Below are 72089 nucleotides of genomic sequence, written 5' to 3' on the forward strand. Positions count from 1 at the left end.
GAAAGGCTTTTCAGGACTGGCCATTGGGTCTCCAACTGCACTCCCATTCCAGAAAGTGGGCATGAAAATGTCATTAAATTGTGAGTGCATTGATTTTCGTCAACAGGGCAGAGTGGCAGAATCTTAACTATTTACTCGTGAAATGATCTCTGGTGGTGGACAGCCTGCCAGCTGCCATAATGTCCAAGTCCTCTGCTGAGAGGCTGAAATGTGAAGGCCACCTCCTCAGGAACCAAGTACTGAAGTTGAGTGATCATGGGATGGAGTGCAACTCTCTCCTACCTTCCAGGGGCTGCAGGTGTCTCCTTTGAGAATGTGAGCATTTCTTCTCACAGTAGACAATGTTGGAGAACCAAACATGGCAAGGACAAGCTACAATAACTAGGATGAGTCAACATCAGGGCTGGCCGTGCTATTCTGCAGGTCCCCCAGTATTAGAGGCAAATATCAACCCCCTGTTATGTCCAAAATCAGACTATATCCCTGCCCTGTTTCTGGAATTCATGTGTGTGGTGAAAGCATCTGTTGCTGCTTGACCTCAGACATCAAAGACTTTGGGGAAGTTGTTGCTACCACCAGAGCGAAAATGCTGTCATTCTCTGGTGGGGCGGCAAGGATTTGATGGATAGCACTTCAATTGCTTTGGCCATGACTCTATGGCACCGCCTGGTCGTGTGCAGGTCTCCTGTACCGATTTCTGGGCTAGGACTCTGGTCCTTAAACAAGGCCTGGTGTGTGTAAGAAACCTGAAGATAGATTCAAAGGATCATTGCTCATCCCCAAAAGCCCAGTTGGAGTGCCAGAGCAGACCAGTTTGATCAGAACTGGTGGTGTTGACAGTGACTTCCAGTGGGGTATAGGGCTAATTGCATTCATTTAGGAACCAAACCAGAGCCATCAAGGCTGTGCCGGAGTTAGCAGGAACTGCACTGCAGTGAGGAGGAATCGCACTGCTGTTATCAAGAGCTGCATCTGCAAGAGAAGCTGAGGAAGACAAGCCCCTCTGCTGGCCTTTACCCTTGCAATAAAGCAACCAATAAGGAGTCTGAGCTGAGACTGGATCCTCGAATGGATTCAGTCAGCACTTGGGTCAAAGGGAAGGTGTAAGGGATTTCACGACTCCTGGTCCAACTGCTTCTAGTCCAATAGATCAGACATGTAAGAGCTGTCCATCATGACATTCATCTTACCAAAAAGAGAAGACAGGAAAGAATTCAAAAGAGCCAAGTCTTCAGTAAAAGGACCAGCACTACCAATAGAGATTTTTGAGAAACTTGCTAGTGCACCAGGGAGATTAGTGTCAAGTATGGTTCCTGCTCTTTCAAGATCTGGCTTGGCTGGGTCACATAACACTGGACATGGTGCACCTCATGTGCTAAGAAATCATCAACCCAGAGTGCTATACTTGGTTGACCTGAGAGGTGGTCTTGAAGGGACTCGGGCTGCCTGAGATGAAACATATCTGGTCAGGTTGGAACTGCAACACACCTTCACCTACAGAGTGGACTGGGGTTAGCTTCCTATCAGAAGTCCCTGGGCTTATAGGAGTAAATTGAGACTTAGGTTCCGACATAAAATTTGGTGGATGGAGTGATGGCAATCAGGGTGAGGAAGGTCTTTACATCTGCCACTGTGTCTTTACTCCGCCTGCCAAATTGGGAGTTCACCGCTGACTTGGCGTTGAATTCAATGGCTTTGTATGAATCGCATCAAACTGAAGTGGTTCATAGAAAGCCATTGAATTTTTTTGTGTGATTTGTCATTTGTGACAGTCGCTTACGCTACACTTTCAAAAGTTTTACCCCCAAAATGGGCGTTTGTTTATGAAAAATGTAAAACTAATGCCCCCCATATTATAGGAGTTTTCCCCCATGGTTTGGGGATCATTTTATTCATTTTTACTCGCAGCAAAAAAAGGCATCTGACCTTCCATTATATATCAGGGGAGGCTGGATGGCTTACCTCTGACAGCCCATACTCCATTGGACCTTTGGAATAGTAGCTCAGTAACGGAATAGGCTTTGTTGGTGACATGCTGTTAGTCCACCCAGGCTCTAAAATAAGCTGTCAGACCGAGAGTTTGGCAGAGGGTACCCTCTGTGCTAAACTCTAAATCAGGCCCTTGGTCTGCTGATCCATTCCAGGCAGGGAAACTTTCAGTAGCGGAGGGTAATTTTAGGAGGGAAGGGGGTGAGTGGGCGTTCGAGCGGGACACACATGCACACTCACACTTATTCATGCACACACGTGCGCACACACATACATTCACAGCACTCATTATCAAATATTCGAACATACACGCACACACCAAACATTAATTTAAAAAAACACACACACTTACCTTCAGCTCTGCCTTGGGGGTCCCAGGTGGGTTGGGACTGCTGCCTTCCGTCACTGGCTAACCTAAGGTCAGCCACTGAGGGAAGGCAACAGTGCCAACTCGTTCAAAGTGGAATGGGGTCAGTAAGACTCCACCCCACTCTGTGACGAGCTGCCACTGATTGACATTCAGCCCTGGGCGCTTCAGGGCTTGAAACTGAATGGCCCAGGTCCAAAGCAATCGGTGACGTTCCCCATCATCATGAGGGAGAGTGCCTCGAGGCACCTTTGCAAGGCTGAAGTGGTCATGCCCACAGGGCAGTGACTACTTCAGCCCAGCAAAGTTCAGCTCAGGCAACCAGGAGTCTAGGCATTGAGCACAGTTGTGGCTCACGCTAATGGAAAGGGGCAGGGTGGCGCGCACGTGTACAGGAGGGTAATTTATTGTTTTTTTTAAACCACTTACCTCTGATCCCGTGCCGCGCCGCTCCTCCGTCTCGCTGGCAAGACAGGCACAGGCTCCCAGCCTGCCTTGCGCCAATCCTGACGCTGCTTAGAGCAGCGTTAGGGTTGGCTGGGAGCGCCCTGGCTGGGCCCTCTTAGGCAGACTGGGAGCCTGTGCAGGCTCTCTCCAGCCCAGCAACTATGTTGCTGGGCTGGAGAGAGCTCTGTGCACATGTGTGTTTGGCTGGCCTGAGACGGCTGGCCAAACACACGTACACTCATCACCCCTGTGGCCCGCCCCTTTCCCCCCAAAAAACGATCATAAACATAGTTTATGATTGTTTTTTGGGAAAAAGGTTTGCAGCTGCCACTGCTGGCGGGGTGGTGACGCTCCTCTGCCCCTATGAAGGAGTCACCCCTGATTTAGCGCATGTCGAGCTCCTGGCTACCTGACCTGAAAATGAAGAGTGCCTGTCAGGCTGACCTTTGCTGAGCCTAACAGACACTCTTCTGAGAGTCAAAAGATGGGGGGAGCGTGGCCCCTCAGCCCCAAAGGACTGGCTGCGGCTGGAAACTTTCACAACCTCTTGGTGCAACACGCCTTTAGACCGATGTCCAGAAGTACAGAATCACTAATAATACGGTACAATTGTGGCTTCGGAGTTCTGCAAAAATAAGAGGAACGAAGAAAGCAGCTTAGCTTGAACCATGCTATTAAATCTCCAGATAAGGAAAAGGTTTCATCCTCTGCAAAATGGTTGACTATTACCTGTGAAAAACAGTTTTGCACTGACAGCTTTCTCATTTCTCAGAATAACTTGCACCACTCGTGTAGGGCCAGTGAGGATGAACGCAAGAGTAACATGCCTCTATACCTCACCAGTAGGAAGCATGACGGGCAGTGCCCACTGGCCGAGACCCATACCAACCTCTTGCGGGATCCATGCACTCTTACTCTGCATCCAGGCATGGCAGCTCCAGAGGCTGGTAGTCTTCAGTATTCGGCACACTGAGGTTTAATTGCACTGGCCGCAGCTTCTGAGCAGAATTTCCTTCTTTTCAATACTAAGCACTGGGAGTACCGTTTGAGGCAAAGAGGGACTGAAATGTTTTCAAAACATGATTATCAGTAGAGCAGAGCTGTTAAGCGAGACTTCTGGGGAGGCGGAAAATATTCACTAATGTATTGATTGAATGTGCGATGCGTGACACTTGGCAGGGTGATTAATTTGAAAAACCTTACCTGAAGGGAGGTTTATGTTAACTGCCTTCCATTAGTGTTGTACTAAATCATGACTAATGCACGTAAGAATCCTTGAAAAAATGTGGGTGTGCGATGAAATTACAGTGCAAAACCTTGAAAGCCAAAAAGTGTTCAGATAAGAGTTTGCCTCGAGCACGAAATCCCAGAAATGAAAGCAATGCCCAATGGAGTGGACAAAGTTAATATTTCTGCAAAAAAAGTGAAGATTTGCGAAGAGAGGCCAAAATTAAAGGAACCTATACTTTTTGTTTTGTCTGTCGCCCAGTCTCGTGTATGTGGGGACAACTACAGTCCATGGCGGGACAGCTCACTGTTTCAGAAGCCCTCATTTCAGAACCTTGGCGCTAGTTTTTACAACATTGTCAGGTGATATTCAGTGCCAGCATCCTGAACCTCTCGCTACTGTCAGTTGGAGTTGGAGACTTGTTGCTTGTGTTGATTCTGCTGTGTTCCATTTATGTGTTGAGAAGCATACATCCCCTAATAGCTCATTGTTATTTGGAGCAGTATCACTACAGCATAACTAACTATGCTCTAATCAGGCAAACAAGCGACAACCTCCTTGAAAAGGTTCGCGTGCCCGCGCGCCAGGCACTGTGCATATTTGATGCGGGGAAATATTGCTGGTCTCCATAAATAAGTACTAGTTGCCTCAGTGGCAACCAGCGGCTCAAATTAACCACTGGTTGCTCCCCATTTTTGGAGAACACCCTGTAAGAGATAGTCAGGCCCTGTGTTAGTCCTTGTAGATAACTGAAACAATTATACTGTTGTGGAAATACTCCAGCCCTACAGCTACATCCGACCCAAGCCAGAGAAAACTACAGTGACATTTGGCATTCGCAAAGAATAAAGACAGACTAAGAAACCTCCTTTCAAGGACGAGAATTCTAGATGTTCCTCTACAAATTGGGTATGTTTTACTGCATCTTTTACTGGAAGGCCACTCCCCGCTAGTCACAAGGTAACTGGGAAGGTGAGAGTTTATAAGGACTCCTGATAAAACTCAAAGAATAGGTGGACATCAGGACGGGGACACAGAGTGGGACATACATAATTTGTTGGCAGTCTACCATAATGCCCCACTTTGCACGACATTCTGTGCCCAGGCAATTCAGTAGGCTAGTAAGTGGCAGTGGTCCTGTGGCATCCCAATGGAATACAACTCACTGAAGGCAAGAAAGTTCAAATCGACAAGCCAGTCATAGACGAAACGGCACAGTGTCCGATGATCTGTGTAACAGACTAGGGCCCAGATTTATACTCTGTTTGCGCTGAATTAGCGTAATTTTTTTTACGTTAATTCAGCGCAAACTTAACTCCATGTTTATAGTTTGACGCTAGACTAGTCTAACGTCAAAATATTGGAGTTAAAGTCATTTTTTGGATGCATGAACCTACCTTGCGTCAATGAGATGCAGGGTGGGCGTTCCCATCCAAAAAATAACTCTAAGGCCCTAGCACCTTATTTATCCTCCCGTGCAAAAATGGTGCACGGGAGCGAGGCAGCCCTAAATAATGGCACTAAGCCTGCTTAGCGCCATTATTTGATGCCTGGGTCAAGGCAGGCATTAGGGGACCTGTGGACCCATTTTCATGGTCAAACACCAAGGAAAGAGCCCACAGGTGCCCACCCCAAGCCCCAGGAACACCCCCACCCACACCAGAGGGACAGCAGAGGATGGGGGACTCCATTTCAGGTAAGTAGAGGTAAGTATTTGAAAAAAAAATTTAAGTGCCTTTGGGGGCCCTGGGTGCAGTGGCCATGCCCAGGGGACCCTTGTCCCCTGTGCTGGCCATTGGGGTGGTGGGCATGACTCCTGTCTTTTATAAGACAGGAGTTGTGTGGTATGGATGGTGTTGTGTCAAGAAATGACGCTAGGCTGGTAAGAGTCTTTTTTTTTTACTCTAATCAGCCTAACAGCATTTTTTAGTGCAAAACCCCCTTCTCCCATACCGCCACCACCACCCGGCGAACGTCATTTTCCATGATGTTAGCCCACCCTTTGCGCTGGATTGATCCATTCCATATATTTGGTGGCCAGTTGGCATCCAGGAATGGCGCAAGCAGGCACTATACTTTTTGACGCAAAAGCTCATTTGCGCAGTTTTGCGTCAAAAAGTATAAATATGGGCCTAGGTCCTAGTCAAAGGCTGTTGCCCCAGCTGGAAATTAGGAGCATCCTTTGAAAATGGTTAGTGGACGACAGAATGATGGTGACCACAACACAGGCTTATGAGAGACAGTTACCCGGAATGTGTCACTATGCAAGATATTGAGGACTTCGAACAGGAGAGATAAAAATGATTCACCCGGAAAGATGTAAGAAGAACCTTCGAAGGGTATGTCGAGTAAGAATGAAAACCTGAGATTCTGAAACATTACAGAGCCTCCAGACCATAGCAACCTTGTGATATTGCAGACTCTACAGGAAACCATTTTGTCAAGTAGTTAAGGAAACAATACATTGCAGCGAACAAGCCAATGGTAATATCTCTACTCCCACAGCCACTGCTGAGATCAAAAGACTATCTTTGTTAAAAACAAAAATGCAATATTGTATATGCAGTCCTGTCAAGTTTCTAAGGTCCGTGTGTGATGTGCTGATCCAATCCAATGTTTTACTTTGAATTCTAGGACTTGTAGATTCGTTTGTTACATTATAATTAATTACTACAGGTCCCAGAACGCAAGAGAAAAACCTGGGCTGGAGCAGAACATCACACGGACCTGGTAAACTTGGCAGCTATGTATATAGTTATTGACCCTGTTAGCTTCCAATTATGATGCAACTCAGGAAAGGATTTGTTGTGCTAATTAGCCCCTAAGAATTTACCAGAAGGGTTAATATAGTGAAAAACGGTGCGTTAGGGACACAAAAAGTGGCACACCAGGCCTGGTTCACCTTAATCAATTAATCAATCATTAGATTTGTAAAGCGCGGCTTATCACCCCGGGGGGTATCCAGGCACTGTGAGTTGTCCCTGCGAATCAGTAGCTACTCCTGAAGTCGAGGAGGGTGTGCATGGTGCGCAGGTGGGAGCGGCGGTCGTTCCAGATCTTGGCAGCGAGGTAGAAGAAGAAGCACCCTCAACTGCGGCAAACTCTCGGAAATTGAGCAAGGGGGAGAGTTGTTGAATGGAGTTCCTGGTGGGCTTGTGGAAGGAGAGTCTGTGGTTGGTGAAATTGGGTCTGATGTTGTGGAGGGCTTTGCATGCGATGATGAGAACTTTCAGTTTGCACCTCTTGCACACAGGCAGCCAGTGAAGACCTTTGAGGTGTGGGGTGATGCAGGTCTGTCTGGGGAGGTCCAGGACAGGTCTTGCTGTGTTCTGGATGTTCTGGAGGTGGTAGGGGAGCTTGATGGGGAGTTCAATGTAGAGGGCATTTCCATTGTCTAGTCTGCTGGTGATGATGGCTTGGGGGACTGGCTTTTTGGTTTTGATGATGATTCATCTGAAAATCTTCCATAGCATGTGGAGGTTGTGGAAGCTGGAGGAGGAGACTGCATTTATCTGTTGTTTGGAGGTGAGTTTGCCGTAGATGACAATGTTATGATTGCGGACATGGTCAGTTGGGTTGGTGGCTGTCCGAGCGTGGAGGGCCACCAGGAGTTGTCCCAAGGGGAGTGGGTGGCTTCCGAAGATGATCACCTCTGTCTTTTCCATATTCACTTTCAAGCAATTGGATTTCATCCATTCGATAACATGTGTCATGGCTTTGCTGAAGCTGTCTCTGGGGGTGGTGTGGTCTTTGGAGAAGGGGAGTATGAGTTTGGTGTTGTCGGCATTTGAGATGATTTTGAGTCTGTGGGGACAAACCATCTCGGCCAATGACATCATGTAAATGTTGAAAAGTGTGGGGCTGAGTGAGGATTCCAGGGGGACGCTACATATGTTGCACTTAGGTTCTGAGGTGAAAGTTGGGAGGCAGACTATCTGGGTGCGGACTGTGAGGAAGGTGTGGATAAATTTGAGGGTATTGCTTCAGATCCTGATGTTGTGGTGGCTGCAGATGAGGGTGTTGTGGGAGATGGTGTTGAACGCAACAGAGAGGGTGGGAAGGATCAATGCCGCCTTCCCTCCATGGTCAAGGAGGAACTTGATGTCATCCGTTGCCGTCATAAGGGCGGTCTTGGTGCTGTAGTTGGAGTGGAAGCCACATTGGAAGGAGCTTAGTAGAGTGTATCTGTCCAGGTGTTTGGAGAGCTGTTTGTTGATAGCTTTTTCCAGGACCTTGGCTGGGAAGGGGAGCAGTGAAATGGGGTGGTAGTTTTTGAGTTTGCTGAGGTCAGCAGTGATTTCTTAAGGAGCAGCTTGATCTTTGCTTGCTTCCATGCTTCAGGGATGGTGGCAACCCTGATGGAGGTATTGAGGATGGGAGAGAGATGCTGCTGATTCCCTTTTGGCCCAGGAAGAAGATGCAACGGGGGCATGGGTCGTTGAGCAAGCCGGAGTGGGTCGAAGTCATGAGGGCTGCTGTTTCCTGGATGAATAGTGGCTTCCAGTCAATTATCAGCTGGCTGTGGGAGTCACCAAACGGAGTCATTAGGTGTTCGATGCTGCTGAATGTTTCTGTAGATGGCTGTGATTTTGTTGTGAAAGTAGTTGGCTAGTGAGTTGCAGATGGTCTGAGTTGGTAGGATTGTGTTTTCGTGGCTGCTGGGCAGGAGAACTCTTTGACGGTCTTGAAGAGTTCTTTGGGGTGGTTGGTGCTTTCCTCGCTGCGGCTGAGTAGTGCAACCTTTTTTGCCTCTCTGAGGCAGAGTTTATACTTGTTCAGAGCATCTTTGGAAGTGGTGCAGTCTGCGAGGTCCCTGCTACTGTGCCGCTGTCTTTCTAGACAATTGCATTCTTTCTTGAGTTAGCATAGTTCTGGGGTGAGCCACCTTGCGGGCTTGCTGGATCGTCTGGAGGTGTACTTCCTTGCAAGGGCGACTTTCTTGGCGCTGTTGAGGATCAATTCGGATAGATTGCAGACGCCTTGTTCGAGGTTTCTGGAGAGGATGGGTTTCCTCGAGTGGAAGGTGGTAGTCCATTGGGTTTCTTTGACTCTTCCCCATTTGCGGAGAGAGGGATGTGGGGGTGTGGTGGACGGCTTTGGTCTGCTTGTAATGGTGAAGCCTACCAGGTGGTGGTCAGTCCATGTGAGCTCCGTAGTGCGGGAGAACACGATTTTATCGCTGGCTGTAAAGATGGGGTCCAGGGTGTGTCCTGCTGTGTGTGTGGGGCTGATGACTAGTTGCTTGAGTCGGATGTTGCTTAGGTTGTCCAGGAGGTTGGTGGAGTTGTGGTCGTTGGGGTTGTCTAGGTGGAAATTCAGATCTCCTAAGAATATGTAGTCTGTCAAGTCAATGGCTTGGGGGGGGGGGCGATTAAGTCAGCAATAGCCTTGCAGAAGGCGGGAAATGTCCAGGGAGTCTGCACGTGAGGGTTCCCCTGATGGTTGTTCTGGCATCGGTTTGGTTGAGGAAGTTTAGATGTTCCATGAGGTGAGACGCCTCTTCCTCGAAGTTAGTACATGAGAGGTTGTCTTTTACATGATAGAGATGTCTCCTCCGTGCATGTTGTGGAGGTCTTTGTGGATCAGTTTGTAGCCTTTCAGGGTGGTGCAGGTGATGTTGGGGGTCAATGCGGGAGTGAGCCAGGTCTCGGTGATGAACATCAGGTCCGGTCTGAGAGTGGATACGGTAACCCATATCTCCGTGGCATGTTTTCATAGGGATCTTGCGTTGAGCAGTATGCATTGAAGTTGTTTCTCTGGCTTGGAGGGCAGCCGCGTGGGAGCAGTGTGGGTTTCGGTGTTGCAGATGAAGTGGCATTCAAGGCAGGAGAAAGGTCTGACCTTGATCCAGGGGGAGATGATGCAGCAGTTGTTGTTTCGGTTCCTGGGGCCAGGGCTCGGAACTCAGCTGCACACAGGGGGCACAAGCAGGGGAAAAAGGGAGAAAAACAGGCAGCAACCTGCACCAACCTAATCGGATTTGGCCGAGGTGATAGGCAGCGAGGGGGAGCTGGTTCAGGCCCTGCTGAGTGGGGTCACGATATGACTGCCATTAAGTAGGTCCTGGGGGGAGGGGCGCAGAGTGAGGCAGGTGGGGAAGAGTGGGAGAAAAAAAGCAGGAAAAGTCAGCGGGCGAGGGCCAGCACTCTGCACACAGGGGGCACAAGCATGGGAAAAAGGGAGAAAACCAGAGAGCAACCTGCACCAACCCAAGCGGAGTTGGCAGAGATTACAGGCAGCAAGGGGAGCTTGTTCAAGGATGTCAGTGAGAGAAAAATACTGCTCTGAGCAGAACAAAACCCCACTCTGTGTATATTTTAAATATGAGTAATCATAGTTACCAAGATTCACATGTCCATTAGTGACAAGCTAGTCTAGCTTCGTTTTTTTTTTTTTTTTTTACAATTCTGGGCGTTGTACACCTATATTTATACTAGCTTAAATAAGACAACAAGTCCCAGGATTCTAAGAAAAAATGTTACTGGCCCACCTAGTCACACATTAACCTGAAATACTTGGCAACTATGACCAACAGGTATTTATTACTACATAAACGCTCTGTAGGACATGGTCAAAAGGAATAAACCGGTACTGAGCATGCGCTAAAGTAGGAGAATTTGCACCCCCGAACATCTGCAGATCCAGTGCTTTAAATGGCAATATAAAAGTGCAAGTACTTACTCTTCAGATCACCTATTTTCACATGAAAAGTGCGGGTACTCTCCCATGAAATGTATTGCAGCAGTGCGGAGGAGTGCAGATACGCTCCCTTTCAAATTAAAGAAGTGCAGGTACTCAGTACTGGATAGCACCTGCTCATATGAAGCAGTGGTCAGGTCACAGAAATAGCTTACAGAAGCACGCTCACGTGTAGGGCACTAGCACAGCGCAGACCAAGTTCATGAGACAAACTGTCCTTCGGAGTATGCTCAGCGGGGGCTCCTCGGTACTGCGCAACAGAGCAAGCTGCCAATCTCGGGTGCCCGCCTACGAACCAATTTCTTCTAGTTTACTTTGCAGTATTTTAAATTCCGTGTAGATGCGGTTAAAGTAATACGTCCAGTTTATGGGAAAGTGTTCCACATAATTTAGTGCAACTATATCTGTATTCCTTTGAACGCTCATCCTTATAATTGTGTTTACAGAAGTTATAAGCATTGTCACGTTGTTTCCAGCGTGCACAAAAAGTACTGAAATATTAAACTGATGCCAGTTTTCTACTGACATTTGGAAATAGTGCATCAGTACATTTTTCATAACAGTCCGTCTTTCCAAACTGGAGTAACGTTCTTTTTAGACAGGGAAGATTATCACAGGAAAGTCTGTTCCTATATTTACTACGTTATTGCTGAGAGAATTGTTGTTATACCTGGTGTGCAGCAGAAATCCGTAGCAGCACAATGCCCATGCGCCAAACTGCAACCCCTGCGACAAAATCACTGTTATGTGTATTTTTGACTTGTGCTTCCTGTTAGTCTAGCGGATTCAAAGCGCTGTAAATAACAGAAGTTCATAATAACTACAGTTTATAGCTCTTACTTTGGCCCTGATTCGATACAGCGAGATTAACACACGTTTGTCGACGTTAATTGCGCTCCCCCTGATTACGAGTTGTTAGGGTTTTTCATGCCCAGCTTTACCGGGCGTGGGAGAACAGGACCTGATTTTTCCAGCCAGTAATCGGGACATACATACGTGACACTCTTGTTGGTGTAAAAGGTCATTTATTAGAACAGGATTTAACACAACAATACTTCAAAACATTAACTGTATATCTTTTAAAGCAAACTTTAACTTTTTAGAACTCCCTCTCCTTCATTTTCTCCACAAATGTCTCCCTTCAATTTTCCTGCCGTATATGCTCCCCTATTCCGCCCATGCCTTCCTTGCCTGTAGCCTACCCCTCCCTGCTCGGATGCTCCACCTCCTTGTTTTCCCCCTGGAAGGGTGGGCAAACCCGCACCTGGCTCTCCACCCTCCCCCATCTCCTGCTACCTCTTCACAACTCACCTGTCCTAAATGACTGTTGACCCCAAACCTACCTGACCTATCTGACCCTACCTGAATAAAACCTTTCCTCCCCCTGTCTTCCTAAGCTGGGTGGGTGGGTGGTCACTAAATAAATCCTTCCCTCTCCTAAGTCGGCACGCAAAGAGGCCCGACCCCACCCTCCACCCCCCTTATAAACCTACTCTAACCCCCACCCCCATTTACCCCTATCCAATCAGGCGCCTAGTGCGCCACTTCCCCTGTCCCGAATCCCCCCGCGGAGAGACTAGACTGCGTCTCCCTCTCCGCGGGTCCCTTCATTCTGAAAAAAAAAATCGCATGAGGCTCTGGCAGCAACAGTCGAGCCTCATTCTGTGTGTTTTTTTATGACAGGGGAAAGAAAGATTGCTCTTCCCTCCTCGCGTCCGACCCACAGGCTCAAGCATAATTTAGTACCTGCCCAGAGCAAGTAGTAAATGTATGTGGCAAAAACCCATGGAATGAAGAGTTTCGTGTGTTTTATGACTGAAAAAATGGATCCCACATGGTATTTGGATGACCAGACGGTACAATCACATGTGATTTTACTGCGGCTCCAGGACCTTACAACTTATAACCAGGGCCCTCATCCACCTTGAAAGGATGGCTGTCAGCTGCAGGCAGTGGTCGAAGTCCATTTTTTTAAAAAAGTATCGGAACTGTGATGCTGAGGACAACGTGGTGGGGTGATTGAGCGCGGGGCGGGGTTAAAGGCGTGCCTAAAGAAAAATTATCCTGTGACTTTTTTGGGTGTTTCAACTCCAGGCCACTACTTATAAATTAAGTCAAAGCTTAATTGAAAAAAAAAAAAAATTAAGTTAATCCATAGGAAATGCACTATCATATTTTATGGAACCTCTATTAGTTAATGCAGTGCAGACATCTGCCTCTGTCACCAGAGAGCCTCAGAATTTAATGCTGATTGATACAATGGAGGATAGTGACTTGTGCATGTTTAGTGCTACGAGGTTCCAATCTGTGACAGAAAGCACTGTGAATATGTAAGTCATTATTTTAAACTTGCATTGCACACAGTATGAGATAGGCTACTACAAAATGTGCATAAAGTTTTAAGATAAAAACGTGCTTTCAAAATATATATTTTAGTAATGCCCAGACTGTGCATAGCACATTTTTTTTAAAACTGTCCCTTAAAAGCACACACTTCACAGCACAGCTAGTATCTCCTTTGCAATAACATTTCAAAACAATAAATCTCTGTTACAGGAAGCTTCAAGTGATTCTATCAATTAATACCAATAAGGGCTTCGAGTACCCTTTATATTTGCATATCACCCAGTTGTGCTCATTTAAATTTCTTTTAGACAAGCAGGAACCCCAACAAGGTTTGTTTAGCTCTCTGCCCCTTCCTCGGTTTCACAGCACTGGAGACTCCCTGCCTTACACTTCAGCTTACATTTCAACTTTGAATTGTCCAGGATGGTTGTCTTTTCACAAAAAGTAGGGGAACTGGTTTTCTTAAATCAAAAAAGTGTGGTCACATCTTGACCCTACAATCCTGCCCACATCGACCACTGGCTGCAGGCATTTAAACCTTTAGCAGGCGCTGCACTTACCGGGTGAAAGTGAAAGTGGGTGGTGCTCAGCACTTTTCTGGTTGGTATTCTGTAGTGCAGGGATCAGGATGGAGAGATGATGTACAAGGGCAAAGAGGCACACACTGGGAGGTCAGCTTACACTGCTACACTTTTTCCTAACAGTCCTATAGTTTCTTTCCTCTTTGTAATTGACATTCTGCAAGTCCTCTGAGGATGCTCCATGTTTTTGATGTTCCAGCTATGAAACCAGAGTGCACTGAAAGCACTGCCCCAGCAGATTGTTTTCTGTCAGAGTACCACGCCATCAGAACATTGGCATTTGAAACCTTAGCCTTCTAAAAGCCATACTGTCCACCCATAAACAGGACATCCCTTCCTTCTGTGTGTATGTTTAAGTGGGACATGTAGTGTGTGTGAAGGGCATGTAGTGTTTAGGTACAGTGTAGATAATGCCCCCCCGAAAAAAAATGGACCTGCCTGCTGAAACTAGTTGCACCTCCCACCCTCTCCTCTGCTGCTTTGACCTGCCCTGGCATAAGTCGGAGCTGTACTGTCCAAAGCATGCAGAGGAGCTGACCAGGAGAACATTAGAAAGGCACAGTAGTTTGAAGTTTATCTGAGGTGGTCTTCAGTAAGTGAACCACCGGGAGGCCGTGAGGACCTTGCAGCACTCCAATCCAGATTCAAACCAAAAACATTGGCTTAGCAAGGATGTGGAAGACATGCAGGAGACATTCATGAACCACTTTGTTAAACCAGCATCCCCTTCACATTGCCTCGACCATCACAGGCTTTGTGGCAACCCTGTCTGGACAGCTGGAGAGCACAGGAGGGATGCTCAAGTTCACTCTAGGCATGATGGTAATGTCAAACTAATGTCAAAAAGCTGCGACTGATCAGTATGATTCTGGGAATGTTTTACCTGTCTCTCTATCCCTTAAGGTCCTAGTGATCTCACAACTGGACCTTAACCATAAATGTTGGGGGTTCTTCTGCCCATGAGAAAATAAAATCAATATCAGTCTTTCAGGCTATATGGGCCCTTTCGGTTTGGGAGACAGCCCAGTGCCATCACTGTCAGTTAGAAGTTTGAAGAACAGTTGGTGCTGAAATCCTTTCCTTTTTAAGCCATATCGAGGTGTTTGTCACCAATCACCGGAGCCCACAGCTCTAACTGACAATGGGATTTTGTGCTTGGCTATCCCAATTCCCTTTATGGTGTTAGGTTTTAGTTTGGGCTTTGTGGTGGTTTTGGCCGATTCAAACTAACCAAGTTGTGGCCACATGTATTAAGGTATGCTGACAAACCAGAATAAAGGGCAGGTCTGCCATAGCTTACTTTACCCAAGGAATGCCTGGCATCTTTGGTTCGGTTGATCAGACACTAAATTAAGCAATAATATGAATACTGAGACACAAAAGTGTTGAAGCGTAGTCAACAATTCATGAGCCTACCTCCATAGGATAGCATTCCACTTAGATGCCCAAGTTATATGCATTATATTGTGTTGTATTTTTATCATTTATAAAGCACTTCATATCCCATTGAGGGGCGCCAAAGCACATTATCGGACAAGGAGGAGGAAGACTACACTGTAGGGGAGTGAGTGGATGATAGCGCATTTTATTTGTCATGAGTCTAATTGGGAAGGTTTTTGTTGTCGTGTGTGTATCACCATAGATTTGCTCTTATTTGTTCTTAAGGGCCACAGCACCTAGCATTGTGATGAAGGAGGAGGTGTGATAGATATGCAAATTATATTTGTAGTCAGCAGGAAGTTACAATTTACTCTACAGGTCCCTTGTTAGGTTTCCTGGTGTTTACTATGCTTTGAATCCCTTTCCTGTGCTGGTACGGAAGAATGTTCCATGATCTTGGAAGGAGAGCAGGTGACAGTGTTAGGGTGTTGCAGGTGGTCTGAGCAATAATTTCTTGTTGTGATAGAGTGGCAGTACTCTGGGCTAAATGAAAACCTGTACGGTCTCAGGTCTTACAGCATTCAGATCGTTTTTAGTTTTTCATTAGAGAATTTGAGTTAATAAACTTCATCAAAAGATGGTATTCGCATGCTGCTTAAAGGTGGGTTAATTGTGAACATGTTGCAGATATTCATGTTGGATATTTGGGAGTGGACGTTGGCGTCTTCTCAACTTTTGTACCTTCCATGAGAAATCTAATCTTCATGTAATTCAGAGACATTTATTTTGTGTTCATCCACTTCCCTATGTTCTTGTGCGATTAGTATATCGTTCCTAAATTTTATTTTGGGGTCTCCTCAGAGGTTCAGATGCAGCTGAATGTTATCTCAGCAGGCCCCTGGAAGCCCACCTGGAGTCCCTTATAATTTTAATGGACTTAGAGACCCATTAGGAATTAACTTGTCATCTACTTAGATGGAAGAACCAACAACAAAGGAGCTTGTCCTCTTTCTAGATATCTGTCTAGATATACAAGCTCACTGTGGAGAATCTAGTCACACTTATGGATTATTACACCACATCAGGGGACTTTATTTTTGTGAACTTATGGAGACCCCCTAGATCTCCCTGTTGTGAAATTCTCTGTTGGAGTACCATATTAGAAACATAAATATTGAAGCCTATCCTGGAAAACCTTATTGTCATTTCTGATATGGAAGTCTTCTCTGTCACATGAACGAATACTGAGTAGAAATGGAAATCAATCTTGGATTACCTTTTTGTCCATGTAGATATGGATCACTACGCTAGTACATCTTGTCTTCTTCACTGAGATAACATTATCCTTCAGGAGCATTGTCATTTATTGTATGGAATCCTATCTGGAACAACATTGTCTGTGTGTATATGGAGGACCACTTGAAGTAACATGCTGTCATCTTTGACATGGAAACCTGTCCTGTAACACCTTTATGTTCAGGTAGCTATAAATGGGCATCCAGAGGACCCAAAAAACCTTGTCTGTGTAGATCTGGAAGTCACCCGTGCCTGGCCTTGTCCATTTAGCTATAGTAGCTGATGATGGTTACCAGTGTCTTTGTAGATGTGGAAGCCCACCCTGGAGAACCTTGTTATGGTAGGTATGGAAGCCCACTGTGTAGGCCAACTTAATTGAACTTGGAAGTGCACCCTGAACGACTGTGTCACTAAAGATATGGAAGCCCCCAGAGAACTTTGTCTTTAAAGGCATGGAAGCGCACCCTGAATTTCCATGTCTATGTAGATGTGGGAGCTCACCCCAGAGGGCCATGTCATTGTAGACATAAAATCCGTAAAGTATTTTAGGTTGGTGGGACAATGGTTCCTGTTTTGAATCAAGTATTCTGCAGTTTACCCACCATTGTGGTCATGGTCTCTGAATTCATTTGCTATCTAGTCCACTTGTATTTTCTTTGCAGCGTATTGTTGGGTGGGAAGAAGTTGCATACTTTGTTCATTTTTAGACTAATTGAAATGAGTATGGTTTACTATAAAACATACTTATGTATTGAGCATACGGTGGTACGACAGTGTGAATTCTAAAGAAAAGATGTGAGGTCTTAATGTTTTTCTTGGGACCTACCCGACATGAGCTCAGGTCCACTATTTCTGTCAGGCTCCAGTCCCACCCTTATCCTTGACTCCAAAACAGGTCTCTGCCTGGGGAAGCATAGCTTACTACAGTGACCAGGCATCCTGGAAGTGTGGGGACAGTTCCATTTTCAGTCATCTGTCCCAACAGATTTCACTAAATGCAGCACATGTCCCGGTTTTTAGAGAGGGTCAACTGAACACAGAGCGTGACAAGCTTGTATGTGTTCCATGGCAGGATTAGTTACTGCCCTTTTCAGAAATCATCTTGATCAGCACATATGTAAAAGTTGCATTTAATGTTTTCCCCTTAGCGCTTGTTGTTTGTGCTGCTCAGTGAATGTGAAATTGCGTTCTACTTCTATGTTTATAACTGTCCCCACTTTTGGTTGTCAACATCTGGTCACCCTGCTATCACACACATGGAAAGCTCCCTGAAGTCTCTTCTGGAGTCCGAACGTCTCAGAACACTTCTATCATTTGAGTAGTCAGAGGCCGCAGGACGGTTGGAGCAGCTTTTGTGACAGTTAAGAGAATTACCAAGGTTGTTGGCCATCAAGGGACTTTCCAAGGGTCGGTACTGAAAGAGGAACAGGGAGCGGCTACCAGTTGTTCTGCAGATTGCCATGTGTTTCAGAAAATCCGTGCCTCAGGCCGGATGTTATGTTTCACAGGATAACAAAGTTAAGGAAAGGGCAGAACAGCAGAGAACAACAAAGGCAACATCAAAAAGATAAAAACGAATTCGGCATAATGAGAAGATTGGAAAGAAACATGTAAATAACATGAACCTTGAGAGTAGAGGAGGGATTATCCTCGCTCATATCTCCCCTCTCCCCTTTTTACACGCTTCCTTCGCGCACTAAACACCATGTGCTGTGAACGCAGAACATAGAGGGGAGTTATGAGCAAGACCTTTAAGTGCATCAGAGATATAAAGGCTGCAGAGGGGACGGACGGGAAAAAGATATTTAAATTACATGGGGTTCAAAAGAGTATAAGGGTGAAGGGAAAGGAAAGTCATTTAAACACCATGTGCTTGGAACAAAGTAGCTAAGGAAGAGGGCAGATATGATCGAAGTATTGCCACATCAAGTTGTGGGAATACAATACTGAAGGGCGAGGTGACAGATGGCAGACATTTAACTTCTTCCAGAGATGTAATTTAGCAGAGAGGGTGGGCACATTCCAGCGGAGTAGTGGCTTTAGAACAGGGGTGACCGACTCAGGTCCATGAGGGCAGATGCATGTCACGGTTTCAGAGTGAAAGAGTTCAATTTAGATCAATGGTGTGTACATTTATATTATGTGAGTATGTTGACTACTTGGCATGAACCCGGCACTGGGGCACCTACGTTGGATACCCATTCTCTGGAAAATCTACTTATTGGTTAGGGTTTGTCACTGTGAGACTGAAGGTAACATAATAACTTGCTCTTTGCTAAAAATGTGGCAAATGCAGTAACTGGAGTTCAAGAGAGTGGTAAACTCAATTATGGGATGGAATTAAAAACTTGGCCTGGTACAGACAAGGCAGTAGTGAGGTTGACACTGTCTATGGCAACAAAGACCACATACTCTTGTCCATAGCGTTGGTTTTGTAACCGAAAGCAGTGTGGGAGCTCCAGCCTTTGCCCATCTATAAACTATGATTTGCAAAAGAAAAGCCCACATCGAAAATGGTGTCCCGTGACATTAGTCAGTGTAAAAATGGCGGAAACAAATGATGATGGTGATACCATGGGAACAACAAGTATTTATGTCTTTTAAGGTTTAGTATCTGTTTAGAGCCGAGTGAAAATTGCTCTGGCGCACAGTATGTGCTCGCAGGTCCCACCAGCACTTATTGGGAGGTAACTACATGCACAAAATAGGAAAAATGCTAAATTAATATGTGCGAAGTGGTTACGTGCATCTTTCCTATTTTTTGCACAAATAAATCACCTGCAACGACTGAAAAGACAGCCAAGGCACTGTGAAGTTTTACAACTGATCTTATGCTTTGTTAAATGCCACCTTCAGTGTAGTTTCGGTTGCTGCACCAGGCAGGGATAGCCTGGCAGCCAGAGGTCTTTCATTAATGAAAGGGCTTAACCATCGTGATACTTAGGTGAAAAGTGCCTCTGTATGTATGTTTAGAAGGCGTCGTAGTGCTCTGAAACGGCAAAGGCAACTTGTATAAAAAAAACCTTAACAAATAATGTTTACTGCCAGCGTTTATCAAATTTTCTCTGCATCTTATGACCTGAGAGTGGAAGAATTAACGAAATTTGATAGAATCCTAAGTGCCCAGGGAATCGATTGTGCATTTCTAGAAACTGAATGCAGAGTGCCTAGTGCGCACAATAACGTCTGGGTGGATAGGAACGTTTGGCATTTGGGGTCGGGCGGAAGTGAAACCGGAAGTTCACCGGGCTGTTCTGGGAATCGGGAAATAACTCAGTGACAGCTGTATTCTTAGTGTAAAAGGTCATTTATTAGGACAGGGTTGCATAAGCAAAATAACCTTAACTTTTATAACGTAAACCGTAACTTTATTAACGCCCTCCCTTTAACATCTGCCTCGCTCATCCTTCCCCTTCAAACCCTTATTTCGTTTCCATTCCCCTACGCACTCCCCTTTTCCTTTCATGCCCCATTTGGTTCGTGCGTACCCCCACTCAGAGCCTTCACCTGCTTGTTTATTCCCTGGAAGGGTGGCCAAGCCCGCATCTGGCTCACCACCCTCCCCCATCTACTGCTCGCTCTCTGCTGCAACCTGCCCTAACTGACAAGTAAACCTCCCCCCTTTTTTGCCCTACCTCTAACTTCCATCCTTCAAAACTCTTCTTCCAATTGCCGGGTGGGTGGGAGGCCAAACTATCCGCACGATGGGTCCGCGCGGAAAGAGGCCGGTCCCTCCACCCCCACCCCTTTTTATTCCCACCCCTAAGACCCACCCCCACTTACCTTACTCCCAATCCCCTGTCCCGCCGTCACTTCCTTTCCCCGAACCGTCCCGCGGGGAAGACTAGAGCGTTGCTCTATGCTTCCCGCGGGCCCCCTCATTGCGTCGCTGCCAGTGACCATACTTAAAGGGACCCATCTCTCTTTTGAACTAGCCCGTGCTTCTAAGAGAGGGGATCTTCTTCTGAAATAAAACACATTTATATCATCCCTGTCCCCCACGACTGCCACCACCTTTAGTGGAGGCTTCCATTACAAAGTGAGAGGAGACAGATCGCCCCATCAGTTCCACAGATTGCTCTCTACTACTTTACTGTCATGTCTGCTAAAATGTCATTATTTACCCAGTCCTGAGACCAACTATCTAGGGGGATGAAAAAGGAGAATGGAAGGAGGGGTGCCTGCTCATTGGCGTTTCAATTGATCCGGATCTAAAACCAAATGTACTGTGTTGGTATGCCAATGTATACTGCTTAGTAACCAAATTGTGATGGTTCTGTTTCTATTATTGTATTTCTCGAAAATGCCCACACCTCATTTCATAGATTACAACCTCTCCTGCTTTAAAATCATATCCCTTCAAGCTAACAACCCCTAGGGCCTAATTTAGACTTTAGCTGATGGGTTACTCTGTTACAAACATGATGGAAATCCTCTCAGCCTCATCGCAAGTGCATTATATCCTTTGGCACTTGTAAAAAAAGTGGATAGATATCTGCCTTGCTTATGACTGATAACTTGTCTACTAAACTATGAATGACGCCCTAGATCTCCTCTAGCCTTTCTGGTAATCCCACCAGTCATTGTGTAGGAACTCACAGAGCGTCCACCAATGATCACTTCTAAACTCTATTAATTTAATCTACCATGATGAAACAGGGAAAAAAACTGGAGCAGTAACATGGTACAGATTCCTTGAGAGCACAAAATAACTCCTAGTAACCAACAATGACCAATAACTTCTAGCTTAACCTCCACCCTTGGGTTGCAAAGCAGCGTGCTGCCCTGCGTAAGCAGTTCAACAGCTCAACAGGGTAGTTAGCGCTATATAAATTCAATTGCAATACAATAAAATTCAATTTCTAAGCATGTAGAACTACCAAGAGTGGCAGGAGGACTGGAACAGGTTAGCGGGATGGAGCACCAGGGCTTCCAACTGACCTGAAACTATTGCTAACCACAGCGTTACCAGCTTTGGTGGGGCGCCAGCCAGCTCTCTCAGTTACAGCTCAACTGTGTATTTTGGGAACATGAGGGAGTGCAGTGCATGAACCCTTACCCAGCACTGGCCTTTCCCTTCTGAGGAGCAATAGAAGTATAACTCCGAAAGCGCCATATCTAAAAATGGTAGGGCACCAAAGAGCCGGATCTTTAAAAAGCATATGCCTTAAGAAAGTATCATTAGAATTGTCACATTCAGGATAACACATTTTTAGAAATTAAAACAGGGAAGAAAAACTCAAAACATGCACTTCTAAAAATAAAGATTTCCCGAGTACGTGGATAAACTAAACGAGTTAACAAGTGAGTGCCAATTCGTATAGATCATCCTAGAATTATCCCTGAAAAGATTACGTTCAATGTTTAACAATTGCTTTAACTATATACCCTGTGTATTCTATTTTTATTGCATTTTTAACTCTTAATGTTATTTTGTTTTACTTTTTCACGACGGTTTTAAAGTTTATATGCGAGCATCGTGTGTTAGGACAAGAGTTGTGCTTTACAAGTATTAAAATATTATCAGTGCCCAGGGGCACGCCCTCCTTCACATCCAAGTTCACAACCCCCGATTCACTTAGCTACACTCTGTATTTTCAAATATTTTTTTTTTGCTATCGGCATATGTATAGAGTGGACCGAAGTGCTTTGCAGTAGGGCAAGTTGACACTATGCAAAATATGTAAATAAGCATATGCAAGTCAGTCTACTTGTTACTACCTCCTGCCTTGTTTAAAACAAATTTTGAAACCCCAGTTCTTAAAAAAGCAGTTTAAAGCGAGGGCTCCCCAATTTTTAATATTTTTTACACTTCTCTCTGTAAGTCTCTATAATTGTTCTCAGCTTATTGGCATGTACACATATTGATATTTTTGTGTGAGAAAAAAACGAAGTTTGCACTAGAATATGTCCACAATTATTTACCTGACACATGCATGTCCACTCCGAAGTTAGATGGGTTTTAGCACGCTAAGGAGGCATAAGAAATGAAAGAATTCACTCAACTGGAAGTAACAGCAACAGCACATGTGCACGCTTACCGCTATTTGTATATTTTTTTAGGAAATCTCACCAATTTAGGAATCACTGTGCTGTCAATATGCGCATCTCTGATCATGCACAGACACTCAACTCAAAACTTAACTTCTGCTTTTTACGTTTTACAAAAAAAATACACTTTGGTACAACGCCCCCTCACTCCCAACCACAACTGTATATCTTGTTTTAAAAGTCGAAGGAAACTGGGTTTGAAATAACTTTTTTTTATTATTTAACGTACAATTTCATGTTAGCTTTTCGCCTGTATAAAAAATGTCTCATTGTTAAGGTGCTTAGCAGAATCTTTGGAGGTCAGACAACTGCTCACCACGGAGGCAACACAAATCTTTGCCCGCACAAACATAAATAAACTATTTACACTGAGTCCAGGCCTGCATTCCAGGCAACAATGTCCAGCTGCCCCTACCACGAGGGGCGGCATCCGCGCAGCCACCTGACTGAGAGGGTCTAAGTAATGCAGACACGGTCCTGAGAGCGAACCTGCTCTTAGATTGTCTGCTGCTCCTCTGTACAGTGTTAGGCTCTGCGTGTCAACACACGTGGGTGGGAGGAGCGTGCTTGCGGCATGCGGCTCACTTCAGGAGTAGTTAGAGGCATAGCTCTGTGCGTTCGTGCACTTGCTGCAGAGAACTGTGGCCACTCGGAAGATGGCAGGTTTAAATAAAAGGTGACAGCTTACAGGGTTCATGCGCCTTCTGCAGAGACCCAAGAACAATCTGATGGCCACAGAGTCCGATGTGGCCGACTTAGTCTTTCTGTCTTCCATGTGCTAAGCCTGTTGGGCTGTAGTAGATCTGTTACAACTTTGTAAAGCACCTCATCTGTCCTGGGGCAGCACATAGCTCTGTTTAGGTACAGCTCACACGTCCTTTGGCCTTTCATCCTGTCAGAGGATACCTCTGATTAAGCACTGTCTTTGGCGCCATTTTACTTCAGAAATGGCTCATCCGCAGTTGGCACAGTCCATTTCCGAATAGTTCCAGCCCTGGGTACCTAGGCCACGAGTGAGATTCTGGAATGATTCATTCGACTTGTCCTCCTCTACTTCGTTGTGGCACAGCCAGCTTTGCCGCTGGAAACCCTCCATCTCGGTGGACTCAATGGTGCCTGGTGCTAGACAATAGCTGGTGGCTGTTTCGAGGGCCATAAGGTATTGATGGGCATGTTCTGCATTTGACATTTCAGCCTGGTGACTGGAGCCAAGTTTGGTGGGCTGCTCATGGATGCCACTGCTGTGTGCCCGACATTTCAGGCGGAGTTTGTGGGGTAGGGAGGACATCTTGACTTCCTGTGGCAGGTCAGTGGAGACGCAGGGTGTTGGGGACTGGCAGTCTGGTTTACAAGAAGAGTCCTCTTGCTCAGGGTTGCTGTCATCTCTAATATGCATAGAGAAGGGAGACCTAGCAGCAGCCATGTTGGAGGAGGTGTACTCCTCGCTGACCACAGCCAGTTTCGTAAGGGAAATGTCCATGTCTCCTTTCTCTGAGGACGTGTTCAGTGGTTGTGCTGGATCAAGAAACCCCATTTCTTTACAAGTGTCTGGTGTACACCGACCCACTGCATTGTGTTCGTAGTTGACATCTTGGCTTGTTTGCAAGTCTGGAATGCTTTCCATCACAATTGCAGTGTGCTGTTGTGCAACAGTTCCTGAGTGTCTATCCACGCTGGAAATATTGTACCCAGTACACATAGTGGGATCCTTGAACTCCATCTGGACTGTTTGGCTGGGATGGGTTGAACCATTGGTGATGTGGTGCACCACTGTCTCATCATCTTTCCCCGGTGCTGCGGATTGCACCCTGTTTGGGTGCATAGAGGGTAGGCCAGTGGCCTTCAGCTCTGGTGCTCGTTGTGGGTCGATGGTGTAGCCACCAGTCCGAAACAGAATCACTCCACCTCGTGGACTTGTGCTGGTGAGCTTCTGTTCATGACCTTCTACCACCCTGGGCTCAGTTACTAGTGGTTTTAGATTTTCGCAGTCAAAGTCCATTGAGTGCATGTGATGATGGAAGTCATAGTCTCTGCCAGATCTGGCTAGTGCCTGGGCTTCAGAGAAGGTGGACGGGATAGGGCTGTCCCGGGAAGAACCATCAGATAGGTCAGAAAGAGAGCCCCTAGGTGAGTACTTGGGCAATGAGTTGCCAGCGCTGTCCCGGCTAGACTGTTCCGCCTCAGAGGAGTCAGAGTGGTGGGCAGCTGAGGAGCCATTGGAGTAGCTGCCATAGATACGACTGAGGGAGCTTCGGTCACTCAGCTGTTGACTCTTTTCCACAAACGAGGCAGAGGTGATGAGGCCAAACCGCAACTTTAGCTGCAGCAGCTCAGTCCGCAGCTGCACATTCTCTTCATTGAGTGCCAGCACCCGGTTCTCCAACACCAAGTCATTGAAGCGCCTTTTCTCTCGTGAGCGCTTGGCTGCCTCGTTGTTCTTTCGGCGCTTCTCCCAGTAGCTTGCATCCTTCTTCTCATCAGAAATAAACTCCCGCTTGCGGCGGCCACTGAGGTTGGGCTTGCTCTTGGTTAGCTGGCATGGTTCTATGGCCTCGGGAAAACTGCTGGCCAGGTGGATGGAAGGCAAACTCAGACTCTCCATCATTGGCAGTGAGGGATGTTGAGTCTTGACTGAAAAGCAACGTTGACTCGTTCTTGGTGGTGTCTTTGTCTCAGAGACTGCTCAAGCTGGTTGGATGGTTATTTCACAGGATTCAGCAAGTCCCACTCTGGAATCTTTCCCGCTGCGAAGAAAGGAGACACCAGGTTACACTCACTCCTGCTTCTGTCGGGGGAGGACAAGTTCTTGTTTCATTGGCAGCACTGGAAACTGCCACCAATTCAATACCATGCGGTGTTGAAGATGGCCATCACCAACGGACCCGCACGCCACGCTGCTCAGTGGTGATCTTGAGTTGCTGCCTATCTGGAGTCGCTGCTGCGAATGATGATCCGCTGGTGAGGCTGCTGACTTTTGGTTGTTCGCCTATTCCGTTTCCAGAGTCATACGGGGACTCTCAACATCGCCCTGCCCCACGACACACCTACAGGAAAAATACAAGCAGACTGTGAGACACCGGATAAACATCGATTACATAAGCTAGCAGTGCTAAATCCTGCAAGCCCGAGCCATGCAGCAAAAGTCTGCGAAGGGAGAGGCTAGGACCTGGAAAGAGTTCAAAATCGCGCTGTCTCGGTTATCAGTCGTGTTCTTGAAGTGGATGCTATTTTTTCCCCCAAAGAACTCGTATTTTAGGCCGTCATGAATGTTCCCTTTTGGCGCCAGTTCATGCATTCAACTTCAGAGAAAGGTGGCCTGACCCACATAAGGAAACTAGTTCAATGCATTAAAAAGGGCAAATGAGGGCACTCAGATAGGAAACAAATACTCTTCTGACTAGGCAGTCTTACAGGCAGAAATGTATGAGGCTGTAGTGGTACCACGTACTGGGTCGGCCTTGTCCTCTGCTTTACCTGCCTGGGTCGAATGTCTTGGTCCGGCTAGCCCTGCCTTGGCCCTATTGGACTAGCGAGCCGAGATCACGCCGGTCCAGGCAAAACAACCATTCAGCCTTTCCCTTGCTGGGCAGTTTATTGAAGACAAAAATGGCCAATCACTTTTCCTCTTTAACCTTTATTTTTAACAAACGTTAATTAATGCCGTAATATGATCTACTGTACTTAACTGAAACACATACATTGAAAAAATATGTATATATTTTAATTTTAAAGGGCCTTTATCATATTTTTACATGATGCTGGCTGTCTCAATCACGTGCCATTTGTATCAGTGGTTTGGCTTGTATTATGGCCCATAAATGCAAGACAATCCCCTGTTTCGGCTCTGTGCCAGCCTGCTCTGAATTAGGTGAGATGTCCACCCTTCCCATGGACCCTACTTCCAGTTTCATATGGGTTGACACAATCCTGTCTTCTGCCCCAGGAGCCCCTTCCACTCTGACATTGGCTGACACTATCCTGAGTGTTACTTTAGACCCTACTTCCTGTGTAACAAATGTCAACACTATCCTGGCAATTACTAAGGCCCTAGTTCGACTCTTACTGCAACTGACACTATCCTCTCCATTACTAAAGATCCTATTTCCTGTGTCTCATTGGTCAAAACTATGGGGCGGATTTATGAAAGTGGCGCTGGACATAGTGCAGCACCACTTTTCCAGCGCCCCTTAGCGTCCCCCTAACGTCGCCATGGTAGCGCCGTATTTAAAATACCGTGCACCATGGCAGTAGTTAGGGGACTAGCATCATAATTGTTTATGCTAGTCCGGTGCTTTGCAGGGTTAGCTTAAAAAAGTATGACACTAATCCTGCAAAGCACCGAAAGGCCCATTGTAATTAATTGGAGCCTTTTTTTAATGCCTGCACTTAGCAGGCATTAAGAAATGCTGATCAAAACGTCGCAAAGGAATTTCATAGATTCCTTTGTGCCATTTTTACAGCCCCCCCAGTGCGGGAACGCCAACCTTGCATACATTGTGCCTGGCGCAGGCATAATGTGGTGCAAGGGGTTAGAAAGTGGTGCAATGCCAGCATTGTGCCACTTTGTCAATATGGCACTGCGTTTTTCCCCTTCCAATGCAACATTAGCGTCAAAAAATTATGCTAATGTGGTGTTGGAACGGTGCAAAGCCAGCATAAATCTGGCCCTATATGTTCCATTACTCAGGATCCTATTTCCATTCTCACTTTGGACAACAGTAAGGGGCATATTTATGAGAGGTTTGCGCCGCCGTTGCATCACTTTTAGTGACGCAGCAACGGCACAAACATCTCAACCATACCTTTGAGGCCACGCAACTTTGCGTAGCTTTGAATGGCCTCATAGATATGGAGTAAGGCAAGGCCACCCTTGTGCAGAGTAAGGCAATGCAGCAATTGCACTGCCTTGCCTTACTCCATATCCATGGGTGTTGCGTGGGAAAAACCCACGCAACACCCATGGATTTTGATGCATCCCCACATTTACAAGAGCCTGTAAATCTGGGGATGTGCCAATACCTTTCGCCTCCTCAGGGGAGGCGCAACAAGGAGAAATATCTTAATTTCTCCTTGTTTTTTTCTCTTTGTATGTGTGCTGCATTCTACAGTACACATAGAAAGAGTTTTTGTGCAGGAAGCTGCCCATGCCCGCACAAAAATAATTCTGACAATGCGGAGACCCTTGAACCAAGGTACAAGGCTGCCTGCGTTGGCGCTAGGCAGCCAAAACGGCAGCAGAGAAGTTGAATGAACAGGAATACGCTGTATCACATAGATGCAGTGCATTCCTTCCCTTTCCTTTTGACATAGGGCAACACTGCAAGAAGACTTGCTGCATTTTCCAGAGCCAGAATTTAGTACATTTGGCCCTAAGTATAGTGTCTGTTACTGTGGTCCCTATTATCAGTCTAACATTGGTCAACGTTGTAATGTCTTTTACCTCAGTCCAATCTCGCCTTGGCCAACTCTGTCTCACCCATTACTTTGGGCCCTGCTCCCAATGTCATATTAGCCTACACCAGCCCATTCCCTACTTCAGACCTTAATTGCAATCCTAATCAACCGACACATACTGGGCATTACTTCAGACCCTCCTTCTAGTCTAACATTGACTCACAGCATCTTGGTCATTCCTGCTGACCCCACCTTCATTCTCACTTTGGCTGACAGTATACTTCATTTTCACACTGACACTATTGTGTCCGTTACGCCGGACTCTACTTCCAGTATCACTTTGGACGACACCATCCTGTCTGTTACTCCACACTTCTACTCTGAGTTCAGCCAATAGTATTTAATCCATTCTTCCAGACCCTACTTCTTCTCTAACTTCATCTGACTGTCTCGCCCTTTACTTTGAACCCTATTTCTAGTGTGACATTGGCCAACACTACACCACGGGCTTTATTGCCAGTCTTCATTGGCTGACATTATCTTGACCAGTGCTCTGGGCCCTACTTCAAGTGCCTCTTCATCAAGAGTAAGATGCTTCCTTTCTCACTGAAGAGTGCATACATGGCTGTGTCACTTGTGTGCTGCTTGAAAGTCATTGCCTCATCTTCAAGATAGTGCCCTGAGAAGGGTGGTTTGTGATGGAGTGAGACGCAAATGGAAGTACCTGCAGGGGAGAGCAGGGTTAAGGTAGTTCAGGGTGTGGAAGTGGTAGGAGAGGAAGAGAATGGTGCTATGGTTACTGCAGTATAGTGATAGTGATGCGGGTGGAGAAGCGGTGTAATGATGGTAGGTGAAGGAACATGCACGTTGATGTTGTAGAGCTTGGAAGGAATGGGGGTGGCCAGAAGGCAGTGCAGGCTTAGAGGGAATGCAGGATTGGTATTGGGAGGGCCCAGAGTGCATGGAGGGTACATGGAGTTAGAGGTTAGTGGGTGTCAAGAATATATGGGTTTTGGACGGGTTAATACTTATGACGAGTGAGGGGCTTGGTTGTAAAGGCTGTGAGGGGGACATTTCGGAGGTATTTTGAATTGTGGGTTGGGATGTGCGTGATAGGCAGAGGCCGGGGACTAATGGGCCGTAGAAGTCTAGGACGTGGAGTAGAATCAGAGGCATCACTACACAGAAGGGGTGGGGGGAGTCAGCACCCTAGCCTCTCCCCGTGACCCTTTCACCCTGGGGCCTGGCCCTCGCCCTTTGCATGTCTTCCATACCAGGTCTAGCGCGGTCTGTGCCCTCTGCCTCTTTTCCAAGCATCTCTCCTGGTGCCCTGTGGCCTGCCAGGCTCTGAAAGACCCTCCCTGCCGTCTTGGGGAGGGTCCTGCGCCCCTTTAGACGTCACAATTTCCCTGCTCCTCTGCAGGACCCTGTGCCCTGCCTTACCCACGATCCCTGAGAGGGGATTGTGTCACACCTGTCCCTGCTGCTCTCCTTCCACTGCCCTGTTACACCCCACAGCCCCTGACCTACTTATGCCCATGCCCCTTTATACTGACTGCAGAGCAGGGTCCTCGGCCCTTGCAATCCCATGCCCCCTCCTGCCTGCTCTCCAGTGTGACGCCTGAAGCTCAAGGAGCCTGAAATTAGGTCAGTCAACACTGAATATGTATGAGGACACTGCACTCTAGCAAACCGGTCTGGCAGCTCTGGTGCGCTCGGATGTGCCTACCGCGGAATGGGATCTGTGCCAATGAACTACTGGCCTAGATATGATGTAACCCATGCTCAACAACAAGGGCAGCGACAGCAGGGAGTGGCAGAGTAAAAATACACCAGGGAATTTAACAACAAATCAGGGATCATCGCCTTCCCTAAGGGGGCGGTTTGCATTGGTAGCAGTAGTGGGATGGGCTATGCCCTGACCTGACAGGACTCTGAAGAGGGCAGAGCACGCCAACAGAATGTATCCTTACCAGGGTGGGTTGCTCCAGCGGGATCCTGCCATGACCTGGCCCTAGTTTCAGGATGAGGTGTAGCGTTCCAGCAGGAATTGTGTTTACCTAAGAATTGGTTAAAAAAGGGCAGAACTCTTCAGCAGGAAGGCACCTGACCTGACCTGGCCTCAGCTTGAGAATGAGGCGGAACTCACTAGCGGGAAAGATCCTGACCTAACCTGGCCTGCGGGTTATAACAGGGAGGAGCGCTCCAGTGGGAAGAATCCTGAGCTGACCTGGCCTTGCTTTCATAATAGGGCGGAGCGTTCCAGCAGCAAGGATCCTGACCTGACCTGGCCTTGGTTTCAGAGTGGGGCAGGGTGCTCCAGCAGGAAGAATCCTGAGCTGACCTGGCCTTGGTTTCATAATAGGGTGGAGCGTTCAAGCAGCAAGGATCCTGACCTGACCTGGCCTTGGTTTCGGAATGGGGCGGAACACTCAAGCAGGAAGAATCCTGCGCTGACTTGGCCTTGGTTTCAGCATGGGGCAGAGTGTTCCAATAGGAAGGACCCTAACCATACCTGGCCTTAGTTTCATAATGGAATTGAGGGCTTCAGCAGATAGGATCCCGGCTTGGCTCAAGTAATTTTAGAATGGTGCTTAACATATCTGCAGGAAGGAACGCATCCTGCCATGACCTGGTCCCAGTTTCAGGACGCGGCAGCGTGTTCCAACTGTAATTACCCTGACCTGAACTCGGTTGATGGAGGGGCGGAGCACTCAAGTGGAAAGGATCCTGACTTGGGCTGGGCTTAGTTCCAAAATGGGGTGGTGCGCTCCAGTAGGGAGGATCGTAACCTAAACTGAACCTAGTATTATTAGTATGGGGTGGAGCACTCCAGCAGCAAGAATCCTGACATGACCTAGCCATGGTTTCAGAATGCTTTGCAGCAGGCGGTGTATCCTAATATGCCCTGATCCTACCTTCAATATGAGGCGGAGCACTGTGTTCCAATGGGACTGATCCTGACCTGGCCCTGGTATTATTAGAATGGGGTGGAGCACTGCACTCCAGGGGGAAAAATCCTGCCCTGATCTATCCATTGTTCAAAATGGGGTGGAGAGCTGCACTTCAGTGGGTTATGCCCTGCCACAAACCAGCCCAGGTTTAGGGCTGGGCTGAGTGCTTTAGTGGGAGGGGTCCTGCTGTGATACAGCCCTCAGCTCATGGATAAACAAAGTGAAATATTGTAAGGGTGGGATAGATTTAGCCAAATATATAAGGGGCTGTGTACCCTGAGTTTGCCTTGGCATGACTTCACTTCCAAGGATGGGTGAGGTGCTCTGATTAAACTTGTCTTGTTCCGGCACAGAGTTTGGTTTAAGAATAGGTTACATAGACTAGGAGCAGAGGTGGGATAGATATTTCCCTTATCTGATTCAGAACCAAGGAAATTGAAGTTTTGGTAGCCTTTGAATGGGCTGTGCTGTGAAGTAGCCTGAATCTATTGCCAGAGCCAAGCGGACTAGTGATTGCTTTAAGAGAGGACCTCTCGTGACGAGACCTTATACATTAGGCTAGGTGATGGGATCATATAACGAACTGGGAAATAGTTTTGGGGCACGGTGAAGCAATATAGTGGGAAACATCCTCTTGGACAAGATCTATGATACAAGCATAGGTACATCACACTGGTACTAATGAGGGAATTAACGAGCTCCAGGAACTTGTGGTTGAAATGGAATGGGTCCTGCTCTGAGACAGGGCTAAATACATGGCTGGGGCGAGGTGGACTATTGATAGCATTGAGAGGCACCCGGCCTGAGCAAGGTTATAGGCATTGGTGAAGTTCCAGTGGGGAGAATCCTGCCATAACCTGGTTCTAGTTTCTTGGCTGGGTGGATCGATCTAGTGAGAGTACGTAACATGACGGTAAGTTCAAGGCTGGCAAATAACACTGTAGGTAGCAGTGGCATGGGTTATGTGATGGTAGCTTTAAGGAAGGAAGCGTGTTAGGAGTAGCATTAGAATGGACTGACCCGACCACAGAAATCTTACCCGGCCCCCCTCATTTTATGACATGCCAAAGGAAACTCATTAAAGGCAGATTGGCTCAAGTAAGGACCACAAAAAGCGAGCCAGTGGGATCTGTGTCAGGGAAATTCACCTCACCTGGTAATTCAGCACTGGCTGAAGTACTCTACTGGCAGTGGATGGTGAGTTTCTCTCTGTATGAAGCACCCTGCTGGCAGCAGTGGGATGGATTAGGCTTTGACTTGGTCGTGCTGCAAGAATCGTAGCCAGGCCCTAGTTCCAAAATGGGATGGTGCTTTTCAATTGGGAGGATCCTAACCTAAATTGAACCTAGTGTTATTAGTGTGGGGTGGAGCACTCCAACGGGAAAGATGCTGACCTTGGATTCAGAAAGAGAAAGAGCGATGTGCTTCAACAAATATATCCTAACATAGCTGGGCCCTAATTTCGGAGTGGCGCGGAGTGCTGCATTCCTGCAGGAGGGATCCTGACCTCACCTCTCCCTTGTTTTTTTATGATGGGGTGGAGCGCTGTGCTCCAGCAGGACAATTCCTACCTTGACCTACCCTGTGTTTGGAATGAGACAGAGAGCTGCAGGCCAGTCAGATATGTCCTGCCATGGTGAATTAGTGGGATTGGGTGGTAACCATTAGTTAGTTATAGTTTTAACTTGCGCCCTTACCATGAACTGCTAGTTACCTTACGCATTACGACATCATTGACATTATCCCTGAAACATTTGCAATAGCATTATTGATAAGAAAACTGTGCATGGGGGTGTGAGTTATAGTTATCTTATGGCACAATTTATCATTTCTTGAGAGAACTATAACTATAACTGCTGAATGTCTATGGTTTTATGTTTGTAAACTCTGAATCTAACTATATCGTCCCTGTAACTTTTGTTTTTTTAGTGAATTTCTAAGTTTTTAAAAATTCTATTTCCTAACTATAACATCCCTATATTATTTGTTTTTTTAGGCTTTGATTGAACAGACCTGGGATACAACATGTTTTGGCACAGACCTGGGATCCAAACTAATGTCATTATAAGATCAGGATTAGTTTAAGCACAATTCTGGTAGAACTGGGATGGACTCTTCATCTTAACAAGCTCAGGACGGGTCTCCAGGGTGGAGAAACCATGCCCTGACAACTTCTGGGGCAGTGGAAGCACTGTTGGGAGCAGGTGGAAGCGTCCTGTCTGACAGTCTCCTAGATTCAGTACTATATGAAGTGCACTGATGATCTTTATTTGGTGATAACCTAGATTCTTCTCCCTTTGTAAATAAAGTAATTTTCTGTGTTTTGTGACCCACCTTTGGGAGACACCCATCATTCTCTTGGTCACTCATTAAACTAGACCTGCTCTATTGAGTAAGGAACTTATGGGCCATTGTCACTCAAATCAAATATATGTTGACTACAGCTCTGCTCCATAGTTCTTAAGATATTACTACAGCAAGATGACTCTGTGTGTGAAATGAAGAAAAGACCTACAGGAAGCAATAATTGTGCAGCTTGACACTGCTCTAGATTCACATGCTGTGCCTTGCCTCCGGGAGTTGTTAGGAAAAAATCTTGGAAAAAAAGTTTTTATTTTGGGCATCAATTATGTGCTGACATGTTATGACTCATGATAATGTCGACCATGAGTACGCAATACACTATTGTGTTTTTCTCCATGGCATTTTGAAGGTCTTATACATTTAACCCGTGGTCATTGTGCTGGGCCTTGTTCTGGTGGTGGACTAATGAGGTTAACCAACTGGCATTCTTTTACCCAATAAATGAGGACCTTGCAGTTCTATGAAGGTCATCCTCCCACACACACACAGCTACAAGCCATTTAATACCCTGAATCCTTTAGGAAACTGCTTTCCATCCTTGTCAAGTTTATCTGGTAAAGCTCTTGCTGACTTCCAACTTCTTTTGGATATTTTCAGGGGGTAGATGGAAGTTCGAGGGGGAGGGTCTCTGAAGTGTGTCCTTCAGAGACCCTTCACCCCATTAAATGGTCAAGTATTGGCTCTAAAATGGACAAGACTGTCTTGTCTGTGAACATCAGTTCAAGGCATTCACCCCAGCAGAACACATTCCATTGTGTGCCCTGCTGTGTAGTCAAGTGTATTACTCAAACTCCTCGGTCCCAGGACTTCTAATGTGTTGGTTTGTGCTGATGAAATTACTAATTATATATTGAGTTTACCTGGCCATAGATCTGCCTGTCGCTCAATGATAATCGGCACGGACTCCATGAAGGAGACAACAATGGCTAATCACCTGGATGTGCTTCAGAAGTACCAATGTGGTGCATCAATGTCCAAGTCCTTCTGAACATTTGCCTGTGACCAGCAGATGTTTTCTTCTTATGACCAGCCATTCTCACTGTGCTTGTCCATCGCCACCATGCTGCACCATGTTTTGGCATCTACAATTGCGCTAAGCCCATCCCTACCCTTCAAGGATCACTAATAATGTCCGCCCTCCCTAACAATGTCTACCCATCAATTTTCAGCCATCCTTATATAAATCCAGTATTCTCTATCTGTTCCTCCATCTCACTAACCACATCCAGCGACCTCTAACCAAGTTCACAGATCATGCCATATTCAGCCGATAAAAAGTAATCAGATTCAAAGGATACTCTATTCATTCAGAGGTTAGGTTACATATTGTATTGTAATTGCACTTACATAGAGCTCACTACCCCTGACAAGGTATTGAAGAGCTTTATAGCGGGCAGTATGCTGCTCTGGAACCCAGCTATAGTTATTAGTCCACCGTAATTGGTTATAGCTTGTTACTGGAATTTGTCTTGTGCACCTAAGCAAACTATTTAAGTTACTTTGTGGTAGATTAAATTGATAGAAATAAGAAATGATCATTAGTGGGGACAGAGATACCTGAGTTCAGGCAGATCGTTGGCTAGAAGAAATATGATATTGTGCGTTTACAGGGGTGTAGCTTTCAAAGCAGATATTGTAATCTTTGAAATGGGTTGTTGGCTATTTGATGAAATACATTAATAAAAATGAAAGCAAACATGTATGTGATTTAAAATAGGTGTCCCAGACACTTTCACAATGCAACACCCCCTTATGCATGACAGCACAACCAGCTTGCAGAAAGTCAGCTTAAACCCATTTAGGCTAAGTCGAAGTGCAGTTCAGTAGTTTGAAACACACTTCTGGTATTTTTCCAACATTTAAGTGATTGACATCCATGGCTAATGTACCGCCTTTCAATCATTGATGAAATATTTACTAGTTTATGGATTAAGTGTAAACTTAACTTGAAGGTACAGGAGAAGGAATATGGAAAACAAGCACAACCATCAGGAGAGGAAATTAGCAGCTAGGGCTAAAGAAGGTTTTCAGGTCAAAGCCTACCAGACAGGACAGCTGTCTTCTTTGCTGCCGACATATTGGGGGCATTCAGAAAGCATCCCTAGGAATGCATTCCTCCAATTACTTACCATTGGCTTTGTGGTTTGTAACTCACATTTGCTTGCTTTCTGTTTGCTGGGTTTATTTGTTTTTTAGGCTGTACAGCTTGAGTTCATCCCTTCCCTTGCACAAACTCTATTTACTGTATTCTTCCGCTAGAGGTGTATTTCTGCAAACAGGCGTTTCATTATTGTTCTTATTGTGTCATATTTGGAGTGCATTCAGTGTCAGAGGTCAAATGTCAGGCTCTGTCTTACAGGGAGCTTGGTGTTCACTTTTCTTTGTCTGACTTCAAAGTGAGACGATTTTCTAGCACAAAACAAACTTTAAATGTCTGTAAACTAATTGTGCAGATACTTCAGAATATTGATAGCACAAATGAAGCATGTTTTTGGCAATTCTGAAGTATGGTGGAAACAAATATTTGAATAAGATCAAAACAAATCAATACAGAAGGGGATGACATCTCTGCACATTTTTTATTGTGATCTGTATACTTTTATCTGTAAAACTGTCTACCTGTGCAAATATAATGTTCATTTCATTTGAAGATGTGTTGACTGCAATGGCAGTGCACTACCATACCATGCATACTCCACTTTTACCCACTACATTCTACTTTCCACCACTTCATGCCACTGCACTCTACTCTGCACCACTCCATGCCACGCCACACTGCATCACTACACTCTACCCTGCACAACTCCACTCTATGCCACTTCACTTGACTTCTCCATTCTACACTACTCTACTCCATGCAAATGCACGCAACCCCACTCTGTTCTACTATGCATCAATGCATAGTAGACACTGCACTCTACGCCCATCCACTGCACTCTACGCCCATCCACTCTAAGCCACTCAAATCTATTCGGTATGTCTGCACTCTATAGCACTGTACACTGTGCCACTGCACCCTCTGCCACTTCACTTTACTCTGAAACAATCTATTCTATGCCACTCCATTCCACTCTACAACACTCCACTCTACGCCACTGCAATCTACCCTGCTCCGCTGCACTCTACACCATTACACTCAAAACTAATACACTCTATGTCAATCTACTGTACACCACTGCACAGTATGCCACTATACTCTACTCTGCACCACTCTACACCACTCTACTCTACACCATTGTACTCTATGTCACTTTACTCTGAACTACGCTACACCACTGCAATCTACACTAATGCACTGCATGCCACTCTACTCTGCATCATTGCACTCTCAGCCACTGAACGATGCACCACTCTACTCTGTGCCACTGCACTCTACTCTGCACTACTCTGTTCTACTCCACACCAATACACGCTATGCCAATCCTCTCTATGCCACTCCAATCTACTGTGCACCACTGCACTCTATGACACTCTATGATACTTCACTGTACGCCTACTCTACTCTGCACCGCTCTACTCTACCCCACTCTACTACATACCACTGCACTCTTTGTCTCTGCACCACTGTTCTCCACAACACTGTACTCTGCACCACTGCACTCTGCAAGATTGCACTCTCTGCCACTGAACTCACTGTTACTCTACTCTATGCCACTGCACAGTATGCCACTGCACTCTACACCACTGCATTCTCCTCCACACCACTCACCTCTATGCCACTCTACTGCACTCTACACCAATGCACACTACGCCACTACACTCTAATCTATTCTGCACCACTGCACGCTACACCACTCTACACCTCTGCTCTCTACCCTGCACCACTCCACTGTACCCTGCCTCACTTAACTCTATGCCACTTCACTCAATTCTGGAACAATGTACTCATGCCACATAGGTGTTGGCAATCCTAATAACAGGGGTGATCTACTAAGAGGATGCGTCCCATGGACATCATTCAGGGGTCACAGCTAAGGCCCATGTGCTTGCAACTTCTGGCCTCAGTGGAAACATTTATTTTTGCAAGTGGAGAGGAGGCCAATAAAAAGATGTCTCTGTGACAGTTACTGCCACTGAACAGTGAACAGAGCAAGAAAGACAGGAGAGAGTAGAGCAAGTGGAAAACCCTGAGAGGAAATGAGGGGAAAATAAGGAAATGAGGTGGAGGAAGAGGACACGGCAAAGAGACGTGTGGAAGATTGAGAGGCAAAAGCGGGTGGGGTGAGAAAGCGGAAGAGAGAGAGAAAGGGATTGAAGAGACATCAGAGAAGTGTCAAATATGAGAGAGATACACATAGATGTGCAGAACAATAAGTGATAGAAACAGAGATGACAAAGAGAAAGCTGAGAGTCAGCCAGAGGGGACAACAGTATGATAGAGGAAGACAGTATGAGAGATGTGATCTAGATACAGAGGAAAAAAGAGATATCTGAGAGAGACAGAAAGATAGGGAGAGACAGGTGTGAGAAACGTAATAAAGAGACAACTCACGATAGACCACTGAAAGGCTCATGTAGGAATGTGAGACTCGTATGGAAGACAACTCAGAGATGGAGAGGTAATGAAGAGACTGCAGAGGAGAAGGGGAGACAGGTGCAAGAGGTGAGAGGTCAATGAGCAAGAGTCAGTTCAGAGAGAAGGAGTGGCAGAGGGTGGGGAGACAGTTCAGAGAGTTAATAGAGACATGAGACACTCAGCTCAGAGAGAAGGGAAGACGGGTGTGGGAGAGTCGTGATAAAGAGACACTTTAGAAAGAGAACAAAGAAGTGGGGAGATGGGCAGGTGAAAAAGCGGCAGCTGAAAAAAGGGAGAATATTGTGGGAGTGGTGAAAAAGAAACAGCTTAACAGAAGACAGTGGTAACACGGTTTAGTGAGAGACACAGAGGCAGGTTAGAAAAGACATCTGAGGTGGAAGTGGGGACTAGGAAAAGTGAGAGATATTAAGGTGATTTTGAGACAGAAAGTCAAGAAAGATAGACAAGGGAGTAAGAATGGTGTAAGAATGGTGAAACAGATGAAAAAGAGGCAGAACAGGTGAGGAAGTCAGACGTGAGATATTATAGAAAGATCAGTGAGGAAGACACAGTTGACATAGAGGAGGAGACTGAAGGGGTAAGAAAGAGACAATAACTGGTGAGAAAGACAGATGAGTGAGAAGTAATAAAAAAGAGATAGTTGAGAAACAGCCGAGGGGAGGGCGACAGCAAGTCAAAGATCTTGTGACATGACTTCCTGTTATGACACTGGGGGTGGGTGAAATGACATGTGATGTCATTTCCGCTACCCCTTGCATTTTGGTGAATTGATGTTCATGATGCACGAGTGTCTTGTGTTCTTACCCATAGTTTAATTTTGTTACCAGAATACTTAGAGTTTTTGTTATCACTATAGACTAGTGCCTATGACTTACTCCTTTGTTTGTACCATCATAAGTGGTTGTGTTTTTTCACTCATGTTCTCCATCTGTAAACTGTCAGTATTGCTAGCTTCTGGTTGTGGATTATCACTACGGATGTGCCCATCAGGGTAGTGGACTCCTGGGACTGACTACCAAGCAGTGTTTGAGGGATGGAGATAGGCTTGGAATGCAGTACGTTTATTTTAGCATACTCAAAGATGAGAGGACAAACTCCCCTCCTTTTCAGAATCAGGTCATATAACACTTCTACCCCCCAAAAAATCTATCTTTAGTCTTTCTAACTTTCAAGACCAGTCTCCAAACTTCACTTGCTTGGGAAAATCATAAAATCATAGAAGAAGCTATTTCTAAGCAACTTCATTGTCATATATCTAATAACAACTTGTTAACTTGCTAAAATATTAACAATCTGAATTCAGATTCAGCAATTCAGAAGCAACAATGCCCAAAATGGCATTCTCATCATATTAAACTAAAAAAAATCTTCCTCTTAGGCCCTGTTTATGAGTGAGGATCCCCGCACAATCTCCTATTTGCGCAGGGATTGGAATTCCAGACCAAGTAGGGTTCTTCACATGGATCGTTTCCATGTGCATAAAACATCAAGAGATGCTAGGGCCCGATGGAGCTTTTCACTGTCTGCATAGCAGACAGTGAAAAGCGCGACGGGTGCAACTGCACCCGTCGCACAGCCGCAACACCGCCGGCTCCATTTGGAGCTGGCTCCTGTGTTGCGGCCGAGATCCCCGCTGGGCCGGCGGGCGGAAACCAGGTTTCTGCCCGCCGGCCCAGCAGGAATCTCCAAATGGCCGCAGAGGGAGTGCAGCCGCATTGGTGGCCGCCCGGCGGTCCGATCTTGGTCGTAATGACCCCCAGAGTGTTCCACATATTATGCTCTGCTCGGAGCGAAGACTCAGAATAGGAAGCATTTACCAGATATGCTAAATAATTCAACCTGAGCTGTTGGCATTTACTGTGTAAGGTAATTACCTCAAATCCATCGAGAATGCCTATAAATATTCTTCTATTCAATATAATTTCCTCCGGACTGGGACTAGAAGACTAATGATTGACATTATTCTTGCTTCCATGGTGCATCATATCAATCCTATCCCCAGAGCACTAGTCCTAAAAATAAAGAAGTGGGTGGACTAACCAAGTTAGGTGATATGCAAGTGACCTTAGAGTGTGTGACATCACAGCGCGTGACATTGCACTTGGCATCACAGGAAGTGCCATCACAGCCCATGACCTCACAAGAACTGACATCACAAGAAGTGACATCGGATCTTAAAACCTCACACATATGTTTAGCAGGTCTATCATGAGTACATTTGAGAGCATTACAATATGTAACAAATTATATTTTGCTTTGGGATGTGCCCAAAAAGTTGCACAACCCTGATGCAAAATCTGGGCGTCAACTTTTATATTTATTTTTTAAAACTCTGCCACAAAGTATTTGGCAACACGGGGAAATGTGACAGTAAATCTATTCTGATCAATTGGTTGCAAAGTCTGCATTTTAAAATACCTTATGGGGTTAAGGTACCTGCTGGGGAGTTCTTTGTGTGCCAACTAATTCTCAGGGAATAATAATAATGGTAAGATAGCTCAGGAGGTTAGTCCATTTGCTGGAGAGATCTGTGTTTTTTCTAGCCCAAGTTTTCAATCAAAGTAGCATTTAGGGTTAACATGTCTCCTGCCTAGCACATTATGTAACACGCAGATAACAGATTTTTATTTTATGTAAATGAGCAAATGGGTTACTGCTTTTAACACAAAGATCCTTTTGTAAATGGTAGTTCATAATTGTAATCCCTCTAATATAGTACAGTGAGCTATGAAGGACATGTGACTTCTACACCTTGTAACCTTCACTGTCTTATGTACCATATACTATACTATGATTTACACACATATGATTTATTGTCAATGTACAATATGATTTATTGTCAGCACTCTGATGCCCTGCTTTGGGATAAGTGATGCTATAGCCGTATAAAACAATAAACAAATAGTGAGATCTAAATTATTTATGTAATTAATGGGACACACAAACACATCTGACATCCTTACAGCACACGCATATCCCCTATATTCAGTGAATGAACAAAGTCAAAAGTGTGCCTCTCTCAAGTACCTGTGAAGTGATAAGATGTGTGCCTTTGTTTCTCTTCCACTGCATCTAGGTGTGAGGCCCATGATAGCCCGAAGCCAGGATGCTCTAACAAAATTAAGCCTGATGGCTCCTTAATTTTAGTCTTTGTTATGGACCCAGCTGGAATCTGATAATAAGTCCCCTAGCTGCCTGCACCCCGCATGTTGCTGATCGGAACGAAATCAGACAACGTGCAGGCACTGCTGAATGTGTCCTGGTGTCTGAAAATTACAGACGGACAGGTTTAGCATTGACTGTGGGACCAAACTCTTGGCAGGGTAGACGCTGTATACCCGTCTGTACCTTCGACTTGTGCCCTGCCTATCTCCCTCTCTCTTTAACCTATACTTGTTCCCATTTTTTAGGAAAAGGGGATCACATCCACCAATATGCTGATGATACTCATTATTACAGTTGAATTTTCAGATATAACCCCTCTAAAACACTTCCGGAGAAATGTATAAAATAGTTAAGCTCAATAACCTTGAACCTAAATCTGAAAAAAAATGAATTCCTATTCCAAAGAATCCCCCACCTCCAAACAGAAAATGGTTCGAAAATCTCTCAAATGTTATTATCCACCCAGTCCAATTTTCAGAATAACTTTTTTATTGCCCAGACTAAAAAAATATGGTGTTCTGCATTCCCACTTACAATATTTGCCTCCTTCAAACTCTACTTCCTCAGAAAACGAAAGGCATCTATCCCTCATTCAAACTTGAGAATAGTTGTGCAGGCCTTAGTTTCGTCACTCGTACATGGTGACTATGCAGTTCTTGGGTGTTGTTCCCTCTCACTCCCCCATCATGTCTCGTATTGAGAGCTTACTTCTGAGCATCTGACGCCACCAGTCTCTTACTGTCCCCTCCAACTTGTGAGTCCCCTCCTCCAGGGTGATATGGAAACCTCTTACCTGTCAGTATCTGGCACCACTGGCCTCTACCGCAGCTGCAACTTCTTACTCCTAAGTTTAACCCAGCAGCCCACACTGAAAGCTCTGACCTCAGAGGCGCCTGCTCTCCGAGCCTCATTCTGGGACGTCTTTCTTTCCAGCCCTCTTCTTGAAATCTTTCACGGTGATCTCTGGTGCTGTGTAGTGATATAGATTGCAGCTTTCGCTGTTCCTTGTCCTTTGGTGCTGGTGGAAGGCTGGGTGTGCAGAAAATAGTATGCAGGTCAGGGATTTTACAGTGGTGGCTGTGTGGAAGGGTCCCTGTGACCTTCTAACAAAACCAGCTTGTGTGTGTTCAGTGGATCTTGTGCAGTGCTTAATTTGTGCTTGTTGTTTCCGGTGCTGAGCACCGGCACTTATTTTTGAGGGCCGGGGCTTATTCTTATGCCCCAAGCATTTGCTGCGAGCAAAAGACACATTTAGGACAGGCGGATGAAGGGAAAAAATGAAAAAGCGTCACAAAGGGAGAAAGTAAAAAGCTGCAAGAGTGAGCTGAAGGGGCAGTGAGTGGCTTTATATGGATTGAAGAGGCCCGAGATGACTTCAGGATTACGCCTCCTCAGTATTCCACGTTCACACATTTATTTACAGCAGCCGCATGTTTAAGAGGAGGGCTTTGGGCACCGGCACCTTTGTATTTACAAATTAAGCACTGGTCTTGTGTTCAGCATCAGGGTAACACAAGCCCCTCTAAAGCAGACCCTCTTCCTCCCGCCACCATTACGAACACAGAGCAAGGCTTGCCTTACCTGTGTTGAAACGCTGGACCAGAGGCAGACTTCTGGGCCCGGATGTTGACCACGATGCGCAGTGGGGCTGATGAATAGCATATAGCAGTAAGACCCAGGACCAGGCTGTAATAGGAGATGCTCTGCACGAACTGTGAACGGCTTCTGTGTGCTGGAATGGCCAAACTGCAGGACCAGCATTCCACGACAGCATGCGGGATCAGAAGGACAGCTACACTAGGATACACAGTACAGACCAGGATGCTGGAAGAGATGCAGGTGCTCTTGCAGGGCCAGGATACAGGAAGGGGTATATTGCCAGGAATATGTCAGGATGAACGAAGGGATACTTGAACAGGCTGACGCACCAGGATGCAGGAATAGAAGCTTATTGGAATGCAGGCTCAGGATGCAGGAAGAGATGTTGGACCAGGCTGCAGGATGTGGCGCAGGACAAGACTGCAAAAGTGATGCTGGGCCGGGCAGCGAGAGATATGCCGGAAAGATTGTGGCATCGGGATGCAGGATGAGCTGGTGGACCACGTTGCAGAAGGGATGCTGAATCAGAACGCAGGAGATGATGTTGCACCAGACTGCTGAAGGGATACTGGACAAGGCTGCAAAACGGATTCTGGACCAGGCTGCAGCAACTGACCCTGTATCATGGTGCTGAATCAGGTAGCAAATGACATGCTGGGTCAGGATGCAGGAAATAGTTGTGGCCTGTGCTTCATAAGGATTATGGACCAGGATACGTGGACCAGGGTGCAAGGAGGGGTGATGGACCAGGCTTGCAAGAAGCGGTAACTAACCAGGCTGGGTGAGGGGTTGTTGGACCAGGAGGCTTGGTCAGGATGCAGGAAGGGCTGGTGGAGCAGGCTGCAGCAAGTGACTTCGGATCAAAAAAGCAAAAGGGACTGTGGATCAGGCTACAAGACGCATGCTAGGCAGGAGGGTGCACAAGGCTGCAAGAAGTAGTGGTGGACTGTGATGCCAGACCAGATAGCGGGGTGGGTTCTGGACCAGGCTGCAGGATGGGATGCTGGGCTGGGTTATAGGAAGGGATGTTGTAGCAGACTGCAAGATTCTGGACCCTCGCCCAGGCAACAGAGTCCGGCTGCCGCTCTCCCGCGGACTCCTTGGATTCTGTCTCCCTCGCTGTCCAGCCGCTGCCGCTGGATGTGTGTTACTGGGTCAGCCCTGTTGCATAACTGCCTCTTCAGCGCCTTGTCACATTTCCAGCGCTGGTTCACTCTGCAAAGCGGAGAGAGGAAGGCGGAGCTGGAGCGCAGCCAAGAAACGGCACCAGTGAGATGAACACATTTCATCGCTGTCAGCGACTGCACGCACATGCTGCCCAGGCTGTGCGTACAACCACACACATCATGCTCAAGCGCGTGCAGAGACCCCACTGAACGTAACCCGCTCATACTGCGCGTAGGACCGGCCAGTCTGTGAACATGACGTGTAACCTGAGCAGGCCGTGCACAGAGCCAGTTCTCACTGTACCCGTAACATGCTCGACAGAGAACATACCCCGCCCCGGCTGAGTGTAAGCGTAGGACGTCCAATCTGTAACCATAACTTGCTCAAAGTGTGCACTGAACCATTTTACACTGTAAGCATAAGGTGCTCAGACGGTTCCCAGAACATTCCCCGTCTGCACGCATACCATGCTCAGAATATACTCAAACCATGCTGCCAAAAGCACGTGTGACCAATTCAGGATGCACACATACCACATAACCTCCTTCTCCTGCGCACACTACGGAACACGAACAAGCAGTGCACATAACACGCGTAGGGCCTTATTTACAAGAATCTGACGCATTGCCATTGAGTGTCAGATTTTGTGCACGTCCTTAAGATCCCCCAACAATGCCAGGGATGCACTGTATTTACAATACAGAGCTCCTTGGCGCACGTTTTCACAGAATTCTGTGTGCACTAAACTCACGCATTGCTGGAGTCGCTTTGTAAAAATGACATTACTCCAGCAATGCGAGGACGTTCCCATTGAAAAAAAACCTGCGTCAATTTTACTCCTTCTCTGAGCAGGATGTAAAATTCTGAAGCAGTGAAGTCGCAGAATGACACAATGAATTGTAAATTTCACTGCGTCAGTTCTACATGAATTTTTGCCTGGGAACGCATACCCTACATACATTATACCTGGTGCAGGCATAATCTGACGCAGGACTTTGAAAACTTTGAAAACTGATACATTGGGCCCAATGCATCTGCTTGTAAATCTGGAGCAGTGTGAAGCACTACTAGTGCCACTGCTGCGTAAAAGGAAAATTATGCAACAGTGGCTCGAAGGGCTTGTAAATGAGGCCCTTAAGGCCATATTTACCAGGCCCTGTGGTGCATGGTGGCGCAGCAAGTGCCTGGCAGCGCTGCCCTGCACCACTGGGAAAGGGCAGAAATGTGCCGTATCTACAAGAAACTGCGCAATTCTGTCCTCTCCCCCTTTGCTGGAGCAGAAATTGCTGGCATGCCCCAGCCCAGGCACCCTTGCACCATGTGCAAAGGTGCCTGCATTGTGGGAATAATTATTTTTGTGCAGGAAGAGGCACCTTCCTGCACAAAAACAATAAATGGACATGTTTTCCTCGAAAGAGGACAAAACAGGGCTAAATAAATATATTTCTCTCCGTTGCATCACTCTTACACCATCCCTGAGGTTGCGTAGGCTTTTGATGCATTCCCAGGTTTACAAAACCTTGTAAATCTGTGAATGCGTCAAATTCCATGGATGTTGCGAGGGACCACACACACAACACCCTGGAAACGCCTCCCTGACACAAAGTAATGCAATGCAGTAGCTTGCGCTGCGTTGCCTTACTCCATATCTACAAGGCCATGAAAAGCCACTCAGAAAGGCTTTGCGTGGCCTTGTAGATATGGGACAGCTGCCTGCACCGCAGGCTGCTTGTAAATATGGGCCTTAGCCCTTGCACACAGCCCACTCCGACTGTGTACAGAACCTACCTGGACTGTTGCAGAGCCATCTGGGACTGTAAACGTAAGTCGCTCAAATGCTTACCCTGCCCAGAGTGTGCAAAACCACATATCACCATATCATAAAGCGTGGAAGAACCAACTTAGACTGTAAACCCTCTCAGATCCTAAATCTACCCTGCTCACCTTGTACACATAATCGTCTCAGTCCATGGATATGAACTTTTAAGATAACACACGTCAGCTGTTCACACTGTGCACAGAACCACCCTGCACTGTAAACATAACCTGCTAGGAGCGACACGGAGTTTTACATGGGCACGTCTTTTGCTAAAACTAGAAACAGGACGATCTCACACTGTACACTTAACCTGCTCAGAATGTACATAGAACATATCAGATAGTTCACATGCCCTCCACAAACACTGCAGACATAGCCTGGCCAGAATAAGCACAAATCCTCATCTACTGTGCTTCTGACCTACTGAGACTTCCACAAACCCAATCACACTATAAAGATGAGCTGCTCCGACTGTGTGCGTGAGGGTCCTGCTCTTATGTAAACCTAAGCTGTTCAAATTGTAAAGTAAGAAGAATGAATGAATAATAGGGTTACATGTAGATGTTTTGAGTAACAGAAAAAACCCACCACAGCGGCACCATAATCCTTGCAGAAAGCGTGTGGTGTAGCCCTCGGCTGCCTGCAGAAGACCGCAAGCGGACATGCCCTGTAAGGTAGTGGTCGCCACAGGGACGTCTTCAAGGAGAGAGAGAACATCGCCCTTAAAGCATTCCAACATACCGCTCTTTGAAACTTGCTTTTGGGGTGGGAGGGGTCACAAACATGACACAACTTTACTCCAAAGAGCAGATGGCCATTAACCAATCATTTCAACATTCAAATCGGGCAGCCCTCACCACGCAGGAGGAAGAAAGAGGAAGGTGAAATAATGTCTTCCATTATATGGAAATCTAACAGAATCTTAAGTAGGGATGGGAGCTGACTCCGGAAAATCACCTATCTTTACCAATGACAGTATGGAGCTTGACAGATGACAGAGCCTGCAACTCGCTGATCCTTGCTGTGGAAGTACCACCGTGAAGACCGTTTCTCAGGTCACACTTCTGAGATCATTGTTGGCCAAGAGATGTAAAGGTTTTAAAGACAAAGCAAAAAGACGTAGGGGCAGATTTATGGAAAGTGGCACTGCACGGAGTGCAGCACCACTTTTCCCACACCCCTTAGTACCCCCCTACCGCCACCATGTGTGCGTTGTATTTAAAATATGGACCATCATGGTGCAGGATAGGGGGCAGTAGCGTAATTTCTCGTGATGCTATTGATGTACTCTGCAGGAATAGCGCCACAATATTGGCGCTACTACTTCAGAGTACATAGGGTCGCATTCTAGAATGGAAGCCCCCTTTTAACGCCTGCTCTTGAGCAGGCGTTAAACGTGCGATAAAAAATGTTGCAAGGAATCTCATAAATTTCAATACACCGTTTTTCTGGCTCCGCTCATGGGGGAACAACACCTTTGTATACATTAATACATTATGCCTGGCACATGCATATTGTAGCACAAAGGTTTACAGAGTGGCGCAATACATGCATTGCACCACTCTGTAAATACGGTGCAGGGATTTCGGCCTCGTTGGGCCACATTAACGTAAAAAATAATGACTTTAATGTAGCGCAAGATGGCGCTAGGGGCTTATAAGTATGCCCCATAATACAATACTACATTGAGATCTGCTCCCAATGTGCTGAAATTGGCAGGCAACCAGTGACAAGACTTGCTACTGGGGCCTTTTAAGGAATAAACAACATTTCTCGTAATTCCTATGTGACTATGATTCAAGTCAGAAAGAAGCAACTGTAATACCGCCCCAAGTAGACCAGTAGAAACCAGTAAAAAGAATACTTTGCCATCACCAGCAGGACAATGATGTCATGGCCCTGAGGATCATGGCCATAGTAAAACTGCAACCACGCCAAAGATAGTGATGGGGCACCACCACCTGCAAAGCTGCCTGTCACTGTTCTTTGCTCCATCCCACTCACAAGCAGAGTTACATGTTACAGTGACACAGTAAGAGCAGCCTCTGCCAATCATGCACAAACCAAAACACCCCCCACTTCGGCCACACCACATCCCTTTACTTTACCAGCCAAGCATATCAATGCCTTGTAAGCTTACCTGTCCTGTCTCTCACTCACTGCTGCCAGGGCTTTATTTGTAAAATAATAAGTGCAAGTGCCCACATTTTTTAGAGAAACCCACAGCAGGTGCTGCTGAATGGGTGTAGGCACCTGTAGTTAGGACCTAGTTTCCATAAGAAAAGCATTTTTTATTTTGCCAATAACTTTAGAGCTGTTTGACAAATCTTCACAACATTTTCAAAATTTGTACCACACACACTTGAGCTGCAGTCTTGAAAGTTTCGGGGTGATTTGTCAAACGGGGCTGATGAAAAGGGGGAAGGACCCAAAACACGTTTTCCCCATGCAATATACCACTGAGTTTTTAGACACAACAGCCTGAACTACTGGACGGAATTACACCTAATTTGGCAGAAAGGTAGCTCTTGGTCCAGAAATGGTGCTTTTGTGATTTGGTGTAAATCCGTTCAAACAAATACAGATATCTTGGGACGTGGATCCTCTGCGGATCCAACAGATCTCATGCTGAGATATGATTAGCTGCCAGCACTTCAGCCAAGGAGTGCTGGCAGCCATCCTGGAACTCAGACTCAGCCGAGTCCATAGAAAAAAGATAAAAATAAAGAAAAGGGGCCAGGGTAGGAATACCCTGATCACGCTAGGGCTGGAGTTGTGGTCCCCCAAGGAACCCGTTGGGGACCAAGAGCATTTTTTAATTTTTTTAATTTTGCCATGATTTTGTGGCAGACCCTTGAATCTGTGGCAACATTGAAAAAAAAAAGCCGGTCTCCCACGCTAGTTTTTTTAATTTGACACCCCACACCCCGGGTGGGCCAGGTACGGGGGAATAACAGAAGAAGGACTTGCAGCATTAAAAGTGGTTGTATGCAGCTGGTCCATGCTGATTTCATGCTCCAACTTAAACTTTCCATTGTCATGCTACAGGTGGAGTATTGTGGAGGTGACCCCAGCATGAATAGAGTGGTTTGTGGCTAAAAATGACTGCCAAGACTGGCAAACAAATGAAAAAAGTGCGTCGTAAGAGGCTATGACAGGGGAAACTCTTTTGGATATATATATAGATATATATATGTACACCTATCTATATATATCAGGCATGTGCCCTAGAGACCCCCGCAATACCTGGGAAAACAAGTATAATATACAGAATACATGACTAAATGGTATATTGTGGGGAAGGGAAGAATACTGTGCACATTGTTACAGCATTGGATGCACATATTAGTCACTGGTATTGTATATATGGTATATATGTATATGTGTGTGAGAACAACAAAGAAGTCCTGCACTCCGGGAAGCTTCATAATCCAAATTCATTTATTTCATGCAGATAGATAGATTTTCATCAGACCCCTCCACGCGTTTCAACATACTCTCTTTTTCAAGTGGTTTCGTCTGCTGCTTGTCAGCCATTGTCCACATCACAGGCTTTTATACTGGATTCTGGGATTAGTAGTTAATCACTTGCTACACCCGAGCATGTTTCTAATTTATTTATAGCGTCTTCACTCTTATAATCAGTACATCTTGATGTGCTTGAAATTTAGTATTTCTTTGTTTATAGCACTTTGTACGTTTCAAAAGTGTCATGCGCATTGCTCCTCAAACTCAGTTGCATTTAAATCATTTTCAGTCCGTTTTCCTACCTTGACGTGATTTTATCTGCTATTCATATATACTTCCTGAAACAATGGTTGTAGCAACCGGACCTTCAATGGCAGGGCCGCATCGGCATCATATATATATATATATATATATATATATATATATATATATATATATATATATATATACTTGCACTACGCTGCCACCAAATACGTCCTTCCAGCGGGCCGGGGCTTCGCACAGCAGGCGTCACCACTGTCAATATCACACCAAGTCCAACCGTAAATAGCTTGGTCCACAAAGCCACCCAAGTGAGGTTTTAAAAGGAACTTTACTGCCAAGGGAAAAGAACTACAACACCTTTCCACCAGAAACCGGTCTTGAACACATGACCTGTAGTTCATAAACATCATCAACGAATACTATACATGCTGAAAGTGAAGAAAGACTCATGTACAAGTACCACAGTGCCCCACATCCCGTTGTGAAGCTTTAAGTGCATAGAAAGAATGAAAAATAATGAAAATTCACTATACAAAATTGGATAAGATGTAATAGCGTAACGATCATATGAATAACCCAATCCATTATATTCCACTCCAATCAGTCACCAAAAAACATGATTCATTATTACTCACAGTACCAGTCTGAGGTCACACAAGTCGTATTCATAAATCAAAGCTAAAGTAGCCAATTGATCTGCGCCCTGATGATCCACAATACAATGTCAGATGTGAGTTTCAAAACATAAAACCACGTTTTGTGGACATTCTCTGGCCATGACCAACTAATGGCTAAGGCTAGTCCTCTGAAGATCCAATTATCTCATAGTATCATACAGGACACATAGTCCCATAACTTATGTAAAACAATAATGCAAACAAAAAGAAACAATCAGAAAAAGATTATACTATAAATAAAAAAAGACATCCAAGTTTGTGGTAGTCATTCCTCCCTTCAGGATAAACATTAGCGCAATGGTGCTTGTAATGATTTTAAATCCAGAGGCAATCTTTCAAGAACAAAAATCGATTTGACACCAGACAAACAGTCACACAAGCTCTTGTCACCAGCAGACTAGACTATAGCAACTCCCTCTTCTTCAGAATTATCACCCAACTCATGAAGAAACTCCAAATTATCCAGAACACAGTGACCAGACTCATCCCTGACCTCCCCAGACAGACTCACATCACCCCTCACCTCAGGAAACTCCACTGACTACCAGTAGCGAAGAGATGCCTGTTCAAGCTTCTCAAACATGGCTCCACACAACGAAGGACCGGCATACCTCAACACTCGAGTGAACTTCCACCAACCTACCAGGAAACTCCGCTCTGATTTCCTCTCCCTCACAGCCACACAACGAATCCACTGGGTGAACAGCGGAGGCTGCTCATTCTCCCACCTGGCGACTACGCGACTACGACCTGGAACAACCTAACCCTGCCCCTGATCTATTGGTTGAACATCCAATTCTTGAGGTCCCTCCTGAACTGCTGGAGCCTCGCCATCACTCCAGCAGTTCAGGAGGGCCCTCAAGACTTGGATGTTCAACCAATAGAAGATCAGGCATCCCCCCAGAGCTTCAAGACCATCACAGGTGATGCAGCCCCGCTCTACAAATTCGATTGATTTGTTGATCACTCCATCTGTAATGGATGGGGGTGACAACAAAAAACAGAAATCAAAACACTCAAAAGAACTCACAGACATGTCAACCACAGATCCATTGTTTACCTCAACACCAATTCTAGTTCGGGTGGGAGTAGTATTTGAAGACGACGTTCATAAACTATAAGTCATGTGATCAAGACCAGATTCCAGTTGAAACGTGTTGTAATTCCCGCTGGACGGAGTTACATCAAATTTGGCAGAAAGCTAGATCTTGGTCCAGAAAGAGTGCTTTATATGATTCAGAGTAAATCTGTTCAGTACTTTTAGAGTTATTAAAGAAAAAAGATTTATAGATATCTAGGAGGGACCACAGATCTCATGGGGAGATCTGATTTGCTGCCAACACTTGAAGTAGGAAGAGTTGGCAGCCATCTTGGGACTCAGACTCAGACGAGTCCCAAGAAAAAAGTTAAAAAAGCAAAAGGGGGGAAGGTAGGAATACCTGACACCCAGGCCTTGTGATGGGGTCCTACAGGGAACCAGCCAGGGGTCAAAAACATTTTCACCCTCTGCGTGCCCCCCTCCTGATTCATCATGTGGCCGGGCTGGTCGCAGGGTCTGGCCACAGGAGTGGCACTTTGAGCAATCCCCTGCTGAGTTAAAAAAAAAAAAACTTAGAAATTCACTGAGAAAATGTAAGGTTACAGGGACGTTATAGTTAGGAAACAGAAGTTGAAAACCTTAGAAATTCACTAAAAAAACAAAGGTTACAGGGACGTTATAGTAAGGTTCACAATTTACACACATAAAATCACAGAAATTCAACAGTTATAGTTAGGGTTATCTCAAGTAGCTATAACTTGTGCCTTAAGGTAACTATAACTTGAGCCCTCACCATGCACCTATACCACATATTACATCAGTCATGACATCTTCTATAACATCATTAATAATATACCTGCAACACTGGCATTAAAATTATTGAAGAGAAAACTGTGCATGGCGAGGGTGTGAGTTATAGTTACCAGAGGGCACAAGTTAATATTACTTGAGATAATTCTAACTATAAGTGCTGAATTTCTATAGTTTTGTGAGCCTAACTATAACATCCATGTAACCTTTGTTTTTTTAGTGAATATATATATATATATATATATATATATATACATAGATATATATCTCCAACACCAACAATTGCAAAAGAATTGATTTGTATGCACTCCAGGAGAGTTTTATTGCTTCTATTCAAGAAAAGTGTAAGAAGACACCACCAACGCGTTTCAACCTCTCGGTCTTGATCACAGTTTACAAAAAAGCCTTCCCAGGAGTCTCTATTTATATTTTGTTTTCCTACCACCACCCAAGTGCATTATGGGACACGTAGTCCTCTATAAAAACTTATAACAATTACAACATAATCAGAATTCACTAAACTTCACTATTACTACTAAACATCAAAAAAGAAGTTGAATGATTAAATATTGAAATATCTCTAAGTCCAAGGCAGATTAATGATAGTGTACATATATACAGATGAAATAAATAACGATTCTGAGGTAGACATTATCATACTTGTCAAGTCAGTGGTATGTTGGGTTGATAACTAGATCTTATGAACAGTATATTGTTATCAATATTCACATTATAAGATTAATAATGTTCCCCCAATTCTCGGAACATTTATCTTCCTTGTGTCTATCAATCTACTCTGTATACTTGGTATAATATTTGAAGCCTCATATTCTTTACTTCATATATATCTTTCATCCAAACATAATACTCATCTTAATACATGTGAATGCCTTCAATCTCTATACCTTCAGCCTCATGTCTCCCTATGGTTACTCAATGTCTATTACCTCACAAACATTAAGGCCCGTATTTATACTTTTTTAGCGCCGCATTTGCGCCGCTTTTTGACGCAAAAGCGACGCAAACTTACAAAATCCAATTGTATTTTGTAAGTTTGTGCCGCTTTTGCGTCAAAAAGCGGCACAAATGCAGTGCTAAAAAAGTATAAATATGGCCCTAAATGCTTATTCATCCTTCATAGTGTCACTACATTGGATGGCCTCTAATTGCACTGATTGCTTTTATAGCCACAAGTCATCATAAATGGTAATGAAGTTCTTCATCGCCATTTAATCCCCTCGGAGTCTTTGTTTTAAGTTGTACTATCAGTCTAGACTCCAACTGTCTAAGCCTGAGCTCACGATCCCCTCCTCTTTCATTTTGCTCAATGGTCGCGATCCCGAAGAACTTCATATTCAACCAAGTTTTTCCTTCATGTGTGAGTAACTGTTTAGCCAGAGCATAGTTGACATCCTTGTTTTGCACAGCCCTGATGTGTTCAAGTATACGTTTTTTTAAAGGACAGATTGTACTTCCCACATAACGAAGACCACATTCACATTCAATTATGTATACCACGTGAGTAGTTTCACATGCAATTCTCTTTGTTATTCTTATTGATCTTCCTTTAGAATTTGGGTATTCCTTTGTATTTACACCTATCCGACAGGCTTTACACTTCCCACAGCATGTAAACCCTATTGTCTGAGTCTGTAACCAATTCAAAGGTTTGTTTAACTGGAAGGGACTGTTCATCAGAAGGTCACGTATCGATGACAACTTCCTGTATATTACCATAGGTCTTTCCCCAATCAGTTTACCAATGTCGGGATCCTTCCTTAAAATCTCCCAATACTTATTAAGTATTTTTAAGATCAAATGATTTTCTTTACTATATGTCATGATCATCCTAATAATGGAGTCCTTGTTGTCCTTCTCGAAATTAGATTTGTTCAAAATTTCATCTCTCGTTTTAGATCTAGCTTTGCGTTCTCCCAAATTTATCTCTTTTAGTTTATATTTCCTCTGTACAAATCTTTGTTGAGTTTCTCTAAATTTCAGTTCCATTTCATATTCTGTAGAGCAATTACATTTGATCCTAATAAACTCTCCATATGGTATGCTTTTCTTCAGGGATGCCTGGTGAAAACTGTCTCCATGCAGAATACTGTTTGCAGAAGTAGCTTTACGATAAAATGTCGTTTCAATCTTATTGTTCTCAATGTAGACTAGAACATCCAGAAATTGGACAGACTAGGAACTGATGTTGTAGGTGAATTTTAAACCCACTTCATTCTCATTCAAACGTTCAAAATACTGTGCAAATTCCTTCTCAGTTCCATTCCAAATGATGAATAGATCATCAATGTATCTCAGCCACAAGATGGCTTTTGTTGCAGATGTCTCATTTTCATCACTCCATGCTACATGTTTCTCCTACCATCCCATCATCAGGTTCGCATAACTAGGTGAAAAGGAAACCCCCATCGCTGTCCCACATGTTTGGGCATATAAACTGATGATTGAAGAAAAATATATTATTCCTCAAGCATAGATCTATCATCTTCATTAGCATTTTTGAGTGTTTAAAAAACTTCATATCCCATTGTTGTAAAAAGTACTGTGCTGCCATGAGACCCACCTCGTGTTGAATTGATGTGTATAAAGATACAACATCTATAGTGACTAGTTTGTATTCTGGTTCCCAGTTAATTCCCGTAAGTGCTCTTAAAAAGTCCCCTGTATCTTTGATGTAAGAGCTGACACTTGTTACTATCGGGGCTAAAAAGGAATCCACATATGTAGATAAGTTGTCATATAAGAAACCACAACTGGAGATTATTGGACGACGTGGTGGTTTTTCCAAACTTTTGTGGATTTTTTGGAGAAAATAGATTGTAGGCATAATTGGATTATCATTCCCCAAGAATAATCTATCGTCCTTATTTAATAAACCATCATTATACCATGTATCCAACAATTGGTTTAGTTGTATAGTTAGTTGTTTAATGGGATTTGTCTTGAGTTTAAGATAATGATTTTTAATATTCAACTGCCTATATGCTTCTTTCATATAATCTTGTTTCTCCATAATCACTATATTTCCCCCTTTATCAGCCGGTTTGATTTCAAAATCTTGATCATTCATCAATGCTGATCTTATGAACAGTATATTGTTAGCAATATTCACATTATAAGATTAATAATGTTCCCCCAATTCTCAGAACATTTATCTTCCTTGTGTATGTCAATCTACTCTGTATGCCTGGTATAATATTTGAAGCCTCATATTCTCACATATATCTCTCATCAATGCAATTGTTGGTGTTGGAGATTGTGGAGGAATGGTCCTTTCCTCACGTTTGCACCCGAAAAACAAAGGTGAAAGCTCAGCTTTAGTTAGGAAAACTTTATTTTTTTTCTATACAAAACTAACTTAAATAGACAAACCTTACAAATTCTAAAGGTATAGTTATAATTTACTGTTATAACTAGTGGCTGCCCGAAACATCGTGTAACTCGCATACCTCTGTACACAGTGTGGTGAACTCACTAGTCATACTACATTTACAATTACGCATTCCTTCTCCATACGCTGCTTATAGCTTTCAATATTACATCACTTAAAGCATGTTAAATAATAGCATTCCTAACAACATTCATGACATGTCTAATGAAATCATTGATGAGAACACTGTGCATGGTAGGGTGCTAAGTTATAGTTAATGTAGCAAGGCTAGCAAGTTCACAATATATGACTTTTCAGATAACGCACAAGTTCTAACTGTAAGTTCTAACTATTACTTTAGAATTTGTAAGGTTTATATGGTTTAAGTTGGTTTTGGATACACAAATAAATAACATTTTCCTAACTATATGCTTTAGCCTTTGTTTTTTCATTGAATTTCAATGTTTTGTTTATTTTAATAAATATGTATTTCAAATCGTACAGTGGACTGTTGTCAAGTGGAGTGTTGTTGAGTGGAGTGTCGTTGAGTGGAATGTCATCACATTGAGTGTCATCGAGTAAAGTGTAATAGTGTGTTTTACAGTGGAGTACAGTAGATTGGAATGGTGTAGAGTGGAGGGGCATGCAGTGGAATAGAGTGTCCTAGAGTGGAGCATCATAGAGTGGAGTGGCGGGTCGTAGGTTACAGTGGAGTGGCAGAAATTTGAGTTCATAGAGTGGAGTGTTGTACAGTGGAGGAGAGTATTGTACAGTGTAGTGTACAGTGGTTTATGTTAGAGTGGTGCAGAGTGGCATTGAGTAGTGGGGCATACAGTGGAGAACAGTCTTCTAGAGTGGAGTTGTGTAGTGTGAAGTGTTATATGTTATGTTATGTTATGAAAATTTATAGAGCACATAGCTAACCGAAGGCCTCCCAGCGCCATACAGAATAACCTTTGAATATACGGCTTTGGGACACAAACTAAAATAACAAAATTTTTAATAGCCGCCGGAACAACAGTTCATGGCTGGTTTGATGTAGATTCAGTCGTAATGAATTCCACAGTCTAGCTGCAAGATACAAGATTGATCTTCCTCCCATTTGGCCTTTTTTTTAACTGGGGGAATGACAGCTAGGGCCGTGAAGGATGATCTAAGATGTCTGGCAGGTTTGTAAAAAGAAGCCAGGGTTCGCAATATTGGTGGGCCTACGTCATATAGCGCTCTATGAATGTAACATAAAGATTTAAATTTTATCTGTTGCTCCAAAGGAAGCCAGTGCAACATTGAGAAAGCTCATCTGGCCGATTCATGCCTGGGTAGGTTGAAGAGAAGGCGGGCAGCAGTGTTCTGCACTACCTGAAATTTCTTCATAACGTATTTTGGTGCACCAAGAAACAGGGTGTTCCCATAATCCAGCCGAGAGATTATTAAAGCCTGTATCATGAGCCTCTTTGCAATGAACGGAAGTATTTTGAAAATCTTTCTAAGAAGTTTGAGTATGCAAAACAGGAGGAGGATATTTTTTCGCTTGATGATCCCTGGTCAACCATGAATCAAACCATACTCCCTGACTCTTATTGCTTTCTTTGGGCAATGGAAGATCTTCTAATGGTTGTAATACTGGGGAGATTAAGTTTGGTTTTGCCTGGTGACCCAGAAAGATAACCTCTGTCTTGTCTCCGTTCAACTTAAGTCTACAGCTGGACATCCATTTGGAGATTGCCTGTAGACAAGGAATGAGCTGAGAATTGGTTGAGTTCTGATCGGTAGAAAGAATACCACAAGCTGGGTATCATCTGCATATGACACTACAGAGAGTCCATAGGGCTCCACTACTTTTGCCAGAGGGGCCATATAGATATTAAATAATGTGGGGCTCAAAGAAGAGCCCTGCGGCACCCCCCACTTACTCTTAAAACAGCTTGAATAAAAGGAACGGTCCAAAGCTTAAAATTATCTTGCTTCCAAGAATGAGGCAAACCAACTCAGGGCATTGCCTGAGACTCCACTTTCCCTCATTCTCTGGAGTAAAATATTGTGCTCCACCGTGTCAAAGATGGCACTAAGATCGAGAAGCACGATTGCCGAGACCAAGCCCTGACCTACACGTTTCCTGACTTCTTCAGTGACTGCGATTAATGCAGATTCCATACTATGTAATGGTCTAAAGCCCATCCGAGACAGATGGAGAATGTTATTTTCCTCCCAAAAACTCGAAAGATGAGTATTGACATGTTTTTCAAGTACTTTGGCAAGGGCTGGCAGTATAGAGATTGGTCTATAGTTGCCAGGGATGATTGGATCCAGGCTGGGCTTCTTAAGCAATGGCTTCACAATTGCATGTTTCCATTGTGGAGGAACGGTGCCGACTGATAATGACATTTTCAGCAGCTCATTTACCACAGGGACTATTATTGAAGCACCTTGTCCTAAGATTGAAGAGGGGGCTGGATCCTGGGGATACCCTGATTTAAGGGTGGTCAATAGTATAGAGACCGCTTCAGGAGAGAGGGGAGGAATATATGTGAACCTTGCTGCACCCTTGGAACACTCCTCATCTACCGCTTGGACCCTATTGGTATCTATTGGAAAGGCTGAATAGATCTCTGCAATTTTTTCCTAAAAAAATCCAGCTAAGTCATTACTATGTTTCTGCAAGGCTTCTACAGTTTCTGTGTGTGTCTGAGGAGAGGTAAATTCTTCTAACAGGAGAAAGATTTCCTTCGGGGAGTTAGAGCTCTGTTTGATTTTATCTGCATAATATGCGCATTGGGCTGCTTTAATTTCAGCATGAAACCTTCTGATAGCCTTCCTATACTCATCTTTAGAGGAAGACTCATAGGATTTTCTAAATTTTTGCTCCAGGCGCCTACACTCCCTCTTTATTAGGCTAAGATGTTTGGAGAACCAGGGGGCACTTTTTTTCTTATGTCCACTCTGCCTTAACGTATATGGAAGGATTGTGTCTAAGCTTTTGCTAATCCATTCATTAAATGAGTCTAAAGATGTAGCCATATTCCCATTCAATGTGGGTTTTGAACTCTCTAAGATGTCAATCCATTCTTTAATCTTAAGCATATGCCAGCACCTATAAGGTTGGATAATGCTTTGGGAGGGTGTTTCCAATACTGGAAGGGGAAGGGAGAGACAGATTAGATAATGATCAGACCAGGCTAAGGGGGTTGTACTGCTGAAAACTAAGTCAATGGTATGACCCTTGATGTGTGTAGGGCCCCTGATCAGTTGTGTGAGATCTAAGGCCTCCATATCTAACAGAAATCTCTTAGAAGCCGCAGTGTCTAAATTCTCTGCGTGAATATTAAAATCTCCAAGAATTGTGAAATTTGGCTTGTTACAAATTAAGTCTGCCACTTTCTCTGGAAAGGCTTGAAGAAAATGCAATGAAGAGCCAGGGGGGCAACACACTTAGGCCCAGGAGAAAATATATTGAGGATTTAAAGAGAAGGAAACATGCATACTCTCACAATCTAATAACTTAAGTGGAAGAGCTTAACTGAATCCTTGACAGTAATGGCAATACCCCCTCCTTTCCCACAGACTCTGACATGCCTTATGATTGAGTACTGATTAGGTAAAGCCAGGGAAATATCAGTAGCTGAGCCCTCATGGAGCCATGTTTCTGTTAGGAACAGGGCTGTAGGTGTTAATTCATTAAGTAGAATATTGATATCCTGTTTGTGGGCAGCTAAAGATCTACAATTTGCCAGGAGAAACAAGCTATGTGATACAGGTATGTTCTGTATCAGAGGTTGGGGGTCTATCACCTCTACTATAGGGCCAGGTAACTTCCCTGGCAACCGTTTGTTCATTACCTTTGGCTCCTATATTAAATCTAAGTGAATAGAGAAATTCAGCATCATATGTAAGCCTACCTATGTTAAGATGACCATAGTTCCTGCCCCCTGGGCCCGGTCTGGCATGGACTGGCACAGACGGGCTTGCCTTTGGCACGCCTTCAGAGCAGTCGCAGCATTGAAGGTTTTTAAGTCCTCAGATAACAGGAGGATCCGACGGCTAGACCGCTGACCTCCTCAAGATGGTGTCCGTAAGTGTGCTTCTGAAGAGGTCGGAAAATGGCTGCTGTTTCAGTACACCGTGACCGGCAGGCACAATCCTTCCTCAAGTGTAAAAGGGCCTTGTTTAAAACACTGTTTTTTTTTTTTAAAAATATTTTTATTGGTTTTATGTTTCAAGTATGCGATACAAACTGTTCGATTATCAGTAGCAGGAGCACTTAAAGCATTATACAGTGTTTAAACCATTTAATAACCACAAACCCCCCCCCCCCCCTTTGAAACCATCTCGGAATCATACCAATCCTTCAGTATCATTTCTTGCTGCAATTGCCTGAAACTTAACGAGTGTGGACCATATGCTGCCGGGCCTGTGTGCTTAGCCTTCTGCCAGGGGCCCCGTTTAGACTAGTGGGCGTGAGAGGCTCCCAAAGTGATACCACGCCCTGTGCATTGTTGGTGATCCTGCGTTAGAAAGCTGATGGGGCATGAATACAGGAGGAAGAGGGGGGGAGGGAGATATTGGTGCTGTTGTGGCTGGCCACCCTGCGGGCTGCGCCTCTATTGTGGGAGACGTGGGGAGATTTATATCACGTGTGTTGCAGGTGTGTATTCACTGATTCATGGGGGCATATCATCGTTTTTGGCTTCAACTTTAGTTACCAGGGTGTCCCAGGTGGAACAACCTGTATGGTACCGCCCCTCGCGCGTCAGTTTCTTTAGTACCTGGTATTCAGTGCGGGCCCACCGCAGTATTAGAATGTACCAAGATTTACGATCAGGAGTGCTGGAGGCTTTCCAATGCATTGCTATCAATCTCTTATACATTAAACAGGCAAGGTCTACGAATTTGTGCAAGTGTTTTTGTTTTTTAGGTCTCTCCCTTAATCCCAGTAAACAAGACCCGGGGTCTGCTATCAGCTCAAGCCCCGTTAACTCGGAGATCTCCCGTACCACCTCCAACCAGGCTGTTTGTATGTTGGGGCAGTCCCATACCATGTGGTAGAAGGATGCTGACGCTGCTTTGCATCTGGGGCATACTGGCTCAGAGCCAGGGAACATTCGCTTTATCCTGGCAGGGGATAAGTATGTTTGGTGCGTGTAGTTAAATTGAGTGTACCTGAATCTTGGATTTCTTGAGACGCCCCGGTGTGATACAAGGCTTTTGGCCAGTGCGCCTGTAGGATTGGGGCGGGAAGTACAGCGTTCCATCTCTCCCGGGCTTTCTCCGCTTGTGGCTCGGGAGATTTGTTTAGGATTTTGTACAAATTGGATATTATTTTTATTTGGTCATTGTATTGTAAAAGATGGTGTATCATGGGGGAGACCGCTGGTTCCGAGGTGCCTGCCCCCCCACATCTTTTTTATTGCATGGCATATGGCGTGGATAGTCAGTAACTGGCAGGGGCTTATCTCTGTGAGGGCCTGAAGAGCCTCAAATGACATAAGCTTGCCATCTTCGAAGCAGTCGCCCACTGTCTGTATTCCCGCCTCCATCCATGCCCGCGGCGCCCGCATTGCAGCTGTAATCCCCCCCATTAGGTAGTCCAATGGTATGTGTGGGGAATAGGGGAGCGTGTCTGCTCCACTTTGCACAAATTTAGCCCAGCACGTGTGTGCCACCGCGAGCAGTGGGCTAACGTGTTCCGACTTAGGGTGTTTAGATGTCAGCCACCCTATCAAGGGGGTCCCCTTCAACCAGGACTCCAAGCCCGTAGATTCTGCCTGCGCTGGCCTGTGGATCCAATTTTGAACCCACTGCAGCTGTGCAGCTGCATAATAGCGTTTGATGTTGGGGGCTCCCAGCCCGCCCGCATCTACTGGCCGTTGTAGCGTGGCTAGGGCCACACGTGCTCTGCCTCCTCCCCAAATGAGCTGCAGCAGCGCTGTGTTTAAGTTTCGGAAAAAGTTTTGGGAATGGTTATCGGTAGGGCTGCGAAGTAGTATAGGAGTCTGGGTAGGATCAACATGTTTGCGATCGCCACCTTGCCGGGCGGCGAGAGCGGGAGCTTGTTCCAGAACTGCAGTGAGCCTTTTATGGAGGTCAGCGCCCTCCCCAGGTTTCCATCTCTCAGGTCTTCTGTGTTGTGGTATATGTTTATCCCGAGGTATTTGAACGTTTCCGGACACCACTTTAGACGCCCTATCTGAGGAGCATCCTGATTCATGGGTGACCGCCTTGCCAGAGGAAACGCGCACAACTTTTCCCAATTTACCACTAGGCCTGACAGGTCTCCAAACTCAGCCAATAAGGACGGCCATTTCGGATATATATTAAGGCATCGTCTGCGTATAGCGAGATCGTGTGATAGAGCCCGTTCCTGGTTATTCCCCATTCGTGTTCCATGAGGCGTACTCTTGCCGCTAGAGGTTCCATTGCAATAGCAAACAGTAACGGGGATAAGGGGCAGCCCTGCCTCGTACCTCGGAAAATCGAAAAGCTGTTGGAAATCACCCCACCCGTCTTCACCCTTGCACTTGGGCTGGAGTACAATGTCCGGACCCAGCGGATATAGTTGGGACCTAATCCCATGCGGGCCACTGTAGCCAAGAGGTAATCCCACTCGAGCGTATCGAAGGCTTTTTCGATATCTAATGAAAGCACTATTTCCTCTTGTGTGTCACGGGGAGTATCCCCCATTATGCTCAGTAGTCTGCGAATATTTAGAAAGGTGTTGCGCCTTGGAATGAAGCCATTTTGGTCTGTATGTATCAGTGAGTGCATGAGGGGGACTAATCTGTTAGCTAGTATTTTGCCTAGTATTTTACAGTCTTCGTTTAGAAGTGATAGAGGTCTATAGGATTTGACATCTGTGGGATCACGACCTTGTTTAGGGAGTACCACTATCATAGCTTCTCATTGGGATGTGGGCAGGCATTCATTAGTCCACGCTTCTACAAACACCCTTAAAAGATGAGGTTTCAGGCAAGATAGGTGGGCTTTGTAATATTCCGACGGGAGGCCATCTGCGCCAGGCGCTTTATTTCTAGGCAGCTGTGCAAGGGCTAATTCTATTTCATCCATTGTCATGGGTGCTTCTATTTTTTCTCTGTCTATTTGTGATAATTGCGGCAGTAGGGAGTCTGCGAGAAAAGCCTCGAGTTGTGGAATAGTGCATGAGGTGCGTTTGGTGTATAAGTTTGAATAATATTTCCTAAACGCCTCGTTTATCTCTGCCTGCGTGGTGGCCATAGCTTGAGCACCCACGCGTATGGCCCCTATTGGAGATTGCTGTCTGTCCTCGCGGAGCAGCCAAGCTAACAATCTACTTGATCTGTCCCCTTCTGTTTGCAGCCTTATTAAATGATAGTTATAGTCATGACAATGGAGTTTGCTGTCGGCGTCATTATATTTTGAGCGCCTCTCTTTTAGGACAGTATGAGGGACTTCCCCTAGTGCTACCGCTATTTCTGCTGCTCTGAGTTCCTTCTCTAGTTTGCCGATCTCCGCCTGCAAGGAGCGTCTCACTCCCCACGTGGAGGATATGCATACTCTGCGTACTACTACTTTATGGGCGTCCCACTCTGTCGCGCATGTTGTTGCAGACATGGCATTTATATCCCAGTATTGGCTTATGGATTCTTTCAATGTTTCAGCAAATGCCTGGTCCTGAAGTGCTTCCGCTTGGAACCGCCAGGTGGGAATCGCCTGTCGTGATCTACCCCAGTTGAGTGTTACTCTCAGTGGTGCGTGATCCGACAGAGTTTTTGCTAAATATTCCGACTCGCTGACCAGTGCCCCTATATCTCGGGTGCCCCATATTATATCTATTCTGGTGTGGGTGTTGTGTGGTGCTGAGTAGAATGAGTATTCCCTTTGCTTTGGGTGACCTAGTCGCCATATGTCATGTAGACTCATTACGCTTGCCCAGTCTTGTAGGGGGCCTGTGGGTTTACTGGTGAGCTCGCTTGGGTACGGGATCTATCCAATGTTGCAGATGGTGTGCTGTTGAAGTCGCCGCCCCAGAGGGCCAGGGCCATGGGGTGAAACAATAATGTTGGAGTGAGGGTGCTGAGAAATCCCGTAGTACCACTGTTTGGAGCGTATATGCCAACCACTGCTATTTGCCTACCATCTAATCTGCCCTCCGCCACTACGTACCTTCCGCCTTGGTCTATTTTATGTGCCGTTAATAGGAATGGGACTCCTGCCGCTATCCACACCAGCACCCCTCTGGCATAGGCCGAGTACATTGTGCCTATCAGTAGGCCTCCCCATTTCGTGCGCAGGTCACGTAAGTCCCATTCTAGCATATGTGTCTCTTGTAATATGGCAATGTGCACTCCTAGTCGCTTTAGCCGTGCATATACTCTGGTCTGCTTGCTCAGTGCCCCCAGTCCCCTAACATTCCATGTCACTATAATATACTGGTTTTTATTGTTTATCCCGGGAGGCAACATACGTAGTTTGGAGGATAAGTCTCTGCGCTTGAGATCTGAGCTTTGGTGTTGGCCCACCTGGTCACTACCCTTCTACAGCTGCTAGTTGTTAGATACAGCAAGTGCAGCTGTTTATTTTGTGTTTTGAGTGATTCCGATACATGCATTACTGCTAAACTACAAACCCCAACTCCCCACGATGGAACCCCATTGCTACCTACAACTAGCATAAAACTACTAAACCTAAACACACATGAACTAACCCATATCCGGTTGGATTTGCATATTGGGATTCTCATATCTTCCAGATGTGGCTCTTACAAGGGGCTCACATCTTTCTGCAGACTTAGGGGGTCATTCTGACCCTGGCGGTCACCGACCGCCAGGGCTAACGACCGCGGAACCACCTCCAACAGGCTGGCGGTGCTTCCTGGGCCATTCTGACCGCGGCGGTAAAGCCGCGGTCAGAAAAGGGGAACCAGCGGTTTCCCGCCGGTTTTCCCCTGGCCCAGGGAATCCTCTGTGGCGGCGCTGCTTGCAGCGCCACCATGGGGATTCCGAACCCCTTCCCGCCACCCTGTTCCTGGCAGTTGTTACCGCCAGGAACAGGATGGCGGGAACGGGTGTCGTGGGGCCCCTGGAGGCCCCTGCACTGCCCATGCCACTGGCATGGGCAGTGCAGGGGCCCCCTAACAGGGCCCCATTATGATTTTCAGTGTCTGCTTTGCAGACACTGAAAATCGCGACGGGTGCCACTGCACCCGTCGCACCCCAGCCACTCCGCAGACTCCATTCGGAGCCGGCTTCATCGTTGCTGGGTCTTTCCCGCTGGGCCGGGGTCGGAATGACCCCCTTAGTCTGCTAATACCATTAGGCACCCCCCGGGACGCAAGACCGCTCCCTCCAACGCCGCCCCGCCGCCCGAAGTCTATCCCCGCGCAACCCCTACAACTTAGCTTTGCTATTATATCAAAGATACACAATGCCGGGGGAACGTTCACTCCGGTCTACAGCAGCGCCACAAAGTCACTGGAGGTCTTCGAACTTCGAGCATTTTTTAAGCCAGCGGAGTAGGTCTATGCGACTTAAAGTTCGTCTGCGGACCTGGGGGTGACCCTTGGCCCGTCCAGCTCTCCGGTTAATGTAGATGTGGAACTGGCCGTGTCGGATTTCGAGCCCTGCTCTGGAGGTGTCCTGACAGTTGCAAGGTTGCTTTGCATGTGTAGAGGCGTCTCTTTCAGCACTCTTGCTCTTTCTTCTGCCGCCTGACAGTCATTGGGCTGGCAATGGCAAGCGTTGTTTGATTTTAACGTAGGAGTTGCGTTGGTTCTGCACCTCCTGAGTGTAGTCTGGGTATGCGTTAATAGTCGAGTCTTCGTACTTGAAAGGGCCTTTATTGCGAAATTGTTGTAGTATTGCATCCCGGTCTCTATGATTCAGAATTCTGGCAATCAGCGGTCTGGCTGGCTGACCAGGAGCCGGGGGTCTGCCCGGAATTCTATATGCCCTTTCTACGGAGAAGAACTTGGATGGAGCCCCATTTAACACATTCTTGATTAGCCACTGCTCCAGGGGGATTTCCGATTCTGTTTGCCGCATGCTTTCTGGGAAACCCAAAAATCGTACGTTATTGCGGCGCGCCCTGCTCTCCATTTCTTCCGATCTCCTCCGGAGCACTTTCATTTCCGCGTCCATGCGCTGAATCTGTTTTTGGTTACCTTGGGCCATTGGAGTTAATTCGGATATTTCGTCCTCAGTCGTTTTCACTCGCTCAGCTAAATTCCGTTGGTCTACGCGCAGGAGATTTAAGTCTTGTGCAACTGCGTCGATTCTGTTTTCTAGCGATGATTTAGTGTCCATAATCGCCTGTAATACTTTCTCAAACTGAGCAGAGTGCGACATGACGGTGTTTTCCAGTGACTGTAGGGACGGGCTGGGCTGCTGGTCTATAGGTGTTGATCCATGGGTGCTACGGTCCTGGTTCTTAGCTGACTTGGCTCTGCCGGCCATTTTGGCTGACCCTGGGTTACCTTGCGTGCAATTGTTTCACACTGTTGGGCGCTTTCGATTAAGCAACTTAGCCTTTTGCTTTGTGTCCCCAATATGGTGTGAGCGTTGGCGCTGGGAGTGTGAGATTGTCCGACAGGAGCGAGGAAGAGATATTTCCGTCGTTGCGTGACCGGTGTCTGTGGTGGCGTGGTCAGTGGTGGATGCCACCGCCGCCGAGCCCCACATCAGTCCAACATTGAGGCCCCATGTGACTATGCGTGGTGCCCCTGGAGGGGGAGATGTAGCGTATCAGCTGGAATAAGGTGCTCACACCCTCAGGGGTGGCCGGGGGCCCGGCGTCAGGGGCGTCTCCGATGAAGAGGGGGGGGCGCAGTCGACAACCGGGGATGACAGCGCAGCCCGGTGAGTTCGAGAAGGGGAGCCGATGCCCGGGATCACGGGCAGCCACTGCGCCGGCGCCGGGGAGTTAGATGCTTGCTGTTCATGTATAGTCCGTGGGGCCCAGGCACGGTCCAGGCCCCCAGGGTGCTCGCCGGCCGACGGCGCCGTGCGAGCTACTTAGGCGGAGTCTGCAGGGGTCTGTGGCGCGCACTGGGCATGAGCCCTCCAGCGCTGCTTGCCTCCTCTATGAGGGGCACAGGACTGTTGTGGGACCATCGAATCAGTGGGGGGGGGGGCTCAGAGGTCCAATAATGTCCCGGCCACGTAGGTGAAGCTACCCCCTCCAGCTCACCCCCCCCTTACCGCAATGTACTGGCCTGTAGATGTGCTCCTTAGCTTCCCTGCAGTCCTCCAGCCGTTGTGTTTTTTAATCCAGGGCAGGAGTTCCCTTACTGCCCAGCAAGATGAGCCCCTCCTGGGCCGCCGCGGCAATTCCCAAAATGGCGCCTCGATGACCTGCTGCCCTGGTCCAGTCCTGGGCTCCTGCGCCTACCTCTTGCCGGCCGCCTGCCGCGCCGCGAGGGCTCAGGGTGCCGCCCCCGGGTCCCGGCCAGCAATGAACCAGGCCCGGTCAGCGGCCTGAAGTCAATAGGCGCGACCGCGGTGCTCCGGCACCCGCGATTGCACCAGAGGCAGGCTGGCGCCGGCCACGCAGAATGAAGGCGCGGGTAGAGCTGCCGTAGCAGCTCCACTCGATCGCCTTGGTCAGGGCGGGTCCTTCTTGGCCGGTTCCCGGCTCCGCACTCCCGACGGGCCCCCAGTCCGGCCCCCAGCGAGTGCACCGGACCGTCCCGGGCAGACCCCCGCCTCGAGCGCGGCCGCGAGGTCCCGAGGGGCGCCTTCCAGGATAGTTTGGTGAAGCCCGGGACGGAGCGCTCAGTTCAAGCGACCGTCCCGGACGCCATTTTGGCTCCTCCCTTGTTTAAAACACTGATATCGTAAAGTACATTGGAATATCATAGAGTGGAGTGGAGTGTTGTAAAGTGGAGTGTCATACAGTGGAGTGTCATTCAGAGGAGTATCATCGAGTGGAGTATCGTCGGGTGGAGTGTCATTGAGTAGAATGATGTACAATGGAGTAAAGTGTTGAGGAGTGGGGTAGCATAGAGGGAAGAAGGGTGGGGTGGAGGGTTTTAGAGTGGAGTGTCATAGAATGGAGTGTCATAGAGTACAGTAGAGGAGAGTGTTGTAAAGCGGAGTGCTGTGCCTTAAAGTGAAGTGGTGTGTCATACAGAGTAGTGGAATAGATTGTCATAGAGTGCTATACAGTGTAGTAGAGTGGTATAAAGTGGAGTAGAGTGTAGGAGAGTGTTGTAGAGCGGAGAGGCATAGAGTGGAGTGTCATACAGTGGTGTAGAGTTGGGTAAAGTGTTCTATAGTGGAGTGGAGTAGAGTGGTGTGTCATAGAGTAGAATGGTGTAGAACAGAGTGGAGTGGCATAGGATAGAGTCAAATAAAGTGTCATAAATTCAAGTGATGTATTGTACAGTAGAGTGGAGTGGCGTGTCATAGAGTGCGGGAACGTGTCGTAGAATGGACTACCATCCTGTGGAGTAGAGTGCTGTAGGGTGCAGTGGCATAGAGTAGAGTTTTGTAGCGTGTGGTAGAGTGGAGTGGTATAAAGTGCCATAGAGTTGAGTGGCATACACTGGCATGGAGTGGAGTGGCGTACAGTGGACTAGTGGAGTAGAGTGAAATAGAGTGGAGTAGTGTGTCATTAAGTAGAGTGGAGTAAAGAGGGATGGAGTGGTGTAGAGTGAATTGCGTGCAGTGGCATAGGGTGGAGTAAAGTGTTCTTGAGTGGATTATAGGGGCTTGAAGTGGAGTAGAGTGTCACTGAGAGAATTAGAGTGTAGAAGAGTGTTACAGATTGGAATTACATCGAGTGGAGTATAGTATCATAGAGTGGAGTGATGTACAATGGCAAAGAATAGAGTATAGTGTTGTAGAGTGGAGTGGCGCACAATGGTGTAGAGTGGGGTAAAGTGTTGTACAGTAGAGTTGAGTTGAGCCGAGTCAAGTAGCATACAGTAGAGAGGAGAAAAGTGTCATGGAGTGAAGTAGTGTGCCATGGAGTAGAGTGGCATGGAGGCGAGGAGAGTGCAGTGGCATTCCATAGAGTGGAGTGACGTATCACAGAGTGGAATGGTGTGTCGTATAGTGGAGTAGCATGTCATAGAGGTTTGGAAAGTGTCATAGGGTGGGGTAGAGTGGAGTGCTGTATAGTGCAGTAGAATGAAGTGGCATAGATTAGAATGTGGTAGAGTGTAGTAGAATGGTGTGGCATACAGTGTCATAGAGTCAAGTAGCATTGAGTAGAGCATTGTACACTGAAGTGCCATGGAGTGGAGTACAGTGGGGCAGTGCGGAGGGATGTAGAGTGCCTTAGAGTGTCATTGAATGGAGTACACTGGAGTAACAGAGTTCAGTGGCATAGATGGAGTTGTGGAGAGTGGAATAGCAGAGAGTGGAGTGGCATAGAGTGCAGTGACATAGAGTGGAGTAGTGTAGAATGAAATAGCATAGCATGGAGTGGCATAGATTGGAGTGGCATAAAGTGGAATGTAATTGAGTGGAATAGCATTTAGTGGAGCGGTTTAGAGTGGAGTGGCATGAAGCGGAGTGGCTGTCATAGAGTAGAGAGGAGTGTCATAGGGTGGGGTGGCATAAAGTGGTGTGTCATAGAGTAGAGTGGAGTGGTGTGTTTCAGACTAGAGGGGAGTAGTGTGTAATAGAGTGCCATGTCATACAGTGTAGGAGTGTAAAGTGGAGTGGTGTAGATTGGAGTGTTGTAAAGTGAATTGGTGTTTTGTGGAGTGGCATAGTGTGGAGGAGAGTGTCATACTGTGGAGTAGCGTGGAGTGGAGTGTTGTAGAGTGGAACGTCATACAATGTTCTAGAGTGGAGTGAAGTAGAGTGGTACTACTGTGAAGAAGTGTGTTGTAGAGTAGAGTGGTGTAGAGTGGCCCAGAGTGGAGTGGTGTAGAGAGGAGTGGCATAGAGTGTAGTGGCTTAGAGTGGATTGGCATACAGTGGAATAGCCTAGAGTAAAGTGGCATAGAGTGGATTAGGGTGTCATAGAGTAGAGTGAAATGTCATACATTCGGGTTGTGTGTCATAGCCGACCCCCACAGACCACGCCCACAACCTCGGCTTCATCTTGGACCCTCTTCTCACCATGACTAAGCAAGTCAACGCCGTGTCCTCCGCCTGCTTCCTCACCCTCCGCATGCTCCGTAAGATCTTCCGCTGGATCCCCGCCGACACCAGAAAAACCGTGACCCACGCCCTCGTCACGAGCCGCCTGGACTACGGCAACACCCTCTACGCCGGGACCACAGCCAAACTCCAAATTCGCCTGCAACGCATTCAAAACGCCTCGGCCCGCCTCATCCTTGACGTACCCCGCAGCAGCCACATCTCCGCACACCTGAGACACCTGCTTTGGCTCCCAGTCAGCAAAAGGATCACCTTCCGACTTCTCACCCACGCACACAAAGCCCTCCACGACAAGGGACCGGAATACCTCAACAGACGTGTCAGCTTCTACGTCCCCACCCGCCACCTGCGCTCCTCTGGCCTCGCACTTGCTGCTGTCCCTCGCATCCGCCGCTCCACGGCGGGTGGGAGATCTTTCTCCTTCCTGGCGGCCAAGACCTGGAACTCCCTCCCCACCAGCCTCAGGACCACCCAGGACCACTCCACTTTCCGGAGACTCCTAAAGACCTGGCTGTTCGAGCAGCGTTAACCCCCCCTTTTTTTCCCCTAGCGCCTTGAGACCCGCACGGGTGAGTAGCGCGCTTTATAAATGTTAATGATTTGATTTGATTTGATTTGATTTGATAGAGTTAAGGGGATTGTCCTGTCATAGAATGGCATGTCATACAGGGAAGGGGCATAGTGTAGAGTGGCATGGAGTAGCATAGAGTACAGGAGAGGAGAATGTCATACAGTGGAGTTTTGTAGAGTGGAGTGTCGTAGAGTGGAGTGTTGCAGAGTAGAGTGTTGTATAGTGTGGTAGAGTGGATTGGCACACAGTAGAGTGGGATGTTGTAGAGTGCAGTGGCATACAATGGAGTAAAGTGTAGTACATTGTGTTAGAATGGAGTGGCATAGAGTGTAGTCAAGTAGAGTGGCATACAGTGGCATAACGTGGAGCAACGTAGAATGGAGTAGTGGAGTAGAGTAGAGTAGAATGCAGTAGTGGGTCACTGAGTAGAGAGAAGTACAGTATTGTGGAGTGGCATAGAGGGAGTTGTGTACAGAGTGAAGTATAGTTTCATGTAGTGGTGTAGAGTGGAGTAGAGTGTTATGGAGTGGCATACAGTAGAGTGTGGTAGAGTGGACAAGTGTAGAATGTCATTGAGTGGACTAGAGTGGTGTTGTTTTGAGTGGCATGTTGTAAAATAGAATGGAGTGGAGTAGAGTTGAGTGGCATGTCATAGAGTGAAGTTTTGTATAATTGAGTGGCGTGGAGCGATGTGTTGTAGAGTGGAGCAGAGTGGCGTAGAGTGGAGAGGCATACAGTGGAGTATAGTGTTACAGAGTGGAGTGGCATGTTGTATAGTGTGTTAGAGCGGAGTGACATAGAGTGTTGTAAAGTGGAAAAGCATACAGTGGGTATAGTGGTGTAGAGTGAAGTACTGTAGTAGAGTGGAGCATAGGGCTATAGTGTGTCATAGTGTAGAATGGAGCAAAGTGGAAAGGAGTGGCTTACAGGGAGTTGCATAAAGTGTTAGAATGGAGTATATTGTCATAGAGTGGCATAGAGCGAAGTAGAGTGTCGCAGAGTGGCATAGAGTGGAGTACACTGTCGTAGAGTGGAGGAGCATAGATGTTGTAAAATGGAGTAGAGTGGCATAGAGTGGCATAGAGTGAAGAGGCATAGATGTTGTAGAGTAGAGTGGTATGTAGTAGAGTGGCATGTCATAGAGTGGAGTGTCGAGTTGTAGAGTAGCGTGGGGTGGAGTGTTGTGGAGTGGAGTGGTGTGTTATTGAGTGTAGTGATGTGTCATAGAGTGGAGTGGCTTGTCGAACAGTGGAGTAGCATGTCCTGTAGTGGAGTGGTGTGTCGTAGAGTGGAGTGGCTTGTCAAAGAGTGGAGTATCCTGTCGTATAGTGGAGTAGTGTGATGTAGAGTGTGCCAGAGTGGAGTAGAGTGGCGTAAAGTGGAGGGGCATTAAGTGGAGTAGAGCATTGTGTAGTCGTGTGTCATACACTATCGTAGAGTGGAGTGGCGTTGAGTGCATTGATGTGTGGTAGAGGGGAGTGGCATAGAGTGTCATAGACTGATGTGGACTCACATACAGTGGAGTGGTGTGTTGTAGAGTGCAGTGGAATGTCATGGAGTGTCAGACAGTGGAATGGCATACCATAGGGTGGCGAGTCATAGAGTGGAGTGGCATGTCATACATTGGAGTGGAGTGGTGTGTTGTGTTGTAGCATGTCATTTAAACAGACATAGGGGGTCATTCTGACCCTGGCGGTCATGGACCGCCAGGGCCAACGACCGCGGGAGCACCGCCAACAGGCTGGCGGTGCTCCCATGGGCATTCTGACTGCGGCTGTCCCGCCGGTTTCCCGCTGCCCCTGGGAATCCTCCACGGCGGCGCTGCAAGCAGCGCCGCCATGGGGATTCTGACCCCCTTCCCGCCAGCCTTGCTCTGGCGGTTTCCACCGCCAGAACCTGGCTGGCGGGAACGGGTGTCGTGGGGCCCCTGGGAGCCCCTGCAGTGCCCATGCCATTGGCATGGGAACTGCAGGGGCCCCCTAACAGGGCCCCATTCAGATTTTCAGTGTCTGCGTGGCAGACACTGAAAATCGCGACGGGTGCAACTGCACCCGTCGCACCCCATCCACTCCGCTGGCTCCATTCGGAGCTGGCATCCTCGTGGAAGGGGGTTTCCCGCTGGGCTGGCGGGCGGCCTTCTGGCGGTCGCCCGCCAGCCCAGCGGGAAACTCAGAATGACCGCTGCGGTCTTTCGACCGCGGTAAGGTCTTCTGGCGGTTCCCGCCAGGCGGGCGGCTTCCGCCGCCCGCGGGGTCAGAATGACCCCCATAGTGAGGAAATGGCTGAAGAAATTTAGATCAAATGTTGCAGAAATATAGATTATAGGGTGGAAAGGGTCCTTTAGATTATAGGGTGGAAAGGGTCCTTTTTGGTAGCAGTTCTACATTTGTTCAGTAGTTTTA

General features: G+C 46.3%; 1 protein-coding gene across 2 annotated transcripts; it reads right to left on the reverse strand.

Moving 5' to 3' along the window:
- Positions 1-22580: 22580 nt before the first annotated feature.
- LOC138292965 (uncharacterized) lies at positions 22581-43577 on the reverse strand. 2 transcript variants are annotated; one of them, XM_069231864.1, is made up of 3 exons: positions 42380-43577; positions 25233-25428; positions 22581-25128 (listed from the first exon to the last, which is right to left on the reverse strand). In XM_069231864.1, the coding sequence occupies exon 3, from the start codon at positions 24987-24989 to the stop codon at positions 23337-23339; it is 1653 nt and encodes a 550-aa protein (XP_069087965.1). In that variant the 5' UTR covers positions 24990-25128; positions 25233-25428; positions 42380-43577; the 3' UTR covers positions 22581-23336. The 2 variants fall into 2 exon arrangements, with proteins under 2 accessions (XP_069087965.1, XP_069087964.1); XM_069231863.1 differs by lacking the exon at positions 42380-43577 and adding an exon at positions 41592-41626 and having other exon boundaries at positions 22581-25428.
- Between the last annotated feature and the right edge of the window lie 28512 nt (positions 43578-72089).

This window comes from Pleurodeles waltl, chromosome 4_2, assembly GCF_031143425.1.
Source record: "Pleurodeles waltl isolate 20211129_DDA chromosome 4_2, aPleWal1.hap1.20221129, whole genome shotgun sequence".
Classification (NCBI taxonomy): Eukaryota; Metazoa; Chordata; class Amphibia; order Caudata; family Salamandridae; genus Pleurodeles; species Pleurodeles waltl.

Excerpts from the sequence above, each read along its gene's own strand:
- LOC138292965 (XM_069231864.1), bottom strand. The coding sequence starts at position 24,989 with ATGATGGAGAGTCTGAGTTTGCCTTCCATCCACCTGGCCAGCAGTTTT.